The following is a 72,089-nucleotide window of genomic DNA, read 5'->3' on the forward strand; positions in this document are numbered from 1 at the left end:
AAAAACACTTGGGAATCGTGAACTTGAACATGGGAATGTCTTAAACTTGGGAGCATAGCATGATTACATAACTAAAATCATAAATTAGGGGATTTACATGAAATTCGCTTGAAATAGGACATGGGCATTTCATAAAAACATGTAAAGATCATAGCATGAACATAAGAATTTCCTAAACGTGAGGGAACAATAGAGTTACAAGGAAAAAATGATAACTTGGGGATTCATCTTGAAATTAATTAAACATGATATGGGAATTTCATCAAACATGTGTGAAGCATGAATTTAAAATATGGGAATGTTGCTAAAAATCAAGAATTTAGGGTCTATCATGGATTTCACTTGAATAAAGAATGGGAAAACTTAAATCCATGACATAAGGAATTCAAAATCTTACATGGAATCACACATGGGCTGAATTGAATTAAAACACCATGAAAACATGTAGTTAAATCTTTATTGAACATGTAAAATACCATAATGATAGAAAATTCATTCTTTAATTGGAAGAAAAAGAGTTTTGGGCTTCATGGGTGAAAGGAACCCATGTATGAACTCCCACATACCTTAATAGATAGTTTCTTGAGGATTTCTTGAACTTGGAAGTTTGAAATTCTTGATTTCTTAAGAAAGGAGCTTGAATTTGTTCTTGGGAAATGGGAGAATTTTTGAGTGAGTTGATTTGAAGAATATAGGCAAATAATGGCACTTTTTGAGGTATAAATCATGTTTGGATGACTAGGGATAGGGAGAAAGGACTAATCTATCCATTGGCCTCTTTTTCCCGTATAAATAACCCTCGTGGTGCGACCACCAGAAAGGTGGAATGGACCTCTCATCGCAACTCCCAGAAAGATGGAATGGACCTCGCATCATGACTCCCAAAAAGGTGGAATGGACCTCGCGTCGCGAGCCTATCGTGAGACCTTACTATTTCTCACAAAATAGTCATAACTTTTTGCTCAGGTATTAGATTAAGGAAAAATTAGTATTGTTGGAAAGCTAATTCAATTATATAAAACTTGATGGGTATTGAACTGCAAAATTCCATATATATCAAAAGTTATAAACGATTAAAGTAGGACCTTGTAGAATTAAATACAAAGATTTGGCCGAATCAAAGGCTCTTAGCTCAACTTTAATCTAAGCGATTCCCATGAACAATTTTTACCTCAAAAGCATTCTTAACACTAGGATAATGATCAGGACATATGTATTTAAATAAAAATCATGGGATTAGAGTTTACAGGCGACGGTTCAAAGTCTAGCCCAAAAATACGGGGTGTTACATACTCCCACTAGGAGACATTGAAATGGGATAAATAAATGAGCTTATTTTATTCTAAAGGTTGTAGTCCCAATCTTGTTGGTTATTCTGATGCTGGGTACTTCCCTGAACCATATAAAGATCAGTCTCAAATAAGTTATGTGTTCATATATGGTGTACTGCCATATCTTTGAGATATACAAAGCAGTCTATCCTAGCCACTTCATCTAACCATGCTGAGATAATAGTTATTCATGAAGAAAGTCGAGAGTGTGAATAGTTGTGATTCACGATACATATCATTCATGAAAAATATGGTTTGAAAAATGACAAAGTATCCATAATTTTTTATGAGGACAATGCATCATGCATAACACAACTTAAGGGAGGACTCAAAGGGATAGAATAAAGTATATTTCGACAAAGCTTTTCTATATGCACGAGCTACAAAAGTATGATGGTATTAACATGCAACAGATTTAACTTACAATGTGGTTGATTTATTCACCAAGTCTCCTCTAACTGCAACTTTCAAGAAGATGGTGCACAAGATCTAGATGAAAAGGTTCAAGGATGTTATCATTTGGGGGAGTTAATACACGTTGTACTTTTTTTTCCATATGAGGTTTTGTTCCACTAGATTTTTCTTATAATATTTTTAATGAGGTAGCCTATATGCATATTGTTAGAGATGTGTACTCTTTTTCCTTCACTAGATTTTTTTGCTCTGGGTTTTTTCTAGTAAGGTTTTAATGAGGCACATTATCTATTAATTAGACATTCAAGGGGGAGTGTTATAAATATATTTTCCTACATAGTGAATGTCTACTTTACCATATATAGTGAATGTCTATTTATGGAAAAGTTAGAAACCTCAAGGTTAGTTTTCCCCTATAGATAAAGGTGTTTTCCTTCGTTGTAATTCATCCATCAAGAAACCTCTCAAGATAAATAATAATCACTACCTTTTTTCTCTCAATTCTTCTTCTTCTTTGCTTTATATTTCATAAAAAGATTGAAGATTAATTTGCATTATGGGACAATAGATATTTTTTTAAGAGATAATACCTGATTAATGTCATGGCCAAAATTGTGAAAACTTACCTTTTATGTATTTTAACCATGTTACCTTTCTCTGTAGTTGTTACATGTTGGTTTTGTGGTGTGGAAATGGTAGGTACGACCCCTAATGTGATCGAAAATGATTTGGATGAGTTTGAGGTTTTTAGAGGCTTTAAAAGTTCTATAGTTGACTTCGATCAATATTTGATTTTTTGAGATCTGGATGATGACTTTGACTGTTTCACTAGATCCGGAATGTCAAATTTGAATTAGTAGTGAAGTTGGTTCGGATTCAGAATCCTTATTTTGCATTTCGATTGTTCATTTGAAAATTAGTTAAAATAAGATTTTAGGGGTCCCTGAGGTTAATTTGTTCAAAACAATACTTTTTAAAAAATTTAACATATTTGTTGAGTCTAAAATGTCAAATATAGCCTAGTAACATATATGATTCTGAGGGTTCGTTCAGAGCATTTTTGGGTTGCACAAAATTCAACACCTACTGATATCTGGTATAGCCTCTAAAGCGACCAAAGGACCATTTAAGCAGTAGCTGCTTTATCGGAAGAATCACTTACGTGGTAGCCGCTAAAGCGGCCAACCTATATATATACCCCATTTCGTGATTTTCACCATTTTTGGACCTTTGAGCTTTGGGTTTGGGTGACTTTCGAGAATTTCTTCACCATTTGAACTTGGTTGAGATCCAAAACCTTATATCCATTACTTTACATTGATAATATCATCCAAACGCTCTTTAATTATGATTTCAAAATGAAATTTTGAGAATTTTGCTGCTAAAACTTAAAGTCAATTTTTCTTCAATTTAGACCTTATTTTAACTCATTTTTGTATGGATTTTCAACTATAGATTTGTATATCCTTGGAGAATGTATTTCTAAATAAAAATTCCTATTACTAAAAAAAAATTCCAATTTTACCTATCTTATTTTTTGAATTCATTTTTCAAGTTTGTTTTAGGCTCATCTTAAATATGGTCAATATGGGTATTGCTGCCTTTTTTTTTTATGCGTAGATACTATATTTTTATTTTTTAATTGATTTTGATATTGTTCAAAAGGAAAAAAACACTGTGTGAAGGATTTTAGGCTCGGATTTTATTGTTTTAAGGTATGTTATGACTAAACTTCTTTTAGACTGGATTGGGAAGTTAATAAATAAGTAGAACATGTTATGGGTATGGGAAAATGACCATGGGAGTTATATTTTGTGAGTATTTTGTTTATTGTGTGCCCGTTTAAGGGCTTATATTCTTGTTGTTATTGACTTCATATATCATATATTACGTGATGCTCGTGCAAGGGCATTATTTGACATTATTGTCCTTATTTATGTGTTTGAATTCTTAATGTAATGTCCCAGTGGGGGCTTGTATAGATATTATAAGCCTTATTGAGCATGATTTTCTTTATCATAATGAAAAATGCAGAGTTTTGAGTTGATACGATATAAATGATGTCTTACATGCATATTCATTCAAATTATGTCTAATTAGACTGATATCATGAATTATCGGCATATTGGGTTGATTTCTAGGCTAAATAATACACGTGTTGAATTGATTGGTTCTATATCTTGTTTTGATGATGATTATCTGACAAAAATGAACTAGGTCCGTGAATCTTCATGGAAATATATAGCTACACATGGCCTGCATAATTTGTCGTCTAGTGTAACAAACTGCACAGGTGAGATGTGTACCATCAGGACACTTGGCCTAATTAGATTTCTGCCCCAATCATTATTCTACTATAAAAAAAGATGTTTCTCAATTGGCGAGTTTTTGCAAGATCTAAATATAGAAAGGCAAAAGAGGTGAAAACTCAATTTTGCAACATTGCTCAAGTTCTTGACTTATGTATGTACTGAAAGAATGAGTGTTCTTGAGTAGAGTCTTGAGTCTGTAATAGAATTACTCATGTTATAAGAGTAATGCTTTTTCTTTTATTCTTGAGAGTTCTTAGGTCACTACTAGAAAACTGTCAATTACAAAGGGATCTTACCTAGGGAAAAATATTGCAAGAAATAATGTGGATTTACCTGCGAAAATTTTAAATTCCTCAACATTAAAATATTTAACCTGCAAACTATATATTCTCAATAAATTCCGTAGTTAAATTTGGCGCAATATTGCACAAATTTCATCCTTGCAATATTACCTGGGAAAATATATCCGCGGGTATTTAATCTCTAGGTAAATCCACAGGAATATATATATATATATATGCTTAACAGATATAGAAAAAAGATTATACCCTAATAAGTATAGAAACCCAATTTTATAATTTTAGAAAAGGAATGGATAAGATAGGAATAATAAACAGTCCAAAAGATTTAGAAAATATAATATCTATACTAGATAAAATGGAAATAATAGGAGAAAGACCGTTAGCCCATTGGGATGCTAACAAGATAATGTATAAATTAGATATAATTAATTTAGAATACACTATAAAAACAGCACCTATAGAAGCAAATAATGAAGATACTAAAGAATTTGATATACAAATAAAGGAACTTTTACAATTAGAAGTAATAAGAAGATCTACTTCTAGACATAGATCGGTAGCCTTTATGGTAAGAAATCATAGTGAACAAATAAGAGGTAAAGCTCGTATGGAAATTAACTATAAAAGATTAAATGATAACACCAGAACAGATGCATATAAACTACTAGATAAAAGTGAGTTAATTAATAGAATTCAAAATAAGAAGGTATATAGTAAATTTGACTGTAAGTCAGGATACTGGCAAGTCAAAATACACCCAGACAGCATAGAATGGACTGCATTCACATGTCCAGGTGGACATTTTGAATGGTTAGTTATGCCGTTTGGTTTAAAGACAGGTCCACCCATTTTTCAACGAAAGATGGATAGTATATTTGGAGAGTACAAACATTTAATATTAGTATATGTAGATGATATTTTGGTGTTCAGTCAAAATATACAAGACCACTTAGGACACTTACAAATAATTTTTAGATTATTTGTTAAACATGGGATAATAATAAGTAAAAAGAAAATGGAATTATGTAAGACTTATATTAATTTTCTAGGAATAACTTTAGGAAATAGAAAGATAAAACTTCAACCGCACAAAAACTTCAACCGCACATTGCAAAGAAAGTATTAGAAATGCCAAATAAATTAGAAAAGACAAAAGATTTACAAAAGTTTTTAGGATTAGTAAATTATGCAAGAAATTTTATTCAAGATTTAGGAAAAATAGCAGGACCATTATACGCAAAGACCGGTAGTAAAGGGCAGAAAAACTTCAATATAGAAGATATTAATTTAATTCAAAAAATAAAAGAAAAATTAAAAAAATTCCAGACCTAAAAATTCCATTAGAATCAGATTATCTAATCATTCAAATGGACGGAAGTGATTTAGGATGGGGAGCCATTTTAAAAGCACGACCTAATAAATACAGTAATAAAAATGAAGAACAAATATGTGGTTATCAGAGTGGGGCATATAAAGAAAAAGGAAACAAGAGTGCTATAGACTTAGAATTATTAGCTATAATATATGGGTTAAATAGTTTTAAGTTATATATTCTAAATAAAGAAGAAATTTTAGTTAGAATAGATTGTGAAGCTATGGTTAAATTTCATCAAAAAATAAATGATAAAACTAGTAGTAGAAGAAGATGGTTAAATTTTACAGACACCATATCTGTTTATAAGAATATCGTATTTGAACATATAAAAGGTAAAGAAAATGAATTAGCAGACCAGTTAAGTAGATTACAACTGGGAATAAATAAATAAGTTTAATCTGACTCATTTGTTTTCAGCATGAGACCAACAGGACAACCTCCTGCAGATAAAGGCAAGGGCTTAGCTTCGTCTTCGAATTCATATCAACAGACAATGTTAGGTAATTTAAATTTTGGACCACTAGAATCTTTAGAAACAATGGACAGAATTCACTTTGGACCATTTAACTTAATTGCTTACCCTGAGAGTAACATATCATTTAGAATAAGACCAGACTACATTCTAGATAGACCCCAAAAGTGTTTAGAAGACAATCTTTGGATATCTTATAATAGACAAAATCGTAATCATTTTATGGCATCCATGAATTCTTTATGCTATTACATGGCAGAAAAAAGTAGGCCTAAATTTAAATATTACATAGTCATTCATGGAAAGACTAACGGAATTTTTCAAACATGGTTAGAAGTGTTAGATTCAATACAAGGTTTTAAAACCCCTCTTTTCAAAGGTTTTAATGATTTTATCGAAGCCACAAATCATGCTAGAGAATATTTAGGACCAAACTATTATATATCACCATCACTCAGACAGAACCCAGATCAAATACCTCAGTATAATTTACAAAGAAAGACAGGAAAAATTATTTTCTGCAACCATTGTTCTTCTATGACGGAGAATTTCAAGAAGCTAAATGCTCAGAAGGAGTCATTCCTCATGGAAAGCACTAGATTAATAAAGTAGGTACAACTATTAGAAGCAAGACTCAACCATCAGACAAATGTAAGCAAGACAGATGCAAAAACACAGACTCAAACACAGAGTTCTCCATCTCCACAAAAAATGGATGAGAAGGGTGTGCATTTCCTACTAAATGCTCAGAAATCCACTGTACCGGATGTTGGTTAAGATAGTACAGTTCAAACGGTGATCGGTAAAGACAAATCAAAATCGTTAATGGCTGTCACTTTGCCAAAAAGTGAAGATGAAAGATGTTCTTCATCAAAACATAAGTTAGCAAAATCAGGTAATAAGATTTTAAAGAAGACTTTAATATCTAAAAGGAAAAATGAAACGATAGAGACTATAATTAAACAGACTTTAGACAAATTCTTTAACAACCAGACACAAGATAAACATATAAATGGACAACCAGATGGACAACCAGACGATGACTCAGGAATGAGTTTCAACTCAATTGCCCTGCACAACTTGGATACATAGTAAAGATAACATACAATTTGTATTATTAGATAGGATAGTCAGGTGGGGATGCTCACTTTATGTCTTGTAATAGTTAAGTCATTGTCAGAGTGCTTCATTTATCACTACTTTCCAAAAGAAAGAAAAACTATTGAAGCACGCGTCTAACCCAATTTACAATGTTAATAAAATATTAGCAAAAGATTTAAACATAGGATCAGATTTTGTTATCGGACTACGTTTTTGTATCCAGAATAAAGGAGGATGTTTCTTAACAAAAGATGGAATAATGTTTTTTAAAAACTAGTCCAGATTTCTTAATGGACTTGAAAGAATTTGGAAAAAATATTAAATTAGGAATCCAAACTAAAGGGTATGAAGAAATGAATAGTGGCAATAATTTATTAATGTGCATAGGGTTTATTGGAAAATTAACTTTAAGTAGTAATACTAAATTTAAACTAAAGGTAAATGATGTAGTTGAAATAATGGGAAATAAAGGCATAAGTTTAATAAAACCAATAAAAATAGACCCAGAAATATGTGCAGGTTTAGAATAGAATTTAAACAAATTTACTAAACCAAAAATTCTTACACCAGACTCTCATCTATTATATACTACAAGTAAAGGAGAAACTTCAGTTAGATTTATAGATTAGGAGAAACTTCAGTTAGATTTACAGATTATAGTTATGCAACTAAAAGAAATTTAGACAATGACGAAATAAAGAGTAATATAGAAACAGAGAGCGAGTTTATGAATATAGAAGTTCTACAAGAAGGATATGAAGTAGACATGGTCATAGAAAAAGCTGAAAATTTAGTAGGAGAATATAAATATATAACTTTTAAATGTAAAGGATGAAATGAAAATAGAAGAATGTATAGAACATTTTAAAAATTGTTTAGAGAGAAGTGATAATTTAGGATATAGAAATAACAAACCATTCCTTGAAAGAAAAGATGAAGACACAATTTCTGTATTAAGTTCTACTATAAGTTATAAAGAACTCGTAGAATTAGAACCGACTAGCTCTTCAAGTGCTAGCCCATTTCAACAAACAAACCCCAATCCCCAACCAATAGATTATAGTACAGGTAATGTACCTAGAAGACCAGCAATTAGGATAAACTCAGATACAAAACTTAGAGGAGATAATATAAGACCAGTAGGTAAGAGAATGTCAATAGAAGAACCAATTAAACTACAAGAAGGAGGTAGTAAAGGTAAAATTCTAAATATAGTAGCACACGATGCACAAATGTGGGATACAGTGATAGATTTATGGAAAGGAATAGTAGCAGCAGATTATTTAAGACATTATACAGAAACAGATACGGAAACAATGTATAAATATTTGGAAACCTTTTTAGGGGAATCTGCAAAAGCCACATGGTAAAGTTCTAAGACAAATTGCCCATATGATTTCCAGGTTTTATTAAGTATGGGACCAAACCCCTATAATTTCACAAACAAAATACATATGTTATTAACTGAAAAAGATCCAAATAGTGGATTATTAGCACTACCAAAAGAAGCATTAATAAAACTAGAACAATTAAGTATTTCACATTGGATATATATAAAGAAATTTCTACAAGACTATTTTTATTATTGCACTGTCAGCGAAAACACTTTTAATGAAGAATTAGGCAAAAAATTATTCAATAAATTACCTGGAGCTTTAGGAAGAGAAATAGAAGATAGATGGTATAAAAGAGATGGTGTAGTAGTCAACCCAAATCTAAAATGGACAATAGGGCATAGAACACAACATATAATGGATATACTAACAGAAAAATGTACAAACATACAAATACAAAAACAATTAAAAAGAAATGAAATGAATTTCTGTAAATCTGATATATACACAACCCAGAATTATGATCAAAAACAATATAGAAAATATAAGAAGAAACATAATCAGAAACCTTATAGTGGCAAACAACACTTCTTAAGAAAATCAAAAGCTAAAAAACTGTGGTTAAATAGAGATAGACATGTTAGGAAATATAGAAATGATAGAAACTATAAAAATAAATTAGAATGCTATACTTATGGAAGCATAGACCATTTAGCTAATGTATGTCCTAAAAGAAATAATAATAGAACTAAAAATTCTCATCTAATAGAGGACTTCCAAGAAACTTTACTAAATTTAGACGAATACATGTTAGATATAGAAAGTATATACTCAATAATAAGTATTGACATAAATGATAAAGATAATCCTAAATTTGATTCTTCAGAATCAGAAGAAGATAACTTAGTTAATGAACTAGGACAAGAGATAGAGGATCTAGACTTAAACAATCTAGTAATCAATAATTTAATGAATGTCACTCAAGAATGTATACATGAATTCCAAAGAAACAAAGGTTTAGACAGTAATAGATGTAATATATGCAATTGGTATCCAAGTAAAGACAACAGAGCTAAATGCAAAAAATGTTACTTAGAAGCTTGTATAAATTGTGTAGAAAACACTTTAAAGATAAAAATAGAACCAGAAATAAATAACGGACAAAAATGTACAAATAATCAAATCCTAAATTTAAGAGTATCTACTTTAGAAATCCGAGTAAATGATTTAGAACAAAGATTAACCATCCTAGAAAAAGGAAAAACCAAAATCGCTATAGAAGAATCAGATACATGAGAAGCTATACATTTAGAAAAATTGGAGGCAGAACTTATGAATTTGGAAGATAATGACACTAGTCTAATATGAAATGAAGATAAAAAATTCTCTACCATAAAAGTAATAGTAAAAATTAAAATAAAAGATGTGGAGATAGAAACTTTAGCATTAGTAGGTCCCGGATGTACTAGCTGTTTGATCAATAAAGAAATAGTACCGAAACATTTACTAAGTACTTGAAAGACCTATAACAACCACCCAAATGGATGGATCACAAAATATTTACAATTATTACATAGAAAATGCACAAATAAGTTTGATTCTTTCTTGTCTTTTATCTCTTAGTGTCGGCCACATATGTCTGAGTCATGTAGTAATCTTTATGACCACTGCTTTATCTAGTTTTTGCCTATAAAAGGCGTAAATTTTGTAGAAGGAAGATAGAGTGAGAAAAATCAACCAACCTCAAAAACATATCTGAAATGTGTAAACTCTTCCTTCCAACAAACCTATCCAAGTTAGTCGTTTTTGTATAAACTTAATATTAAGTGTGTTTGAATAAAAGCTCCAAGTTTTCTATTCGATCTTAAGGGGGTTTCCGAAAGGGAAACCTCTCTCCTAGTTACTTCATGTAAGTTCTTGTTTACATATTTTTTCCCACAAAAAATATTTATATTTATGTTCTTATGTCCATGTTTAAAGTTTTTTAACATGTTTTTGTAAATCATGTAAATTAAATTTTTGATAAAATTATTACCCTTAGTATATGGTTAGCCTCTTAATTTCTTAATAATAACGATGGATTAACCTGTAAATTTCTAGGAATTCTGGCCTTGATAGTCCGACAGGTCTGCAAAATAGACAAAGGACGAGTGTTAGCTGCCAAACTAAAGTTTTCAGGGTGTGGTTAAAGAAGTAAGATGTTAGAAACATAGATTAAGAGGAAGAGATGAACCGGGTATATAAAAAAAAATCTCTAGGGACGTATAAACTAGAAGAATGATAAACATGAAGAAACAGCGGGAAAAAGAGAGTACTGAGTAGGCTTTACAAAATTGATATACTAAAAAATCATTATTTATTGAAGAATATTATTGAAATATATCTTTGTTTTGGTATCAGATCGAGAAGGTTTTGGGAACATTACCTATTAACTCGCAAATTTTTTTAAAAAGATAGATATTTTAATTAAGGGTAAAGAAACTCAAAAACCTTTTCAGCAAGAACCAAACATATGAATGGACAACCAGATGGACAGCCCACTACCAATTCAGACAGAACTGTTCATCTACTTCAGTTAATCCTATTATTGATTTTTTAATGTCTGACCATCAATCATCATATATTGTTATTAATACTTTGGATCCTAGATTTTTTCTAGTTAGACCTTTTATTCCTATAACAATTAAACCCATATGCATCAGTATCATTTTATTATTTTTTATATGTCTTAAAGATTTAGCATTTACTAAATCTAGTAGTTTAAAATCTTCTCCTATAGCTGATATTTGTTCTTCTCTATAATGTCTATATAGCTGATTATCTGTAGAAAAATATCCTGCATTATATAATGTTTTAGGATTTAATAATTTTAATTGATGTTGTTGGAAAATTTGTAAATCTTTATCTACATCTATTATTTCATTAAGTTCTTGGTTCTATATATATATGTCTAACCCATAGGAAAGTCCCCTGGTAATTTATCATACGGATTCACATAGAGAAATTTTGATCAAAATTTCTGTGGCAGATTTTATTACATGAAAAATTAGTTGGGGATTATTTGCTGCTAATTTAGTTGGCGATTAACCTACGAAAATTATTACTTGGGAAAAATATTGGGGGGTTTAGTCCATTTCCACTTATCCAATATATTAAAAATAATTATTCAAATTTATTTGTACAATCTAAAAAATCAAGAAATTTAACATTTTGTGTCTTTTTTATCCTTGCTATTCAATATAAGATATCAATTATATTTTTTGACGCTTAGATAACTTATAATAATTAATTAGGGATAGTTTAGTAAAATTAAAAATGCTTGTAAAGCCTATACGAGCTGATCAAGTAGCTGATCGAATATGATATCAAAGATGTATTTGAGCTAATCCTCAATCTTAGCTTGACTCTCGGTCGCAAAAATAATTAAAAATATTTTTGCAAAAGCGACCACTTGTGGTCGTTTTTTGACTTAAAAAATTGAAAAAGAAAATTATTTACAAAAATCGACCACCTAAGGTATCTTTTATTTAAAAAATTAAACTAAAATATTTTTATTTTCTTTGAAAAAATAAATTAAAAATATTCGAAAAAGCGACCACATGTGGTCACTTTTTGATTTAAAAATTGATAAAGAAAGTTATTTACAAAAATCGCCACTTGTGATCGCTTTTATTTAAAAAATTAAATAAAAAATAATTTTTTAAAAATGACAATTGTGATAACTTTTGGATTTAAAAAAATTAATAAAGAAAATTATTTAAAAAATCGACCACTTGTCGTCGCCTTATGATTAAAATTTTTTTTAAAAAATGAGACCACTTGTGGTCGCTTTTCTTTAAAATTTAAACTAAAATATTTATATAAAAGCGACAACAAGTGATCGCTTTTTGATTTAAAAGATATATTTTAATTATTATATGTAAAATCAAATATATTTTTAATATATATTATTTTCTTAATTACATCGACCATTCGTAGTCGATAACCTGTATAACAATTAAATCAATTAAACTTTAATTTTGCAAAAAAAATTATACTAAAAATAAACTAAGAAATATATTAAATAAAATAAATAAATTACGCTAAACATAATTTTTATCTTTTACTTATGTTTCAATATATAAAATAAATATATTTTCCGTTGTATATACGTTAAACATAATCTTTGTATAATGAATATGTCTATATCATACAGTTGAGGTAATAATACTATGCCATTGGAGTTCTAATAATGTAACGTACATATATAACCGATAATTCATCAGAATATAATGAATGCGTTGTATTATGAGGTAATATACCTGTGGATGTGATGTATATAGTACGTATTCAAGAGTTGATGATATATATATGATGTAGTGATTGATGAATGATGAAGTAAAAATTAGCAGAATCTATCCAAACCAATTGAGTACCTTGATTTGGAACGATCGAAGTAATATATACTGTACGTTGAAGTTATATTAGTAGAATCATCAAAGTATGTATATGAAATACGTCGCATTATATTATGGGGTAATATACTCGTGTATGTGATATATATAGTACGTATTTAGAATCTAATAGTCGATAGTATATGTGTGTATGTTTAGGTATATATACTATATATTATGTAGTGATGTACGTACCACGTATTTAAAATTAAAGCTAACTAAATGTATCTAGCTATATATTGAATAAGCTGATATCATACGATTGATCGAGGTAATAGTATACTACTGTTGAAGGTATAACAATATAAGATAAACTAACCGATAATTCATCTGAGTTTATGTGAAATACGTTGTATTATTATGGGGTAATAAAATTGTGTATGTGATGTATTTAGTACGTATTTGGAAGCTGATAGCCAATCAAATATATGCATATATACGTTTATCTCGTGTAGTGACGTACGTAGTAATCAAAAGTAAGATAACTAAACCTATAAATCAAAATATTTTGAATAATACGTTGATATCATACTATTGAGAAAATATACTACTTGTTTCAATGTAGACAAGGGTATATTGTTGGAGTTGTAGTAACATAAACTAATCCACGGATAATTTATCTGATTAACACGCTGTATTACGAGGTATATAATATCGTATTTAAAAGTTAATAAACCAAAATTCATCCTAATTTACGAAATGCATTGATATTATTGTACGATTGAGGAAATATACTACTCGTGTTAATGCGATGATAACATAACTAATAATCTGATTTATATATAGATTGTATTAAAATATTTAGATGTTATTATAAATATTATATAGTTTATTAGTATTTTATTTTTTTAATAAAAATCAACCATAAGTGGTTGTTTTTCAATTGGTAATTTATTTTAAAAATAAATCAACCACTTATAATTGATTTCCTCAAAATTTTTGTAATACTCGATAAAGACCCGACCCAACCCATCCTAATTGCCTCTTTTCCCTACAATATATGATTTTACACTTGGTGAGAAATAACCGAGCATCTCATTCCCACTCTGCGACCATAGCTCTCACATGAAATCTCACTGACTCCGACAACTTAGTGACTTGCGGTCACTCAGCGACTTGCGGCTTGCGGAGACATCTATCTTTCTAAGAAGGTCCGGCGGCTTGCGGTGACTCAGCGATGGAAAGCAGTACTTCTCCTCAACTTTGGTGGCTCGTTACTCAGCCATGCCAAAACATTGGCGGCTTGCGGCGGTACTTCTCTTCATTATATTCGCTTGGTATGAGAAATTGTCTTAACCGTGGGTCAACTTTACTTGACAATGCTATTTCTTTTGTACTGTTTAGTTCCCAAATTACTCTATGTTGAGAGAAAAACTACTGGTGTTTGCAAAAGACATACAAATTCTCCATGAAAAGTAGGAAATCAGAATATATTAGCAATTATGTTCAATAGATTTTGAAAGGTTTCACTCTTCATTTGAGAAAATATTCGTATTGTAGATGCTTTGTGTTGAACAATCCTAAAGAAATACTACATGCTGCTTTAGCCATGAATGGAATAAGATTCATTTGAATTGTTTGCAAATTTGGTATGTTTCAGTGCTTTTAAGTTTTTACATTTTTCCAATGCTGCAGATTTTTTGATTGAATCCGAATTTGGGAAAAGGGTTCCTTTGCTATTTTTGGTGACCACTTGTCTCTTTCTCTTCAACTTAGGCCAAGCAAAGGTAAGATGATTTCTCTCTATTTTCTTATAATGAAGTCTTTAAATGTAGTTTTAAGGCGGGATTGCTTGTTTAAGAGGGCTTTGAAGGCCATAGGTTTTGGGATGATTATATGGTGTGAGAGGAATATGCGATAACTCTACTTATTTGTTTTATTAAACTTGTTGAATTTTTTGACTTATACTATAAATGAATTAGTTACTTGAAAATGATTAAGTATATTTATTTTAAAATGTGAACTTATGTTTTAAAAATGATTATGTGTAGTTATTTGAGAATGTGAACTTGCGTTTTGAATTTAGTTAAGTCTGAGCACTGTAAATGTAAACTAGTTACTTGAAAATGATTAAGAATAATGTTTTGAAATGTGAATTAGTCACTTCGAAATGGTTAAGTGTAGTATTTGAAATGTTAATTAGTTACTTCAAAATGATCAAGTGTAGTCACTTAAGAAGTGAATTAAGTTACTTGACAATGGTTTAGTGTAGTTACTTGAAAGGTGTACTTGTGTTTTGAAATTATTGTTGTCACTTGAAAATGTGAATACATGTTCTGAAATTGGTTTAGTGTTGTCACTTGAAATGTGAATTCATGACTTAAAAATGGTTAAGTGTAGTCACTTAAAATGTGAATTAGAGAGTTGAAAATGGTTAAGCGTAGTCACTTAAAATGTTAATTAGTGACTTGAAAATAATCAAGTGTAGTGTTTTGAAATCTTAAATGTAAACTAGTTACTTGAAAATTATTAAGAATAATGCTTTGAAATATGAATTAGTTACTTCAAAATGGTTAAGTGTAGTGTTTTGAAATGTTAATTAGTTACTTCAAAATGATCAAATGTAGTCACTTGAGAAGTGAATTAATTGACTTGAAAATGGTTTAGTGTAATTACTTGAATGGTGAACTTGTGTTTTGAAATTAGTTAAGTGTTGTCACTTGAAAATCTGAATTCATGTCTTGAAATTGGTTTAGTGTTGTCACTTGAAATGTGAATTCATGACTTAAAAATAGTTAAGTGTAGTCACTTGAAATTTGAATTAGAGAGTTGAAAATGGTTAAGTGTAGTCACTTGAAAATTAGTTAAGTGTAGTCACTTGAGAAGTGAATTAGTGATTTGAAAATGTTTAAGTGAATTAACTTGAATTAAGAATTAGTTACTTAGTTTTGAATTTAGTTACTTGAAAAGAGAACTTGTGTTTTGAATTTAGTTAAGTGTAGTAACTTGATAAGTGAATTAGTGACTTAAAAATGTTTAAGTGTATTGACTTAAATTATGAATTAGTTATTTTGTTTTGAATTTAGTTACTTGAAAGGTGAACTTGTGTTTTGAATTTAGTGAAGTGTAGTGATTTGAGAAATGAATTAATGACTTGAAAATGTTTAAGTGTATTGACTTAAATTATGAATTAGTTACTTGAAAGGTGAACTTGTGCTTTGAATTTAGTTAAGTGTAGTCACTTGAGAAGTGAATTAGTGACTTGAAAATGTTTAAGTTTATTGACTTGAATTATGAATTAGTTACTTGAAAATGGATTTAGTTACTTGAAAGGTGAACCTGTGTTTTGAATTTAGTTAAGGATAGTCACTTGAGAAGTGAATTAGTGACTTGAAAATATTTAAGTGTACTGACTTGAATTATGATTTAGTTACTTGAATTATGAGTAGACATTACCCTTACCTTGGATAGATAGAGAAATTATTTTCGATAGACCCTCAGCTTAAATAATTCTTAATCAATTAACTGTTGCATTACCCGAGGCTCGGTATGGCTAATGTATCATTCCCGTGGCTTTGATCAGTATATAATCCTCCTGCCAATTTCTCATACTTGTTATATGGTGTCACCCACACATTGTATTTAGTTTCTAGTCTTTTTGTATAGTTCCAGAGTAATATTATTGGGCAATGTTCAAAGAGTCACCTGGGCATAAAATTCACCACTGCTGCTTGCATTACTGTTTTCTACTCATTGTTGACCAAAACTCTATCGATTCTATTTAGCACTCTGTCATCTCTTAGACTGTCATTTTTGTAGAGTCTAAGCAACATAGCTTAGGACTACCTTATTTAGTTATACGTTGAACAAGTGTTGATTAAGTGTTTTCCAGTGCACCAGGATATAGAAATTAAAACATGTGGGTGGAGTCTTGCCACTATCTCATGTTAATGACCCTCCCGATCGTTTGTGAAATTTTTTCATCTTCACTATTTTAGCACTCTCCGTAGTTTGTGTACGTGGGTTATGACTTACGAGATGAGTAGAACCAATTCTTGAAGTGTTGGAAGTAATTGAAGTCATTAGTTGAATTATTTAATTTTAATAAAATTATGCTTGATCGCTGTTAACCTTTGGCCAAGACGACCTCAAATTAGTATTTTAATGTTTTCAATATGTTTGGAAAGTACTTTTTAATCAATATATATATATATATATATATATATATATATATATATTTGAATTATTTACTCGAGGTTCCAAAGAAAATTCTAGGGCCTGTTGGGTATTTTAGGTATTATTTTAATTGAGGTAATGGGTCAAGTTAACATGTTCTTATTTGTTGACACGTATGTATAAGAATAAATTTTAAATCGATAAGGTTTATCATATACAATAGCAATAAAGTCATAAAATTTAACGAGTACGTGAGCAGTTCTTAATCGTTCCAAGCTGCAATTGAAGAGGAGGCACCGCATACTTCAGGTTAGATATCCTAACAATACAAATTTAGAATTAAGGAGATGTTAGGCGTAGGGGGTGAAAGAATGTCAGATAGTGAATGATTGGTGCACAGTGCTTAAAATTGAAATTGAAATAGTTAAATTAGTGACTTTTCTTTCTATTATGTTAGTTAGTGGAAAGGTTTTATATATTAATATATTTAAGTAATGATTGCCAATCATTGGCACTAATTATAATCATGAGAGTGGGTTTATATGGAATTCGAAGATCTGCACTTTAGTTTTCTTCTTTTCGTACACTTCTTTTGATTGGAGTCATAGAGAAATTAAGGATTTTAGGAGTATTGAATTTATAAATGAGTGTTATTAGATTCATAATCTTATGTAAATTATATATTTGAACAGATTTGGATGTCCTGAATTTGTGAGGAAGGGCAAGACACTTGTGGATTAGTGACATTTGAATTCTTTGATTGAGGTAGGTTATAGTTTAATTAGAGTTTAGATTCGACTTAATTGTGTGTATGCTCCTAAATTGGATACTTGTTGATTGGTATTCAGACATGCTTGAAATTGTAGATGTTTGGATTGTTGATGCATGTATAAATGATTATTAAAAATTTACTTGATAGAATTATCTTATGACTTTAAGTGTACTTGTAAATGTGATACATCGGGTTGTATGCTGTGAGTCAGTGTAAATTTGATATTGAAATGACTTGTTTATGGTGGATCGGATACCACGCTGGTACGAATTTGTATATATTGAATCGGGTACCACGTCGGTACAGATATGTATATGTTGGACCAGATACCACACTGGTACGGATATGTATATATTGGATCGGGTACCACGCCGGTACGAATATGTATATGTTGGATTGGGTACCATGCTGATAGGGATATGTATATGTTGGATCGGGTACTACAACGATACAAATATGTATATGGTGGATTGGGTAACACACCAGTACAGATATATATATGGTGGATTGGGAACCACGCCCATATGGATATGTATATGTTAGATCAGTGCCACGCCGGTACAGATATGTATATGTTGGGTTGGGTACCATGTCGGTACGGATATGTATATGTTTGATGGGGTAACACGCCGGTACGGATCTGTATATGTTGGATCGGGTACCATATCAGTATTGATATGTATATGGTGGATCGGGCACCACAACAGTATGGATATGTATAAGTTGGATCAGGGTACCATGCTGGTATGGATATATATATGGTGGATCGGACCACACCGGTATGGTACATGAACATATATTGTTCCCTGCAGGTCATGACTATTTGGGCAAAAATAAGTCCCATAGTATATGTGTACATATTTATGTTGATTCTGTGGATGTTTACAGTATGGTTGATACTCTTGATGGTTATGTGGCTTGTTTGTAAGCTTTGTTTGACCTGTTGTTGTTTATTATTGATTCATTGAATATTTCTTATGTGACAATGCCTATCTACTTGTTATTTGATTTATATTGTGTGCATGTGTAACGCCCTGATTATCTGAACTGGAATGCTACACGGTGCTCATGACCTCTAAGGACTACAATCTAACCCATGCCTGATATCTGTACCTGTACACTGTATAATATGACATGAAAAAGCAAAAACATGCATTGAAAGACCATAAGATTCAATACTAAACATAACTGAATAATAATAACGTCTGAATAAAGTGGTATCACAGTACCAAAATAAAACTGAAATACTGAAGTCTGAAATATGAAAATACTGTAGTCGTTTGAAAGCCTCTAACTGTCTGAATACTCTAGATAAGGAGTTGACGGGACATGTCCCCAACTAACTCCGTCAACTGATAACTAAACTGAAATGATAAAATAAAATCACGTCCTCGGAGAATGAGGACTCACTGCTAAAACTTTGAACACTGGAAGCTACTGCTGCTACTGATCTGGGAGTCGTGTCTCTGAACCTATGGTATAACATGAAAAGAAAGTACCACAGTGCAAATGCGTCAGTACAAAAGAATGTATTGAGTATATGTGTGAGGTAGGCTGAATACTCAGGGTTTACATGCATGAATGATAATAAATGACTGACTAATATGAACATGAGAGTGCACACATGAATACACAGTAACTGAGATCGTGAGAAACATGATAACTGAATCTATATACTGATGACATAAATTTACTGATATCTAGCATGACTGATAATGAGTTCTGATAAGTGATATAACTGATAACATGAGTGACTGTGTCTGACAGTCCTGAATCTGATGGAACTATCTGAGTTTTGTATTGTAACTGAGTTGACTGTATCTGATAGTCCTAAAATCTAAAGAACTATCTGAGTTCTTTTACTGAAACTGATACTGAAACTATGGGAATAATTATTTAACCGACATGCCCCAAATTCGCTATAATAACTGAGCTGGGGTCCAATCTGTGCCCTGATTGAAAGGGTGTCAATACCGCACCACTGGTAAGGACAAATTGTGGGTAGCCCTCATCTGACAGTTTCCCCAAAAGAGAACGGTGTGGCCCTTATTTGACAGTGTTTATCCACCTCATCAACCCTCATCTGACAGTGTCGATGTCTCAACCTATGCTGGTTACATAGTTCTGGAACACAAGGATGACTGCTAAGAATCACACCTTTATCTGACAGTGTGTGTTCCTATCCTTGGGTTCACTTGGTGCTAATTTCTACTCCCATCTGAAGATAATTAACATGATTGACTGACTGTACATGGACTGAGTTTACTCAATTCTGTTGACTGATGGAATACTATTGATATCTGATAATTGGTTGAGTTCATGAGATTACTGATCTTACTAAGTACTGAGTACTGAGTTCATGAGATTTCTGAGATTTTCTAAATCACATGACTGACTGAATTCTATGGAACATTGCTTGACTGAGAGTATCGTGAGAGCATGACATGGCTCTAGGCACACAACTATATTTTTTGGGTACAAGTACCCTTAGGACTCGATGGAAGGAAACTGACACACATGACACTTCTTAATCATAGGAATAGAGTTCATAATTCATAAGGCCATAAATAAGGGATTTCATGCTTCACATGGTTATCATATTCTTGATCATGGAAGGGAATGCATATAACATGTACATACTTGCATGATTTCAATATCATCAACATTGCATAAAACAACAATCAATACACAACAATAGCATGGAATTTGTGTTGAATCATGAGGGGTAGCATAGACTTGTCATTTAAGTACTATTGAGTCATAAGGAACATGATTTTATCATTCTAGGCATTTTATCAAACACCTTAGATGCACACTCGATGGCATAGGTGAAATCATCAATTTAATCATCTTAAACCACCCCAAAACTCATGGGTTTCAACTAACATGCTCACATACTTCATAGAAACACATTAAGATATCATCTTGATTCACCAACAACAACCATCAACATGAATACAATTACACAACACATAAAAGTCATAATTTGTTATTTAAAACTTGGTTCTTGAACTCCACGGATGAAAGGAATCCGTGGATGAACACTACACATACCTTAATTGGAATATCCGTGAAAGTTAATGGTGAAAGCTCTTGAATTTGGGTCTTCAAATTGAAACCCTTGCTCTTGTTCTTGAGAGAATTTGATGAAAACAAGTATATTTTGGTGTTTATGAGCTTTAATAACGTGTTTTGGGGTTTATATATAGGTTGAAAAGGACTAAAATGCCCTTAAAAATACGGAGATGGAATGCTGAAAAACTAAGCTCCCACCGGAGTTGCAGGGCGATGCGCATCTAGTCCCCCGCTCTAGCCAGGGTGACGCCTTGCTTAGAGCAGTGCTCTAGCTGGGGCGACGCGGGCTTATCGCCTTGAGCTACTGGTTTGGGCACCCAAACATGCCCTTACGCTACTCCAAAAATTCTAAAACTCATCCAAGATGTACTATGACTTTGCCCCATCGCAGAGGTCGGGAAGGTGGCCAAATAAATCTCCGATGTTCAGAGGTCTAAAATGAGACTAAGTGTTAAACACTTAGCTAAAATTTTCTAAGTGTTGGACCTTATATTGAGCTTCAAAGAGCCAAACGAGCTGAATATTAACGCAACATTTTTGCGGGGTCTTACAATATCTTCCCCTTGAGAACATTCATCCTGTAATGAGACTAACTAAAAGGGGAAACAACAAGCTGAACATAACCTGGACATGAATGACTAAAACATAATCTCATGACTGACATGACTAATAAACTGAATATATCATACTGAACACGCATATCTGATGCATGTATAACTGATTCATGGATGCATGACTGAGGTTTCTGATAACTGAAGTTCTCGCAATAAGAATGCATATCTAATCCAAATTATATACTGGACTGATACATGTATGCATGACTGAATATGCAATGGTGCTTGATACCAAATTTGTGATGAAACATGAGCATGAAACTGAATACCAAGTTGTATTGAATACTGAACGTGAAGCTGAATAAGCTTAAGGAGAACTGTTACCTTGAGCTTGATCTGGATTGGCAGAGAAGAGGTGAGGGTACTTGGTACGCATATCTGCTTCTGCTTCCCAAGTAGCTCCCACAACGAACTGATTTTACTAAAGAACCTTGACTAGAGGGACTTCTTTGTTCCTCAGTCTAGTCTAATAGTCTAGAATTTTGATCGGAATTTCATCATAGGAGAGACTGTTCTGAACATCAATGCTCTGAATAGGGACTACGACTGATGGGTCACCTATGCACTTCTTGAGCAAAGAGACATGAAAGACTTGATGAACTGAGTCTCGATCTGAAGGAAATTTGAGCTCATAAGCTACCTTGTCGAAGCGACTGAGAATCTTGAAGGGACCGACATATCAGGGACTGAGTTTTCCCTTCTTGCCGAACCTCTTCACTCCCTTTATGGAAGATATCTTGAGATAGACATAATCACTGATCTCAAACTCGAGATCTTTCCTACGAACATCTGCATAACACTTCTATCGGCTTTGAGCAGCCCGGAGTTTTTCTCTGATCAACTGGACTTTCTCTAAGGTATCAAACACTAAGTTAGGCCCTATGACTGAGGCCTCACTAACTTTGAACCAACCAATTGGAGATCTACATCTCCTACCATAAAGAGCTTTAAATGGAGCCATCTGAATACTGGAATGATAGCTATATTTGTATGCAAACTCAATCAAAAACAATTGGTCATCCCAACTGCCCTTGAAATCAATTGTACATGCCCATAGCATATCTTCAAGGGTCTGAATGGTCCTTTATGCTTGACCATCTGTCTGAGGGTGAAAGGCTGTACTGAGATGAACTTGGGTACCAAGACCCTTTTGGAATGCTTTCTAGAAGTGAGAGGTGAACTGGGTACCTCTGTCTGAGATGATAGACTATGAAACACCGTGTAATTTTACCAACTCTCTGATGTAGAGTTTGGCATAATCCTCATCTGAATAAGAGGTATGAACTAGAAAGAAATGAGCGTACTTGGTCATTCGGTCTACTATGACCCAAACTGAATCATGCTGATGACGATTTCAAGGCAATCCATCATGAAATCCATGTTCACTTCTTCCCACTTCCAAGTAGGAATGGTGAACTCCTGCATGGAACCACTGGGCTTCTGATGCTCTATTTTAACCTGCTGACATGTAGAGCACTTAGCCACAAACTCTGTAATATCTTTTTTCATCCCACTCCACCAATAGATCTCCCGCAAGTTGTGATACATCTTTGTGGCCCATGGATGAATAGAGTATCGTGCACTATGCGCTTCTGCAAGAATTCGCTGCCTCAAGTCATCTACACCTGGAACACACAGACGATTCTGGCAATGAAGAGCACCATCTCCCCCTTGGGAGAAAACCTCTACTTTTTGATCTCTGACTGGCTCTTTTAGCTTGACAAGGCTAGGATCCCTGTCTTGCTTTTCTTTCACCTTGAAAACTAGAGATAATTCTGAACTACTCTGAGCACATACACACACTCTGCAGAATCGACTAAGCGAATGCCTAGTCTGGAAAGCTGATGAACTTCTTGAGCTAACTTTTTCTTACTGTCCTCCACATGAGAAACACTACCCATTGAAAGTCTACTGAGAGCGTCGGCCACAACGTTGGCCTTGCTTGGATGATAAATGACACTCATGTCATAATTTTTCAAGAGCTCTAACCACCTTCTCTGACGAAGATTGAGATCTTTCTGAGAAAGGACATACTGGAGACTCTTATGATCTATGAAGACATCTATATGAACTCCGTAGAGATAATGACTCCAATTTTTCAAGGCAAATACTACGGCTGCTAATTCAAGATCATGAGTAGGATAATTCTTCTCATGAGGCTTTAACTATCTGGAGGGTATGCTATGGCCTTACCATGCTGCATGAGGACACAACCTAAACCCACTCTGGATGCATCACAATATATTATGAACCCATCTGAACCATTTGGAAGCGCTAAAACTGGAGTTGAGGTAAGTTGAGTCTTCAACTCCTGAAAACTCTTCTCACAAGAATCTGACCACTGAAACTTGACCTTCTTCTGAGTCAATCTAGATATAAGGGATGCAATAGAATAAAATCCCTCAACAAACCATTTGTAATAGCCAGCCAAGTCTAAGAAACTCCTGATATTTGATGGAGAGACAGGGCGTGGCCAGTTTCTTACCGCTTCAGTCTTCTAAGGATCTACTCTAATACCATCATTAGAAATAATATGGCCAAGGAATGCTACTGACCTTAGCCAAAATTCACTCTTACTGAATTTGGTGAATAACTGATGATATCTGAGAGTCTGGAGGACAATTCTGAGATGATCTGAATGGTCTTGGTTACTGCGGGAGTAAACTAGGATATCATCTATAAAAACTATCACGAACATGTCCAAGTACTACTTGAACACATGGTTCATCAAGTCAATAAAAGCGCTGGGGCATTGGTAAAACCAAAAGACATGACTACAAATTTGAAGTGACCATACCAAGTACGAAAAACTGTCTTCGAAATATCATATTTTCTAACTTTGAGCTGATGGTAGCCGGATCTGAGGTCTATCTTAGAGAAATAACTGGCACCCTAAAGTTGGTCAAATAAGTCATCGATTTTGGGAAGAGAATACTTGTTCTTGACCGCGACTTTATTGAGTTGATGGTAATCTATGCACATCCTGAGAGAACCGTCTTTATTGCGCACGAATAAGATTGGTGCGCTCCACGAGGAAATGTTGGGTCTGATGAATCCCTTGTCTAAGAGATCCTTCAACTGTTCTTTCAATTCCTGGAGTTCGCCGCCCCCCTTCTTAGAATTAGAACCCATTGAGGGGGGCCTCGGCCCGGGAAGGGGAGAGTGGCCGAGTGGTCAAAAGCGGCAGATTGTAAATCTGTTGAAGTTTTTCTACGTAGGTTCGAATCCTGCCTCTCCCACTTGTTTGTTGTAGACTTCAGAGAAGAGAAAAGAGGCATTCGTCAGTGTAGGAAGGCCAATCGAGCGAAGCTCTTTCTTTTTTTGGCTGTGCCGTGAAGTGAAATTGTATCGTATGTTAGTTAGAGAGGTTGGCAAACTACTACGATCTATAGATTTCCCATCAATATCCAATCCCAACGCACCATTCTGTATGGCGGAATAGAGATAGGCTGAGTATCTGGGATGAGGTCGATGTCGAAGTCTATTTCCCTTTTGGGAGGAAGGCCTGGAAGATCTTCGAGAAAGACATTTGAATATTCATTAACAACTGGGATTGATTCAAGAATAGAAGATTCAATACCAGAGTCCTTAACATGAACGAGATGGTAAACACATCCCTTAGATATCATTTTCCTTGCCCGAAGGTAGGAAACAAGCTGACCTCTGAACGCAGATACGCTACCCTTCTACTCTAGGATGGGTTTATTCATAAACTGAAACTGAACTACTCTATTTCTGTAGTCTACTGTGGCATAGCAGGAATGAATCCAATCCATATCGAGAATGACATAAAAATTAGTCATCTCTAACTCGACTAAATCTGCTCATAATCGGGCAGTTCCTGTATACCCACCAGCTATGATGGTTTTACCCACTAGGGTAGAAACTAAAAAAGGCTCTACTAGAATTTCGAGGCTGACTCTGAAACCGCCTGCTATATAAGGAGTAACAAAAGATAAAGATGTACCTGAATTTAGCAAAGCATAAACATGAACATAAAAGATCTGTAAAATACTCGTAACGACATCAGGAGAATTTTCCTGATCCTATCGGGTCTGAAGAGCATAGAGATGATTTGGGCGTTGTCCACTAGTAGTACGGGAAGTGGCACCTTTCTAGTTTGAGCGACCGGACTGAGTTATGGAACGGTTCTGCTGACCCTGATAACTCAACTGGGGACAATATCTAACTCTGTGGCCTGGCTTGCCACAACTAAAACCAACATCGCTACCAGCTCTACAAGTACCCTTGTGGTTCTTACCACAAGTCTGACATAGGGGATTAGTTCGGGCATTGCTGACGCTGCCCTGAGACTTAGAGCCTGGCGCTCTATCTTTGTTACCCTCTCTGAACTTAGGAACTGGAGCACTGGCTATAGAAGGAGATGGAACTTATGACTTTAGATGAAACTGGGAACGGTTTCCTCCTTCTGATTTAGGCTGTCTAAAATTGAAGCTACCTATCCTAGCTTTCTTATTCTACTTTTCCCTCTTCTTAAAGTTTTTCTCCTCTATCTACTGAGCGTGAGGCATGAGTCGAGCTAAAGTTATGTTGTTATTTAGCATGGCAGATCTGCACTCATTAACCACACTATCATTTACCCCTAAAGAAAACTTGCTCATCTTACCTCTATTGTCTGCAACCATATGAGGGGCATATCTGGCTAATTGAGTAAACCTGATAGAATACTCTTTCACCGCCATATTTCCTTGCCTGAGGTTGATAAACTCTAAAACCTTCAGCTCCCTCAGCTCTTGGGGAAAGAATCTGTCTAAGAAAGCCATGACAAACTCCTCCCACTCTATAGGACCTGCATTATCTACAGTTTTAGAGTTCCACTGCTTGTACCAAGTATGAGCCACGTCTTGCAACTGGTATACGACTAACTTAGCACTCTCAACAGTAGTCACTTTCATGATATCTGTCACCTTTTGGACCTAATCAATGATTTCTTAAGGGTCTTTATCTACCTTAGACCTGAGGAATGTTGGAGGATTTATTCGTGTGAAGTCCCGAATCCTAGCTACGGTTGAGTTGGCCACTGGGTTGGCCAGAATAAATATTGACTGCTCATTATGGGCAGCTACTGACTGAGAAAGAGTGGTAAATGCGATTTCAAATTCCGCATGAGAAACATGATCGCCCAAAGGATCTTCGAGCGGAGGAGCTGGCTAGTTTCTTCTCTTTGGAGACATGTTCTGAAATGGAGAGGAGAAACGAATTAGACTGAGAGTTTAACTTGTGATTATGCTCATAGGCACAACATGAATACTGAAAGAAGGGAAACTGTTCCTAAAACATTTCATAGCCTCTTGCACATAAATATGGAGCCCAACACACCCATGTATAAGACTCTACTAGATACGGGTTTCAGACTTCCTAGGACTCTATTGAACCTGACTCTGATACCAAGTTTGTAATGCCCCGATTATCTGAACTAGAATGCTACACGGTGCTCATGACCCCGAAGGACCACAAGCTAACCCATGATTGATATCTGTACCTGTACACTGTATAATATGACATGAAAATGCGGAAACATGCACTGAAGGACCATAAGGTTCAATACTGAACATAACTAAATAATAATAATGTTTGAATAAAGTGGTATCACAATACCAAAATAAAACTGAAATACTGAAGTCTGAAACATGAAAATACTATAGTCGTCTGAAAGCCTCTAACTATCTGAATACTCTAGATAAGGAGTTGATGGGACATGTTCCCAACTAACTCCGTCAATTGATAACTAAACTAAAATGATAAAATAAAATCAACTCCTCAGAGAATGAGGACTCACTGCTAAAACTCTGAACACTGAAAAGCTACTGCTGCTGCTGATCTGGGAGTCGAGTCTCTGAACCTATGCTCTAACATAAAAATAAAGCACCATAGCGCAAATGCATCAGTACCAAAGAATGTACTGAGTATATGTATGACGTAGGCTGAATACATGGGGTTTACATGCATGGATGATAATAACTGACTGGCTAATATGAATGTGAGAGTACACGCATAAATACATAGTAACTGAGATCGCGAGAAACATGATAACTGAATCTATATACTGATGATATAAATTTATTGATATCTAGCATGACTGATAATGAGTTCTGATAACTGATATAACTGATAACATGAGTGACTATGTCTGATAGTCCTGAATCTGATGGAACTATTTAAATTCCGTATTGTAACTGAGTTGATTGTATTTGACACTCCTGAAATCTAAAGAACTATCTGAGTTCTTTTACTGAGAATGATACTGAAATTGTGGGAATAGTTATTTAACCAACATACCCCAAATGCGCTATAATAGCTAAGTTGGGGTCAAATCTGTGCCCTGATTGGAAGGGTGTCAATACCACGCCACTGGTAAGGAAAAACTGTGGATAACCCTTATCTGACAGTGTCCCCAAAAGAAAATGGTGGACCCCTCATCTGACAGTGCTTATCTACCTCATAAACCCTCATCTGACAATGTTGATGTCTCAACCTATGCTGACTACATAGTTCTGGAACACAAGGATGATTGCTAAGAATCACACCCTCATCTGACAATGTGTGTTCCTATCCTTGGGTTCACTCGGTGCTAATTTCTACTCCTCTGAAGAGAATGAACATGATTGACTAACTGTACATGGACTGAGTTTATTGAATTCCGTTGACTGATGAAATACTATTGATATCTGATAATTCACTGAGTTCATGAGATTACTGATCTTACTGAGTACTGAGTTCATGAGATTTCTGAGATTTCGTGAGTCATATGACTGACTGAATTCTATGAAACATGGCTTGGCTGAGAGTATCATGAAAGCATGACATGACTCTAGGCACACAACTATATTTTTTAGGTACAAGTACCCCCAGGACTCGATGGAAGAAAATTGACACACATGACACTTCTTGATCATAGGAATAATGTTCGTAATTCATAAGCCATAAATAAGGGATTTCATGGTTGAGAGGTATGGTCTATAACTGGTTATCGTCTAGTTTTAAAGGGATGCTAAGATGTGGTAGAGAGCTTATGTAGAGTGTAGGGATGCAGGTTTGCCTCCCTTAAATTGGACTTTGTTTTACTCAGTTTTTCTAGCAAAGTAAGTGTATCGTACTTTGAGAGATAGAAAAAGTGACGAGTTTGCTAATCTTAAGCAGGGGAACATGTTAGTTGTAGTTTATGAGGACAAATTTCATTCATTTTCTCGATATGCATCTCACTTGCTGAAAACTAAAAGGGAGAGAATTTGTCTCTTTGGGAAGGGTTTGAATGCAGGTCCCCAGTTGATTTGTTAAGAAGGTGGTGGGGCCCATTTCTATGTTTTTTCAGGAAGGCCTAAGGTAGAGACATTGTACATTGTTATTACAAGTACTATTCTTGTCTGTGACCGGGTGGCTACTATGTTATTTGATCCCAGCTCTACTTTCTCATATGTATCTGTCAATTTTGTTGTGGGTTTGGACAAGGTGTGTGATCTACTTGACTTTCCTATTCATGTGTCTACGCCTGTAGGTGATTCTGTTATTGTTGATAAGATTCATTCTTTTTGTTCTGTTATGTTTATAGGGTATCAAACTTGGGCAGATTTTATGATTCTAGACATGGTAGATTTTTATATAATTTTGGGTATGAGTTGGTTGTCTATGTATTATGCTATACTAGACAGTCATGCTAAGATAGTGACTGTGGCTATGTTGGGAATGGAGAGACTTGAGTAGGAGGGTGATTAAAGTTCTACTTTATTGAAACTTATTTCCTTTCTGTGTGAAAAGAGGTTAATTAGGAGAGGTTGTTTGGCCTTCCTATCATATCTTTGGGACACTTCGGTAGAGGTCCCACCTATTGAGTCAGTTTATGTGGTGTGTGAGTTCCAAGAGTTTTTTTCCTGAAGATTTGCCTGGTATGCCACCAGGTTGTGACATTAATTTCTGTATTGATCTAGAGTCAGATACTCGTCTTATTTCTACTCTTTCCTATTGGATGTCTTAGGCTGAGTTGAGAGAGCTAAAGTCTTAGTTGCAAGATTTGTTGAGTAAGGGTTTTATCCGTCTGGCTGCCTCACCATGGGGTGCTTCTATCTTGTTTGTGAAGAAGAAGTATGGCAGTCTTCGTATGTGTATTGACTATAGACAGTTGAACAAAGTTACATTCCATAATAAGCACCTTTGCCCTATATCGATGATTCATTTGACCAGTTGCAGGGTACATCCGTATCTTCTAGGATTGATTTGAGATCCGAGTATCATCAGCTTAAGATTCTACCTGCCGATATTCCTAAGACTGTTTTTTGAACCTGTTATAGCACTACGAGTTTCTTGTGATGTGTTTTGGGCTGACTAATGCCCAAACTGCTTTTATGAGTTTGATGAATGGGATATTTAAACCCTACTTGAATTTTTTCATTATCGTCTTTATAGATGATATTTTGGTTTATTCTTAGAGTAAAAAGTAACATTAGAATAACTTAAGGATTGTTTTTGGTTTGTTAGAAGAGAAAAAACTTAATGCAAAGTTTTCTAAGTGTGGGTTTTGGTAGGCTTTTGTCTACTTTTCTTTATAGATGATGTGTGATATATGTTGTGTGTGGAAATGGATGTTAGGCTTGATTATGAGTAGGATGACTTGGCCTCGATTTTTGATGTTTGGAGTTTAAATGTGGGCTTGGGCACCGTAAAATAGCATATTTATAACTCTTTTGAATCCTATTGCTTTCCCTCTCTAGTTTAGATTAGTTACAGCATGGTTATGATGTAAACCTATGTTTGGGATGTGGTTTTAGTAGTTGAAGCATGAATTGTATATTTAGCCTTTTAGGGCTAGTGTGGTAGTCTTGAAACCGTAAGTTGGGTAGAGTTGACTTGAGTACCTTTATTTCTAGTCGAAGTTGCTATCTTAGGCTTGAATATGGATTACTTAACATCTAGAAGATGAACTAGATACCTTAGCCTAGTTTGGGGCATAGTGTGCCTAATTATGGAAATTGAGAATTAAAAGTGGGATCGTCTGGCCCACTTAGGCCTAAACTTGTGTTAAGTCTTATGGATTTAGTTGCGGATGTTAGATATAGATGAGGCTAGTAAATCTTAGAATAAGGTTACTTCGTAACTTGGTAATTTGTATTGATGATCCCGGAATGTGGCTTTTGAATTGTGGTTATGATACTTCTTGTGGAAGTGATATTAGGCATTTAGAAATAATATTCCTTCTAGATACGTTATGTGTCCTATAGAGATGCTATTTCCTCTTAGACTTGATGATTGGCCCATAGATTTGTTATTTCCTTTAGTCATGATTATTGGACCTAAAGAGATGATGTTCCTCTTAGATATGTAAATTGTCCTAGAGAGATGATATTTCTCATAGTCATGATGTATGACCTATCGATATAAGATATCCTATAGAAAATTACATGTCTATCTATATTATGCCTCCAATATGTGAGATACCTCCTATATGAGAGATGATTAGAGATATGCTACGACTTATTAATATTATTATCGATATGAGTTCCGAATATGTATATGGGCCTAAGGCCGTGATTATGATGTTGTGACTACTCCAGATAAATTAATGGGCCTAGTGTTGTGTTATGATAATGATTGAATATATAAGGAGTGTTTATCAATGTAAAGAATACATTACAGTTTATGAATGCATATATGTTTGTATACACATCTTTCTAGTATAGGACGAGAAAGATGCAGTATGTTGCTTATGACTTGATTAATTGGATACTGGTGATGGCATGCATAGATTTGGTACATTCATGGGTATTATATCGGTAATTTATGTGATTGTAGCTGAAATATGATCTTACGATTGTTCTGCCTAATTAACGGTTAAGCTATGTGGTAACTAGGCATTTATTGGGGGACTATAGTACTTGATGGCTACGAATCTAATGTTTTAGTTAATGAATCTTGCTTAGTTGAAATATGGTAGCTCACGATGGTTAATGCGTGAATTATGGTGAGGTCGAGTTTTGCATCGGTGAAGGTTAGTATTGATGACTAAGTTTGTGACGTCGATTAGTCGATGACCGAGGAGTTGTGTTAATGAGGCTAATAATAAGAGATGTTGGTAATAAGAGGTGACTAGCTAATAACTTTGAATAGTTGCTAAATAGTTAACTAATGAATAGTTAAGCAAGGATTAGTTGGTAAACGATGGTTAGTTAATGAATGGTGTCAGTTAATAAAATATGGTTAGGTGACAAGTAGTAATGTATTGTCTAGTAATGATTAACGGATATATGATGATTAATTGATAATAATGAATGGTGGATAAATAGAAGTTTTGGTCTAGTGATGAACTTTGACTAGATGTTAGATGTTGTCTATTAAATAAATAGTGGTTAGTTGCTATTCCGTGAATAAGGATTAGGTTAAGGATAATGTTTAGGCTAATAACTAGAGGTTATATGATGACTAGCGAACTAGTGATTCTATTGTAAATAGTGTTGGTTAGCTAATAAAGAGTAGTTGAGAAGTATTAACTATATAGATATTCTATGGTGATATGACTATTTTTATGAGTATTTTAATGTATGCTATTCGGTAGTGACTATTATGATGATATGTTTATACCCGGTAAGGTCGGAGGATACTATTGAGATGATATTGATACCCGACAAGGCCAGAGGATACTGTTGTGATGTTGTTGATACCCGGCAAGGCTGAAGGATATATTTATAAAGTGTTTATACCCAGCAAGGCCAGAGGTTGATTATGATGATGATGGTCCTAATGAAGAAAGTTATGATGAGTTGTGATATTGATTATGTACTTCGCATTCATTCCTGCATGCGCATCGCCTATCACCAACAGAAACCTATATTTATCTGCCATTATAGGATGGTTGCATATATATGGGTGATGAATATGCCATGTGTTGTTGTGTACTGATTAAACCTTTCGAGTCTGGGGCGGTGGGGGTATGCTTAGGCTTGACTAGGTATTTGGTTGTCAGTAAATTGAGGACTAAAGAGATTGAGTCTGTGAAGGTCCAGTTGAATAATCTTCCTATTGAGGAGGCTACTCGGGAGACCAAACCAGACATGCATAACAAGTATCCACATCTTTTTGATGATTCAGGTAATTCTTGAGTATCCTTTCTTGTCACTTGTTTGCCCGTTCAGGGACTAACATCTATTTAATTGATATCTAATGTAACGACCTTTCCGATCGTTTGTGAAATTTTCTCATTTTCTTTATTTTAAAGCTCTCTGTAGTTTGTATATTAGGGTTATAACTCATGAGATGAGTAGAATCAATTCTTGAAGTGTTTGGAAGTAGTTGAATCCAATAGTTGAATTATTGAGTTTTAGTAAAATTAAACTTGATCACAGTTAACCTTTGACCAAGACGACCTCAAATTAGTATTTTAATGTTTTCAATATGTTCAAAACATACTTTTTAGTCAATATATATATTTGATTTATTTACTCGAGGTTCCAAATAATATCCGATAGCCTATTGGGTATTTTAGATATTATTTTAATTGATGGTAATGGGCCAAGTTAATATTTTCTTATTTGTTGAGACCTATGTATAAGCATAAATTTTAAATGGGTAGGATTTATCATATACAATAACAATAAACTCAAAAAATTTAACGAGTATGTGAGCAATTCTTAATTGTGCCAAGCTGCGATTGAAGAGGAGGCGCCGCATACTTCAGGTTAAATGTCCTAACAATACAAATTTAGAATTAAGGAGATGATAGTCGTAGGGGGTGAAAGAATGTCAGATAGTGAATGATTGGTGCATAGTGGTTACAATTGAAATTGAAATAGTTAAATTAGTGACTTTTCTTTTTATTATGTTAGTTAGTGGAAAGATTAAAATAATAATATAATTAAGTAATGATTGCCAATCACTGGCACTAATGATAACCATGAAAGTGGGTTTTTATGGAATTCGAGGATCTGCACTTCAGTTTTCTTCTTTTTGTACATTGCCTTTGATTGGAGTCTTAGAGAGATTAAGGATTATAAATGAGTTTTATTAGATTCCTACTATTACGTAGATTATATATTTGAATTAGTAGATTATATATTTGAATAGATTTTGAACGTCCCCAAGACACTTGTGGACTAGTGATATTTGAATTCTTCGATTGAGGTAGGTTATGATTTAATTAGAGTTTAAACTCATCTTAATTGTGTATGCTCCTAAATTTGATACGTGTTGATTGGTATTTGGACATACTCGAAATTATTGATTTTTGGATTGTTGATGAGTGTATAAATGATTATTGAAAATTTACTTGATGGAATTAGCTGACTTTAAGTGTACTTGTAATCTTGGTACATTTATTGTATGCTGTGAGGTAGTGTAAATTTGACATTGATATTACTAGTTTATGATGGATTGGGTACCGCGCCGGTACAGATATGTACATGTTGGATCGGGTACCACGCCAGTACATATATATATATATATATATATATATATATATATATGTTGGATCAGGTAACACGCCGATACGGATATGTATATGTTGGATCGGGTACCATGCCGGTACAAATATGTATATGTTGGATTGGGTACCACACCGGTACGGATATGTATATGTTAGATCGGGTACCACGTCGGTACGAATACGTATATTGTGTATCGGGTAACAGGCCGGTACGAATATGTATATGTTGGATTGGGTACCATGCTGGTTCGGATATGTATATGTTGGATTGAGTGCTATGACGGTACGAATATGTATATGTTGGATTAGGTACCACGCTGGTACGGATATGTATGTATGTTCATGCACCGTACCGACGTGGTACTAATCCACCATATATATTTGGGCAAAAATAAGTCCCATAGTATGCAGGTACATATTTGTGTTGATTCTGTGGATGTTTACAGTATGGTTGATACTCTTGATGGTTATGTGGCTTGTTTGTGAGCACTGTTTGACCTGTTGTTGTTGTATTGTTGATTCATTGAATATTTTCTATATGATGATTCCTGTCTACTTGTTATTTGATTTATGTTGTGTACATGCTATTAAATTAAGCTGGCCTATGACACCCAATAGTACATAATGGTTTGTACTTATATTACCCTGTACTCTTCTTTGTTGAGTGCATAAAGTGTTATAGAGGCTAAGACATGACTCAAATCTAGGGTTTGATAGCAGATCTTGATCCAAGGGTGAGCACTCCGTCTCCATGCTGTCATGGACCATCTTATTTGTTTTCGTCCATCTTTCGGTCAATGAAACATTATTTATTTACTTTATTTTTGGGATATCTCGTTAGACATGATCTTTGTTAGTAGTTCTTGTACGATGACTTTCGGGTCTTGGGGATTTTTGTAAGTTGTTTATTTGACTTCCACATAGGTAATGATTAGTCCTAAATTATTGTTACTATGTCAATTTTTTGATAATATCATCCTACTATTGACTAAGTGATTGGGTAATAGTTTTTTAGATGGTTCTCCCACAGGAAGATTTGGGTCATGACAAGCTCAAAATTCAGGATTTTTTCATTTGTTCTAGAAGCATTAGCTTGATTTATCTTTAAAGTTGCTCCAGTTCTAGTAATACAAGCTTGTTTTCTCTCCTAAGTTATTGCAGTAGTTCTAGGAATGTCCTTAGTATATTGTCCAACTACTCTTTTCTTACAGTAGGTCTATGTTGGTAAGAATTTTGGTGCCTGTTCTTCTTGTGTTGATCCGAAGTCAATGACATGAGAGTTTGGGACCTTGTCCGAGAGTACTCTGCATTACTTAATCATAGGATCTCTTTGGCAACTGGAAGATCGAGATGCCATTAGTTCATGTGACCTGTTTAGTCTGTGTCCACTGCTTTCTACATTTAGTTATTCTCCATAAGCATTGGTTTTAACTTTGCTTCTTCAAATCCTATGTTCAACTTATGTTCAACTTTAGGGCTAAAATAAGAAGTATTATTTTATTTGCTCATATCATTTGGACAGTGATTGTGGATAAAGTTGCTTTCTAGGCTATGATGAGTCTTCAAATGTCCCTGCATTTATAACCTATAGAATTGTACTTCTTGATATACCACTATTTATATATTTATGAGCAAATATAAAACTTTATTTTTCCGGGATGAATATATTTACTAATTTACATGATGAATAATAAGGTTTCGTATAGCCAAATATTTTTGTTCAGATGACGGTAGAGTGTTGGTGGAGGACGGCCACATAAAGAAGAGATGGCAGTCGTACTTTCATAGGCTCTTGAATGACGAGGGGGACAGAGCTATTGTGTTAGGGGAACTGGAGCACTCAGGGGAGTGTCGGGATTTTAGCTATTGTAGACGTTTTAAGGTAGACGAGGTTAGACAGGCAGTCCGCAGGATGCGAAGGGGTAGGGCGACGGGGCCGGATGAGATACCGGTGGAGTTTTGGAAGTTCGTTGGAGAGGCTGGTGTAAGGTGGTTGACTGCATTGTTCAATGAAATTTTCAGGACAGCAAAGATGCCCGAGGCGTGGAGGTGGAGTACCATGATCCCCCTCTATAAGAATAAGGGGGACATTCAGTGTTGCAATAACTATAGGGGGATTAAGTTACTGAGTCACTCTATGAAGATCTGGGAGAGAGTGGTCGAGGTGAGGCTGAGACGGATAGTGTCTATCTCGGAAAATCAGTTCGGATTTATGCCCGGCCGCTCGACGACGGAGGCAATTCACCTGGTACGGCGGTTGGTGGAGCAATATAGGGAAAGGAAGAAGGATTTGCACATGGTGTTCATCGACCTAGAAAAGGCGTACGACAAAGTCCCCAGGGAGGTGCTTTGGAGATGCTTGGAGGTGAGTGGAGTACCGCAGGCATATAGCAGAGTAATTAAGGATATGTATGAGGGAGCGAAAACCCAGGTGAGGACGGCGGGAGGAGACTCAGAGCATTTCACTGTCCTGACAGGATTGCATCAGGGATCTACTCTTAGTCCCTTTTTGTTTGCGCTAGTAATGGATGTGTTAACGCGGCGTATCCAAGGGGAGGTGCCGTGGTGTATGCTTTTTGCAGACGATGTAGTCCTGATAGATGAGACGCGAGGGGGTGTGAACGACAAATTAGAGCTGTGGAGGCAAACTCTGGAGTCTAAAGGGTTCAGGGTGAGCAGAACCAAGACAGAGTATGTGGAATGTAAGTTTAATGACGTAAGGCGAGAGAATGAGGTAGTGGTGAGGCTAGAAGCGCAGGAGGTAAAGAAAAGGGATAAGTTCAAGTACCTCGGGTCCGTGATCCAGAGTAACGGTGAGATTGACGAGGATGTCTCGCACCGTATCGGGGCGGGATGGATGAAGTGGAAACTTGCATCGGGGGTGCTGTGTGATAAGAAGGTGCCGCCCAAGCTTAAAGGTAAATTCTATAGGGTGGTAGTCCGTCCGGCCTTGCTGTATGGAGCGGAGTGTTGGCCAGTTAAGAACTCCCACACCCAAAGAATGAAGGTGGCAGAAATGCGGATGTTGCGCTGGATGTGTGGACTGACCCGAAGGGATAGAGCTCGGAATGAGACTATCCGGGAGAAGGTTGGGGTGACTTCAGTGGAGTGTAAGATGCGGGAAGCACGATTGAGATGGTTCGGACACGTGAAGAGGAGGGGCATGGATGCCCCGGTCCGTAGGTGTGAGAGGCTAGCGTTGGATGGTTTTAGACGGGGTAGGGGTAGACCGAAGAAGTACTGGGGTGAGGTGATTAGGCGGGACATGGAACAGTTACAGCTTACCGAGGACATGACCCTAGATAGGAAGGTCTGGAAGACGCGAATTACGGCAGAGGATTAGGGCCTGTTCGGGTCGCTAATGTAGGGAGGTAATTGGTGGGGGTGTATTCCTGGTATGATTCCGTATTCAATGTTCTGTTCCGTGTTCCGTGTTCTATGTTTGTTACGAATCTGTGTGCTTTCCTCTGCTTTATATTCCTGCATTCCTGCTTTACTCTGTTTTATATTCCTTATGGCTGCAGTATCTATGTTATGTCATCTGCTTCTGTGCTGTACTATGTGTTTGTTTGATATCTCATAACTTGAGCCGGGGGTCTTTCGGAAACAGCCTTTCTACTTCATCAGAGGTAGAGGTATGGACTGCGTACATCTTACCCCCCCCCAGACCCCACAAAGTGGGAATACACTGGGTTTGTTGTTGTTGTTGTTGTTGTTGAATGGTGATGTTAAGTGTATTTATGCATTCTAGCATCACTATTCTAGCCTTTTTAGTCTTGTTTTGAGGAAGATTCTAAGATTTAATGGTTAATAATGAGGTAAATGTGTTAAAACATGTGTTTATGATGTTAAGAGTGAGTTTCAAACAAGTTTGTACCTAAAAGATTCATTTAAAGTTCAACCTGGAAAACTAGCGTTACTAGCTTGAGCTAGATATTTTTCTAGTTGTCGTGTTGGGGCACATGTTGTGAGGGGCACATTCTTGATGAATGTGAGTGATTTGTATGATATCCTTGATTGAATTATAAACATGAGTTTGCCAACTAGGTGAGTCAATTCTTGAGGCTAGATGTTTTGATGTAGTGTTCATGAGCTTTCAATTGTGTAAATAACATGCTTAGCGTAGAAACTTACATTCTTTGTAGTCATTGTAGTACTAGCTTGAGTGCCTTGCATGGAGTAGAAGTGTAGAGTCTCCAGCTCATGATACTTAGAGTGAAGAGTTGTTTGAGGACGAACAAGGATTTAAGTCTAGGGTGGTGATGTTGGGTGTTTATGCATTCTAGGATCACTATTCTAGCTTTTTTAGTCTTGTTTTGAGGAAGATTTTAAGATATAATGGTTAATAATGAGATAAATGTGTTAAAACATGTGTTTATGATGTTAAGAGTGAGTTCCAAACAAGTTTGTACCTAAAATATTCATTTAGAGTTCAACCCGGAAAACTAGCGTTACTAGCTTGAGCTAGGTGTTTGTCTAGTTGTCATGTTGGGTTCTAATGTGTTTAATGAGTTCCTAAGATTTTTATTATGTATTTATATGTGAAACAAATTGTTGATAGTGCTCAAGGTTCAATTGGATCAAGCCAAGGGTCAAAACAATGAGTTAAGGGTCAAAGTGAAATTAGCCTATGCTTTTCTAGTTCGTCGTGTTGGATGTTTTGTTGTTTTGATCTTTAATTTGTTGGGTTTAATGTTATATGATGCTTGGTGAATGGATTATAATGATATATGAAGGATATACTAGCTTCAAATCAACTGGGAAAAACTCAAAAAGGCTCGGAATGGCTCAACGAAGTAACAATACGCAGATTGACACACTTTTTAACCCCTGAAATGTCTTGGATGTGTGTGGAGTGATGGAGTGGCCAATGGGCATGTGAAAAGCACCAATGGAATCATAAGAGGCCCGAAATTTCAACCATGTGGTGCATGGTGGTCTTAGAGGCGATTATCCCGCGACACGGGCTTATTTTGGTACCCCCTTTGCCTTAGAAAATTTTTTAAGAACAAATTCCAAAGAGGTAGGGAGATATAGAGGCGCCTTCCCCCCTAGTCCGGGCTCTGAAGGTTTTCTTGTCCAACATGGAAAGGTCTTGCTCCTATACTATAAATACATGTTGTATCACGTTTTTACGCATCTTTTAGCATATTTTGGAGAGCAAAGGGCTGCTACAACTTTTTTATTAGGTTTTTATTATTTTTATTTAGTTCATTCATATTTTTAGTCGTTAATTACTATTTTGTGATTACGATTATGACTATGTGTGGGTAAACGCCCCCTTTCCGGGGTTGAAGTCAAGAATATGATTATTATTGCTATGAATTAAGTTTATTTTCTTTGCTTATCAATATTGGTTGTTTGTTTATTCTCGTTTTAACTATTTTAAGGATTCGTGACCCTTAGAATACATCCATTGTAAACCTTGTAAACTCGGGAGAGGGAATAGGGCGATAGAACATGGAAATTAGCAGAGTATGGTTCTTGATTCTTTATAAAATAAGAAACTTGAATTAGTATCTAGGACAAAGATGTACTTAGATACCTTGATTCATATGTAGGATGATATTTGTTAAGAATTTAAGTGAATTATTACACTCTGCTCAACGATGTAGGTGTAAGGTTCAACTTAGGTAAAAGATTAGAGGTTGGGAAACCATAATCCGCCATTAACGCTACGAATCAACAACCAAGATAAGCAAGTTAACGAATGGAATCCAATAGCATAATATGATTGTTCAGAGTGCTTTAACCTTGGGTTTTCTCCTATTGATTGTTACAAGATCTTTACTTTACACATTATTTACTTGCAATTTATAAACTCAAAACTCTCTTTTTTGTTACTCTCGCATCAAGTTAATCTAAATTGTGAATAGAAATCAAATCGTTACAAATCTAGTCTCTGTGGGATCGATAACTCAATTTTCTTGAAGGCCACTATATTACTTGGTAGACCATGTACACTTGCATGTGCTCTTGGATGCTGTCAAGTTTTTGGTGCCGTTGTCTGGGACTTGTATTTTGGCAATTGTTTATTTTAGTTTTACTTTTAGATTTATTTGGTGTTTTTACGATTGGTCTTGCTTTTATTTTTGTAGGAAACAGGTTCTTAAGTTTATAAGTTGCAAGGTATCGGGAGCTGGTTGAACCAAGCCTAGAACCTGAGCAACTTTACCATTACTACAGAAGAGAAGTAATCCTTCTCCCCAGAATTTCAAAAATCCTAGAAAACCAAGAGAATACTGTTCCTATGGCCGAACAACAAGCAGCTAGTTGGAAGGTTAGGGAAGTGACATTCCCACTTCCAACAAACTTGACTTCCCTAATTCAAAGACCGGCAGCTGGGGAAATTTTGAGTTGAAATACAATATGGTGCAGCTTCTTATTAATAGTTGACAGTTTGCAGGGCTTTCACACGAGTATCCACAAGTCCACTTGCAGACCTTCATTAAGCTTACAAATACATTCACTCCAATCGGGGTGACTCCAGATTATGTGAGGGTGACACTGTTTCCCCATTCACTTATTGGGGAAGCTAAAAAGTGGTTGAATATGGAGCCGGCCAATTCAATCACAACATGGGATGACTTAGCCAGAAGATTCCTCATCATATTCTTTCCATCAGGCAAGACTGCAAGAATTCACAGTGAGATGGTGAGCTTCAAATAAAAGCCTGATGAAAATCTATATCATGCTTGAGAATGCTTCAAAGCCCTTCTTCGGGCTTATCCACACAACCAACAGTCGAATGAGGTATTTGCTTATACTTTTGTAGAAGCTTTTGATCACAATACAAAGATTTTGCTAGATTCAGCTGCAAGTGGCCAAGCGTTGGAGCTAACTTATGATGAGCTGTACTCATTACTGATTCGCATAGCACAAGGAAATCCAGAGTGGAATTCAGGTTCTAGAAGTGCCACGAAAAGAATTGCATTTGTGTTAGAGATGGACCAATTACAACCCTATCAACTTAGGTTTCTGCATTACAAAATTTGATCAACACATCATTCAACAGCATGAAGTTGGGAGCAACAGAACCTGCACCACAGTTAATGCCATCCAACAAGCTGCAGGTTGGTGTGAAGTATGCAGAAATAGTGGTCATGTGGCTACCATGTGTGCTTCAAATCCGAAATCTATAATGTATGTAGGCAATGCTCAAAGGCCAAATTATGGTAATGCCTACAACATGAAGTAGCAAAGTCATCCATCAAATCAGTCATGGAATGCCTCACAGTCATAGGCCCAATCGAATTAGTCAATGAGCAATGAGCAACATGGAAGAGATGATGAAATAACTCTTAGCGAGTAAAACACAATTAATTGTGGATCTAAATAGTCAAAGGGTGGAATTACAAAATCAGAAAGTGGCTCAGAGAAATTTAGAGTTGCAGTTTGGGTAGATACAACAAGCGTTAAATACCCATCCTGAAGGTGGTCTACCCGCTGATACAGAAAATGCAAAACAAATTATGACAATTACCTTGAGGAGTGGTAAGGAGCTTCATGAAGAACCTCCAAAAGCAACTAAGGAGGTAGATGCTGATGTGGTGACCCAATAGGTAGGTGACGAAGTTGCTGAAAATTTAAGGAAGTTTGAGTACTTGAAGGAAAAAGTTGTTGAACCAAAAGTAAAGAAGTGGCTGCCACTACCCTTCCTTCAAAGGAAAATAAAAGTGTAGGAGGATGCCCTGTTTAAAAAGTTCATTGATACATTCAAAGAGCTTCATATTAATTTACGTCTTTAAGATGTTTTGCAGAGTATACCTAAGTATGCAAGTACTTGAGGGATGTGGTGGCGAAGAAGGTGAAATTGTAAGATGCGGGAGAAATAACATTCACTAAAGAGTGTAGTGCTGTGATGACACAAAAGATCCCTAAGAAACTGAAATATCAGGGAAAGTTTGCTATTCCCATTCAAATTAGGAGTAAAGAGGTTCATGCATTCAGTGATTTAGGGGAAAGTATAAATTTGATACCCCCATCTCTATTTGAAAAATTAGGCTTGGGAAAGCCTAGATCAACCACTGTGATTTTGCAGCTAGCAGACGGTTCCATGCATATCCGAAAGGAATCATTGAGGATATCCTCATAAAGGTTGGTAAATTTTTTATTCCTAATGGCTTTTTTGTTCTTGATTTTGTGGCAGGCGAACATGTACCAATTATTTTGGGGTGTCCATTCTTGGCAATCGGAGGGGCTTTGATTAATGTTAGAGAAGACACACTCAAGATGATGGTAGATAATGAAGAGATGGTATTTGATGTTTACAAAACACCCATTGAAAGTCCCTTATATAAATATTTATGCATGATTAATGTGATTGAAAGGGATGAGTTTAGGGTGTTTAATCTACCAAAGACCTCTTTGGACTAACTAATTGAGCGACCTAAGTTGTGACCACCGATTCCCTAAATGTTAAAAGTTAAAAGAGGTTAGAAATAAAAGAAAAATTGGCTCCCAACAGGGAGTAAAAGGGTGAAGGAATATAGTTGAGTTGATATGGGTCATGCCGCGACACTAAATCAGGCATTGCTTAGGAGGCAACCCAAGTTAATTAGGTAAGTTTTCTTTTCAGTTTTTATGTTTTTACTTCATGTAGTTTTTGGTTTTGGTTGAGTCACAGGTTAATGGAAAGTCTGAGTACCATAAAATTGACCTTAAAGCCTGGCAAAGAATGATCATGGGGTTCTATGGACCTCATTTATGTGTGAATATGCTACTAGCTTGGCCTAGAGGCCTTAGGAGTATTTCTATCTCTTAATTTAAAAGTTCACTTTGGGGACAAAGTAGATTTTTAAGCATGTGGTGAGGAAATTCCCAAATTTTAGCTCAATTTGAACTATTTTAGGTTAGGAATAAGTGATATATTCTTGTTGGTGCTATTTTAGATTACATGATGCAAGTGGGTATGTTGGTAAAAGTATGTTGATTTAATGAATTGCTACTTTTAAGACTCTTAGGCTCATGTTTGTGAATCTTGTACTTATTAGCTTAATTTTGAATTTATGCTATTGTTTGGTTGAGAGTCTATGATGATCCTAGTGAATTGAGCATGTTCCATTGTGAGTGTGAGAATTTTGTATATTCCTTGTTGCATATGATATCTAGAACTTGCCCAGTGTGTGTGTGAAGCAAAATAAAGAATGTGGGTTTAGGAGATGATATAGGCATTTCTTTGATAGCCTTATTCTATACCTTCTATTTGTCCTACCCATTATGCATTATCCTAGTTAACCCCCATTGATCCTTTAGCTTTATCTTTGGTAACCTCATAAGTAGCCTAGTACCTTCTTTGATAGACCATTATTTGATCCAAAAATCTCCTAAGTGCTTTAATGAAAAATTGAAATAGTGAGTTTGAGAAATTGAAGAAAAAGAGGTGAAATTGATGCCTAAGGTAATTGTTATTAGTGTTTATAATTGATGTGTAGTGGATTGATGTGATATAAGGGATGTTAGAAATATTGCCATGATTATGAAAAAGAGAAAAATTAATTTTTGAGGTAGTAAACTATGTGTCCACCAAGTGTTTGTGAAAATGCTTAAAAGAGATGGGGTAAAATAAAAGAATGGGGTGGTAAAATAATGGTGTAATTTGTTGTTGGAGATTGGTTCTAATTGTATAATGTAGTGTATCAAAGTTCTTAGAGAGGTTAGTCACTATTCCAAAATAATTTCTACCCATTCCTTAGCCTATATTACAACCCAAAAAAGTCCTAATTGATCCTAAACTTTACATTAGACTATTAGTGGAGCACTACACTAAGGGAAAGACTATGGTTCATTAGGTGTAACTTGTGAATTCTTTGTGAGAGTGAGCGTAATTTCATTCTTGTACCCATCATACTATGAATTTCTTAATTGTGAGTGAGTATGGTAACTCTCTTATTGTGAGGGGCACACGTTTGATGAATGTGGGTGATTTCTATGATATCCTTGATTGAATGATAAGCATGAGTTTTCCAAATAGGTGATTCAATTCTTGAGGGTAGGATGTTTTGAAGTAGTGTTCATAAGCTTTCAATTGTGTAAATAACATGCTTAGTGTAGAAACTTACATTCTTTGTAGTAATTGTAGTACTAGCTTGAGTGTCTTTCATGGAGTAGAAATGTAGAGTCTCCAGCTCATGATACTTAGAGTGAAGAGTTGTTTGAGGACGAACAACGATTTAAGTGTGGGTCAATTGAATCAAGCCAAGGGTCAAAACAATGAGTTAAGGATCAAAGTGAAATTAGTCTATGCTTCGATCTTGTTTCTAGTTCGTCGTGTTGGATGTTGTGTTGTTTTTAGATTTAAATTGTTATTTTTAATGTTATAGGATGCTTGGTGAATATATTATGATGATATATGAAGGATATAAAAGCTTCAAATCAAGTGGTACCAACTCAAAAAGGCTCGGAATGGCTCAACGAAATTATAATACGCAGATTGACGCACTTTTGGACTCCTGTGATTTCTTGGGCTCGTGTACAGTGATGGAGTGGCCAATGGACGTTCGGAAAACCGCAATGGAATCATAAGAGGCCCAATATTTCAACCATGTGGCGCATGGTGGTCATATAGGCGATTATTCCGTGACGCGGGATCATTTCGGTGCCTCCTTTGCCTAAGAAAAATTTTTGAGAAAAATTCCAGAGAGGTAGGTGGATATTGAGGCACCACCCCACCTACTCCGGGGCTTAATAACTGAAGGTTTTCTTGTCCAACACGGAAGGTCTTGTTCCTATACTATAAAGACATGTTGTATCATATTTTTACGCATCTTTTTGCATATTTTGGAGAGCAAAGGGCTGCTACAACTTCTTCATTAGGTTTGTATTATTTTTATTTAGTTCATTTATGTTTTTAGTCGTTAATTACTATTTTCTGATTATGATTATGACTATGTGTGGCTAAACGCCCCCTTTCCAGGGTTGAAGCCAAGAACATTATAATTATTTCTATGGATTAAGTTTTTTTCTTTTGTTATCAATATTGGTTGTTTGTTTATTCTCATTTTAATTATTTTAAGGATTTACGACCCTTAGAATACATCCATTGTCAACCTTGTGAACTCGGGAGAGGGAATAGGGTGATAGAATATGAGAATAAGCAGAGTATGATTCTTGATTCTTTATAAAATAAGAAACTTGAATTAGTATCTAGGACAGGGATGTACTTAGATATCTTGTTTGATTCATATGTAGGATGATATTTGTTAAGAACTTAAGTGAATTATTACATCCTCTCTCAATGATGTAGGTGTAAGGTTCAACTTAGGTAAAAGATTAGAGGTTGGGAAACCATAATCGTGCAATTAACCCTATGAATCAACAGTCAAGATAAGAAAGTTAACGAATGAAATCCAATAGCATAATATGATTGTTCAGAATATTTCAACGTTGGGTTTTCTCCTATTGATTGTAACAAGATCTTTACTTTATGCATTATTTACTTTACTTACAATTTATAACCTCAAAACCCTTTTTTTGGTTATTCTCGCATCAAGTTAATCTAAATTATGAATAGAAATCAAATCGTTGCCAAATCTAGTCTCTGTGGGATCGATAACTCAACTTTCTTGAAGGCCACTATATTACTTGGTAGACCACGTACACTTATGTGTGTGCTTGGGCATTGTCAAATGGTCCATTTATCCTTCTAATATTAAACTTTAACTTGATGTGTTTATAGAAACATAATACCATGGACATACCACAATTCAATGGCATCAACAAACATACAGTAGTATTACATATTTGTAGATACTCATAACCTTTGTTGTAGGCTGTTTTTCTTCCATTTCCCAGCCCACAACATTGTTCCAGCAGGTCACCTCTCTATACACGTGCCCTATTGAAGATTCTTTTGAATTTAGTTTAGCCTCTCTTATTTTCTTATTCTTCTAATTTCATCATCTGTTATCTTAATAGAGCAAGTCATACAACAGTCACAATAATATGGAAAATTAACTTTGAATTTATGCTGCTTTATTTGTATTTGCTGATTATTATGCTTTTATTTGATTCTATAATATAATATAACTTATGCTAATAATATATTTTTAGCACTTTATATGGTGTGAATTAATTTATCCTTACGCAGAATGAGTTTGAAAGAAAGTAACAATAAATATTAGCTGCTCAAAGTGCATCAATTATGGATGGAGAAACTAATTTAGTTATTCAGACTACTCAATTAAGTGAAATGGATATCGAGGTGAAATCTGTTGGTGGAAAGAAAAAAGGAAGAGTCAAAGGTCTTGGCTCCCTGGGTCAAAGTGTAAATACATCTAAGAAATCAACATCAACTTTGCTGAATGAAATTGATGAGATGATTATGTCCCAGGTTAATGCTTCAAATACTGATTTGTATATTCAGTTGTAGAATGAGCAACACAAGAAATAATAGGATGAGAAAGGGATTGGACTTGTTGAAGAAGCATGTATACAAGAAATAATCTTCAAATAATGAATGCCCATCTCAAGAAGACAACCAAGCTTACAAGGATGAAAGTGATGATGACTTTGATGACGTGAATAAAAGTCATTTTGACCCTGATAACATGAATGAAAGTGATTCTGACCCTGTGGTTGGTATTTTTATTGAGGATTCAAGTTTGAAATATTTTGTTTTGGACCATTTAAGAATCATACATTATTGGAGGATGTTATGAATTATGTTTTTTGTTAGTTGTAAGTTTACATTAGGCTTTTCTTAAATGATATTTTTGAGAATTATTGAAGATTTCGAATAGATTTTTGACAAATTGTGAAGTATTTCTGGTGATTTACTGTGAATTATTAATTGGGGATTTTCATGGGGATGTACATGCTAAATATTCATGAAAATTTTCTTGCGATAATTTATTTTTGCTGATTTACTTAGGTCATTTCATAAGATTTTTCTTTCGAAATATTATCATAGATATCTGCAAGAATTTTATTTGGTTAATTAAATTTTCACCTCTAAACTTCCTACAAATTTACTCGGGGATATTCATGGGGAATAACTTATGATTTTTTTTAATGGAAATCTGCAGGTAAATTCCTTTTCAAATGAAATTTTACCAAATATTTTAGGCAAAATTTTGGTAGTTAGTCGCAAATAACTTGCAGCTTTATTTCTGCAACTAAATTACCTAGGAATTTTCTAAATCTGCATGGAATAATTACCTACGAAGGTTTTTCCTTAGGATTCTAATTGCCAAGAAAATCCGCAAGTAATCAAATTACTTGGGGATTTTTTCGTATTACCCCTATAAAAATTCCAGATAATTAACACTTTTATTTTAGTGGATAGAGTTACCTGAGTTCAATATTGGTTAGAGTTAATTAAATTGAGGTATGTTCTTGGTAGAGTTGTCAAGGTAGGTTTGTAATAGAGTTATTGCAAACTGGTGTAGCCTAGAGTTGGGTTCATTGGAGTCTGTAATCAAGAGTTTGATTATAGTGGACTGTTGAGTGCTTGTGAGGGGAAGTCATGGTTTTTCCTCCCTTGAGCAAGCAAGTTTCCATATTAAATCATTGTGTTCTTTAATTCTTGCAAAGTTTTAGATTCTTTAATGCTTTACTGATTTATTGCCTATGACCGACTCTAAGGGACCTAGTCCCTCATAGTGTGGTGAACCCCCTTATGTTTCATCAATTGGTATCAGAGCCAGAACACTCTAAAAGGTTCACACCTAGAGTAATTTGGTTATCATGGTTGCTCCACCTAATCTTGAAGAGGGGAAATTTACCACTAGACCACCTAGATTTAATGGGCCGTTCTATGGGTGGTGGAAAATAAGTATGCATGACTTCACTATAGCTAAGGATAGTGAGCTGATAGATGTAATACTTAAGGGTCCTCATGTGCCGGTTAGAGAGGTAAAGAAAGGAGACATAATGAGAATGGTTGTTTAAAGCGGGAGAGAGTATGATGATGAAGATACAAGAAAAGTTAAGAAGAATTACAAGGCCAAGTAACTGCTAGTTTATGGCATAGGGCTTGATGAATAAGACAGGATTTTTGCCTATGAAAATGCTAAGGAAATCTGGGATTTTTTGAAGACTGCTCATGAAGGTACCACTGATGTGAATGATTTAAAAATTGATATGTTGACTACTCAGTATGCAACCTTCACTATGAAAGAAAGAGAAGCTATCCAAGAGATGCATACCATATTCACTTCACTCACTAATAAGTTGCACTGCTTAGGAGAAGTCATTCCTTTGTACAAACAAGTAAGAAAAATTTTAGGGGTTCTGCCTAAATCTTAGGAAAGCAAAGTTGATGCTATCATTGAGGCAAGAAACCTAAAAACTCTCACTATGGATGAACTTATTGGTAATCTGAAGACACGTAAAGTCAAGAAGCAATAAAGGTAAGAGAAGAAGGAAGTAAAAAGGGAAAAATCTCTAGGATTAAAGGATTCAAAGTCAGATTCAAGTGAAGAAGACACTGATGTTGCCTATTTTGCAAAAAGAATAGTTTGAGCAATGAATAAAAGTGGTCAGTTTTAAATAAGAGGAAGCAATAACAAGATGGGAGGCCATGTTAAAGTTTGTCACAAATGTGAAAGTCTTGAGCATTTTATTAAGGACTGTCCAATACACAAAATGGATTACAATGAATATCTCAAGAATGGAAGTGACAAAAGAAAGAACAGGGGCTAGGTCCCTATAAAATCAAAAAGAAAGGATGCAACTGATTATACAGTGAAGCAGGCCCTAGCAGAATGGAAAGATTCTTCCAGTGATTCTGATAAAGTTGAAAAGATTAAAGATATGTCTATGGTGGCTGTGGAGGAGTTTAAATTTACCTATGATTCCTTGTTTTCTCTTATGAAAAACACTGAAGAACAAGGAGAAAATGAGGTAATTCTTCCTGACATTAAGGAAAAGTTAGATAACTACTCTACTAGAAAGATAAAGTATCTAGAAAATATGTGATTGATTCTGTGTATGAACTAACTACTGAGAAAAATGCTCTAGAAAGAAAGTAGAGAACCAGGAGCTTGAATTAATTCCCTTAACTCTCCAAATATCTAAAACAAGAAATAAGTTACTAAGTTAAAATTTGAGAATCTGAGTTTAGTCAGGCAACCGGAGAAAGTAAATAATTTTGATGATAAAGGGAAGAAAGAAGCCTCAAGGCTTCAAATTGAGCTTGAAGAAAAGTTGAAGGATCCTCAAAAGCATCATATGACTGCACTCCATAAGAATGATGAGTTAGAAAGGGACCTGGTCCGTCTAAGAGAAGAACTCAACATATCTCTACGGACTACATCCTCTCAAATATTTTCTAATTTAATTAGTTAGAGTGTTAATAATAGTAAAGGTCTTGGATATCAGTATCAAACCCAATCACTTGGGTCTCAAGGGAAAGATGTTTATGGTATTAGAAATAGGGTGCAAAAACCTCTACTCACTCATTGTGGAAGAGATGGTCACATGAAGGAAAATTGTCAAAGATGAATTAGAGCAAGAATGAACAATTTTAGATATATCCAACAAGGGAATACCTATCCTAAGAGTTCCAAACCTTTGAAGAATATATCACTACCTAAATGGGACAAAAAAGATTTGATCACACCATTGTCTTCCTACTAGGAACTCAAACTCAAGTGGATTCCTAATTCCAACAAATTACTTTATTTGCAAGTGGAAGAAAGAGTTTGCAGTCAGAAATTATTTATTGATATTAAATATTTAAAGGATATGACTGGAAGGTCTAACTGTATTGTCTCTCTCAAGACACTTCAAGATGGAGGTGTATCATTTGAAAAAGGTAATAAGGTTAAATTCTTATCTGATGGAAGAACTGTATGAAGCTTGAAGTTTGGGAAAGTTATTCTCAAATCCAAGCAGATAAAAAATATGCATGTGGATGATTTGGAGTCTGTGGCTGATGGGAAATTAGCTTACTTAAGTGTTCAAAGTGAAGATGCTGATTTATGGAATAGAAGGCTGGGGACATATAAGTTCCTCTTTGCTGAACGAGTTGATTTCAAAGGACCTGGTCCGTGGTATGCCAAAGCTAAAATTTCCTGACAATAAGGTTCATAATACCTATGTTAAGGGAAAATAAACTAGGTATTTCTTTAAGCTAAAGAAGCAGGTGCTTGATTAGATCTCTCCTAATCAAGAACCCAAATAAGCCTATGTTCAATCGAAAGACTAAGCTTGACTACTTCAGATCTTTTGGTGTAATAGATTTATGCTAAACAGTGACTAGGAAAGTTTGACTACAAAAATGATGAAGCAACATTATAGGCTATTCCTCAACAAGTAAAGGATACAAAGTTTTCATGTGAAGAACTCTGTATGTTGAAGAAAATGTGCTTGTAGTTTTTAATGAGTCCGGAAAATTAATGAATCCAGGTTGTGGTAAAGATTTAGAAATTGAAGATCTCATCTCTATTCAATGGGATAATATAGAATAAAATGTTGAAGGTAATGGTGATCCAGGATCTTAGTGATAAACTTCTACTCTAGCTAAAAGAATATCGAGAATGGTTCAAACAAGTTTTTCGTGGTTTTGAATAAAGTGGTGTATTGAAACGAACAACTTGAGGTTGTTATTGATCAAATTAACCTGCCCTACTAAATGAATTAGTTTCTCTTCCTAAATTTGTCTATGATAAGGAGACATGTATCCTTGGTAAGGTAAGTACATATTGGTCTAACTCAGTACCGTACCTTTGTAGGTATACACCTATGGAAATAGTTTTGAAGGAAAATAGTTGAGGCAAACACAAATAGAGAATTTACTCAAGAAAGTGAGGGACCTGGTCCTATCTCTCAGGCTTGTACCAAATTAGTGTGCTTTAAAAATCATAAAGCTTTCAATCTACAAAGCCACATACCTTTCCTTATCTGAGCAAAAGTTGTCAATTCATAGCAATGTGAAGAGTCACACCTATTATATTCAGACACGTCACTTCAAAAGGCACCTTTTTAAATATCAAACATTCACCTCCCTTAATTACAAAATCCAAACCTTTTTATTTCACTTTTATCTAAAGAAATTCAAATTATCTTTCTCAATCATCCACTATCTCTAAATCAAACTGGTCCTATTCTCTCTCATACTAAAAAAATTTAAAAAGTCAGATATTCCAACTTCCTTTACTCCCATTAAAGACCTAGAAGTCAATAAAGCCTAGAATATCAATATGAACAATCCCAAATGGAATACTCTAATACTTTAACACCAAAAACCATAGAAGAAGCCACCTTAAGTCCTCAACAAGAACCTATGTTAACTCCATCCACTGAATCCTCTCCAAAAATTCCAGAACCCTTAAGTGAACCTGTTTCTGTCAAAGCTTGAGATTTCATTAAAAACCTTTCTAAGTTAGCCATGGAGGTAGATTTAAATCAGGGTTTTGGTTTATCAATTAAATAAGAAGTGTCTCAATTTGAAGTTCTTCTTTCCTCAGAAGAACCAAAATTACCTAAAGATTCTCAAATAACTATTTCTTCTGAAGAACAAAAAAAGTCTAAAGTCACAAAAATCGTACAATAACCTGGTTCCCTTATTCCCTCAGATCGAATTACTAGCCGAGTATGACGGAGAGGGTCGATGGACCATTGGGCTAGCGACGGACCATCACCTAAACCATCGCAGGTGAGGTAGTAAACCAGGTTCTAGCCCAGGTGTGACGGTCAAGATAGATGGACCATCGGCCCAGTGATGGACCGTCGCACCCCACCATCGCATATTTTATTTAGTAATTTTAAGTCATTTTTAAAAAGGGCTTTGTGGTCTTCTCCCACTCTTTTAAAAGTCAGATATATCCAAAATAAAGCAGATGGCTTCATTATTCATGCAAACATTATAAACTAGAGTTTTCTCTCAAGATTGACCCTCTAGAGAAAATTCAAATCCGTCCCCAAGAAATTCAAGAACTCACCATAGATTTTACAAATTGAGTTAAGATTCAAGGTTCCCAAGTCAAAGGCTTCAAGAACCATCTCTCAAAAGTAAGAAAAAGAGTCTCTAATAAGTTTGTTCATCCAATTATACAATCTAAGGTATGTGGGGTTTGAGCAAGGACACTTCTTTCGTCCTTGTGCCCAAAAGTTGTATTAATTATGAGAATATATGATTTTCTATGTTTTCTTATGAAATTGAGGTATGAGTTTATACCCTATGTTGTTATTCCTTGAGATTTTAATAGTTCCAATGTTCTAGAAATTTAAATACATGAGTATGTTGGTATTTGTATGGCAAAACGCTGAAAATTCTAGATTTCTATATGATTTATGAATACTTATGACATTTACTATGTATTTTGATGATTTTTAACTTGAGATTTGATTATGGGTCATTAATCCCTACTTGAGATTTACAATTTTATGAATTTTGTGCTATAAGCACCCATGAATTGAGTACTTTGATATTATTGAGAATGATTTGGCCCTTTGGTCATAATAGAGCTGAAATTTACATTGAGTATGATCTAAAGAAAATAGAAATATGTTTTGGTCTTTATTATAGACCCTTGAGTTATTTTGAGATGGATTTTCTAAGAGTTCTGAGTTGAGTATGGGAGTAGTATTTAACATCGAGTTAGGTATGATTCCAAGGTCTCTTACCCCAGAACTATATACCACCGTAGGTTTGAGATTCGTGTTCCCAAGGTCGGGATAGTGATCACTAAAGATAAGGTTCTACTTTGATGGAAAGGATAGAACAGCTCTTCCCAATGCGGGAAAGACGTTGGACTGCATGAAGCTCACATGGTTTATGTCAGTTAGAAGAAACTCCCAAAGTTATATAATCCCGAGTCCCAAGTATCCCGAGTCTAAAAGAGTTCTAGAGTTCCCAAGTGTTAAAAGTTTCTAAAAGTTCTGAGCCCCCAAGTTCTAAAGAAGTTTTACTCTCCATGAGATAAAAACATAAGTTTGAAAGTATTTGTTTAAATCTTCCTTTAGCTTTCAAGTAATGAGAATAAGAGGAGAGTATGGATTTTAAAGTTAAGTATAATGACTCACAAGATTTGTGTTACATGCTTTACTATTCATGATTTATGAGTTTTACATTTTAGACTTATTCAAGATATGTGAGTCATTCCTATTTGCATGTATTATTTTATTAAAGAGTATTGATATTTTTTTATATAAATGCATACACCCCCTTATACTCAGTACATTGCCAAAGTGTTGATCCACATATACATCTGTGTGCTACATTGTCTAACAATGTAGGTCCAGGTGCTCAGTCTTAGTAGTGACCGTGATTCCCGAGTGCCTTTCCAATATTCCACAGTTGGTAAGTCCTCATGGTTTGAGGACCTATTTTCTAAGATTTTTAGTTGTTATTACTTTCATATTAGTTTGAGTCAGTTGGGGGTTTGTCCCAATGGCTCTCTAGTTTGAGTAGTAGAGGCTTTGTCAGACTAGACTAGCAGTTGTTTTTTATACTTTCAGTATTTTATGTTTCAGATTAAGTTTTCCAGTTATTTCAGTTTTAAGATGATATATTGTGGTCTTATTTCTTGAGTTGATATCGGAAAATGAGAGGTAGAGGTAGTAACAGGATCAAAGGGTTAGCTTGGTGCTATTTGTAGCCTTAAGCACCGTGTGACGCTCCGGGATGAGATTTCGGGGAGTTACATTATCCCAGTTTTTTGCAGATTTTCTTTTGTATTATTTGACCCTGGGTCTATATTTTACTATGTGTCTACATATTTGACTCTTTATGTTTCTACCTTCATATGAGATTCTTTAGTGGTGAATCGAATGTATCGATCTTATCTGTTTACCTTTGCAGAGCGTGAGACTTGGGTATCACTATGCAAGGGGTGATGGGGTTGGTAAGCATAAGCATAATGATTTTCACAATTCATAATTACAAAAGCCTCATAGGCATCAAAAAGTGTGAAATACTATCTAGCCTATATACTTCAACCAACAAAAAGAACTTGGCAAAATCAGAGGATCTTAGGTCAAATCAAGCTTGGAAAACCTAGAACTTTAAATTTCAATAGTTGGGGAGGTGGATTGAAGATAAACCTGCACTCCATTCCAGCTCAACCTATAAAATGAAGAGATTGAGTATCGAAAATAAATCAAACAGGTATAGTAGCAGAACTCACCAGATGAAAGGACAAGTTAACAGGGGACTAGATCCTATAGTGTGTTATAGTGAACCTACACCATCCTTCAGAGATCTCAGCTAGAAAAAAAAGAATTAGTCTAAGCAATAAGGAAAGCAAAAAAAAGTCAAAAGAGGGAGAAGTTTTACTCTTGATAGATGATAAAGTAAGAAAGGGTAGAATTCAACTGAGAATATTAATAAACCAAAGAAGAAGAGTGTGAGAGTGAGGTTTTTATGCGGAGAAAACATATGTTTAGATGGGAGAGTTTGGAATAAGTTAGTGAAGTCTGGTTTTGGAAACCCTACTAAGGGTATATGTTGTAGGGAATGGACTCGAGTCACCCAGTTGGGCTGGATGTTTTAATTTTATGTGTTTTTGTTTGTGGAATAATAAGGGTGTTGTCCCAATGTGTTGTATTTGTTATGATTAATCAATAAAACCCCAAAATTTCCTAAAAAAGCATGATACTTAGGTAGACTTCATCCTACTAGATATGGTAGATTTTGATGTTATCTTGGGTATAGATTGTTTAGCTCCGTATCATTCTAATTTAGACTATTATGTAAAGATAGTGACCTTATCTATGTCGTGTGTGCCAATGATTTATTGGAAGGGTATGCTTAATTCTAGTCAAAAAGGAATTGTATCTTTTTTGCTTGTTCATTGCATGGCAGAAAGAGGATGCTTGTCTTATTTGGATTATATTCATGACCCTAGTTTTGCCTCTGCACCTCCTACGGATTCTGTTTGGGTTGTTCGTGAGTTCATGGATGTGTTTTGCATGATTTTTTCCGGTATGCATATGGATTGTGATATTGATTTTTCTATTAATATGGAGATAAGAACCAAGCCTATATTTATTTCTCCTTATAGAATGGCCCCAACTAAATTTAAAGAATTAAAGCAATTGAAGGATTTGTTGAGTAAAGGTTTTGTTATACCTAATGTGTCTCCTTGGGGTGCTTTTATTTGTTTATGAAGAAGAAGGATGGTTTTATACATATGTGTATTGATTATCGGTAGTTGAACATGGTGTCATATAAGAACAAGTATCCTCTTCTTTGCATTTATGATTTGTGTAACTAGCCTCAGGGTGCTTCTGTGTTTTCCAAGATTCATTTGAAATTTAGTTATCACCAATTGAAGATTAGAGCTTTGGATGTTCCAAAGATGACTTTTCTAACTCAATATGGTCATTATGAGCTTTTGGTCATGTGTTTTGGGCTGACTAATTGCCCAATAATGTTCATAGAGTTGATAAACTGGATATTTTTGATTGTATCTCATCTATCTTATTATTATATTTATAGATAATAGGTTAATTTATTCCAAGAATGAGGTCGATCATTTAAGAAACTTGAGGATTTTACTTCAGAGGTTGTGTGATAAGAACTTGTATACTAAGTTCTCTAAGTTTTAAGTTTTTTTTAGATTCCATATCTTTCTTAGGTCACGATTAAGTATGACATTATGGTCAATCCGGCCAAGATTGTGGTAATTCATGATTGAGCAGCCCATTAGTTTGATCGAAATTTAGAGTTTTGTTGGCTCGGAGGGTTATTATCAGTGTTTAGTTAATGGTTTCTCTTCTATTGTAGCTTATTTAATTACTTTTGAATTACACCAAAAAAGTTTATTGACATTTACAGCTACATTTCAAATTATTATTATTATTATTGTTATTAGTTTTCACTACATCATTGTTCTATTTTTATTATTTTTGAAGATATAAAATTTTAATAGGTATATTAAATTATTTACATAATTTATATACGTATATATTATAGAAAATAAATTAGGAATAAAGAAAGATAATTAAATTAAAAGACAGAGTAAATGCACTGTTTCTACCCTGAACTATAAACGAAATTGCTGACACAGACCCCAACTTAAAGGGGGACCTATTACCCCCCTGTACTAATTAAAATCATATTTTTGGCAACCTTAAGTGCCTACATGGACAAAAGAAAGATAGTTAAATTAAAAGACAGAGTAAATGCACTATTTTCACCTAGACCTATAGACGAAATTGCTGACACAGACCCCAACTTAAAGGGGGTCCTATTACCCTCCTGTACTAATTAAAACTGTATTTTGGCAACCTTAAGTGCCTACGTGGACCTTCAGTATGTCGATCACGTATTGTGCCACATAGTCCTTAAGGTTGCCAGAAATATGGTTTTAATTAGTCCAGGGGGTAATAGGATCCCCTTAAGTTAAAGTATGTCTCAGCAATTTCATTTATAGTTCATGGTGAAAATAATGCAGAAAGAAAGTGTTTGAGCTATTTTTGATTCAATCTCATCCTCATTCATTTAAACCCAAATTTTGTTCATCCATTCGAACCCAAATCCCCAGAAATGTCACAAAACACGATCCATTTCCCACATCTACCTCATCGGTCCAACACACATCATATCCACAAATCATACACTGCCACGTTAGCAAAGGAGCACAAATTTCATCCCAAATTTCTTTCTAATTCGAAGGCTCCAAAATGTTTAAATTTATAAATAATTATATATATATATATATATAATTATTTATTAGTCTTAATTAAATCTGAGCCGTCTGATCAAACGATCGAATGGTCCAAATTTCAGTCAAAAAATCCAAGTACCAAATGTGTGTTTTATTTTTAGAAAATAGGCGTATACAACTCCCTTCTTCGCAAAAAGCATCCACAAGTCCACATCTCCTTTTTCCAAAATAAAACAACCACTAAAGGTTACTTTTTCTTCCCTTTCACCTTTGTTCTCCATCACTCCAAATCAAAAAACCCTAATCCACTCTAATGCCACATTAGCTTTGGTTGCTTCTCCCAAGATTCGCCCATTTTGAAAAAGAAGTGGGGGATTTTTTATTCCTTCTCTACTTCTAACACTCCTTACCCGAGGTAGTTAGGTTACATATGTCAGCAGGGTGGTAATAATATCTATGCATAAAGTGCCCAATCTCAGGTGAGTGGGGGTCAGTCAGTTTCTTCATGCCCTCATTATCGATTCTATGGCCATTATCACTGGGTTATTGCGATGAAGAGAGGGACAAATTCTTCAAGTATGGCCAGACAAGCAATTGGCTCAAGAATTGTCCAGTTGGTAAGGGAGCTTAGGGAATAGTCAAAGCTCCGAGTGCCTTATCTTTTGCTCTTGCAACCGGCAGTATCATGTGTACTTCAGTTACTACTCTTGGTTCTTGTGTTGGTCGAAATAGGTTGTATCCTTTTGCATCTCAACAGGATGCACTCCTTCCTAGGTGACCCCATTTGTGGCTTTATGTATTGGTTTTGATCTTTAGATTGTTTCAGATCCTTTTTCTATTTTTACCCAGGTAGGTGACTCAGCTATTTCTATCGGAGTCTATAAGGGGGTGTGGTATTTAGTGGTGGTAGGTAGAGTTTGGTGGATTTTTTTGAACTTAATATGGTGGATTTTGACATTATTCTGGGGATGGATTGGTTGCACTATTGTTATGCATCCTTGTATTGTCGGACACATAAAGTTGTCTTTAGGTTCCCTGGTGAACCAGTTATAAAGTGGAAGGGTGGTTCTTTAGATCCTAGGGGAGGTTTATTTCTTATTTTAGAGCTCAGAGGTTAATCTTTATAGTTTGTCTTTATCACTTGGTTTGGGTTAAAGATTCTAAATCGGGGGGTCCATCTTTTCATTCAGTTCTGGTAGTAAATGAGTTTCCTGAGGTTTTTTTGATGATCTTCCCAATGTTTCTCTGAATAGGGAAATAGAGTTTGATATTGATTTGGTTTCGGACACTAATCCAATATTTATTCCTCCTTATAGAATAACTTCAGCTGAGTTGAGAAAACTCAAGGAGCCACTTAAGGATCTTTTGGATAAAGGGTTTATTCATTCTACTATGTCTCTGTGGGGTGCACCGATGTTGTTTGTGCACAAAAAAGATGGTTCCCTTCATATATGCATTGACTATTGGCAGTTGAATAAGGTAATTGTCAAGAACAAGTATCCTCTTCTAAGGATAGATGACTTGTTTGATCAGTTGTAAGGGGCCAAGTTTTTTTTAAGAAAGACCTTTGATTTGGGTATCGTCAACTTAAGATTAGGGAGGAGGATATACCTAAGACAACTTTTTGTACTTGGTATAGGCACTTTGAATTCTTGGTGATGTCATTTGGATTAGCTAATGCCCCAACGACATTTATGAATTTGATGTATAGGGTGTTCAGGCAGTTCTGGGATCTCTTTGTCATTGTGTTCATTGATGACATTTTGGTTTATTCAAAAAGTGAAGTGGATCATGCTAATCACCTTCGTGTGGTATTGTAGACCTTGAAGGAAAAATAGTTGTATGCCAAGTTCTCCAAGTGTGAGTCTTTGACTGAACACTGTGACTTTTCTCAATCATATTATTTTTAAAAAAGGGATCATAGTGGATCTGGAAAAGGTAGATATGGTTAAAGGGTGGCCTAGAGCCATGACTTTAACCTACATTCGGAGCTTCTTGGGTTTGGCTATGTATTATCAACGGTTTGTGGAGAGCCTTTTGTTGATAGATGCTCCTTTGGATATGTTGACTCAGAAGAAGGTTAAGTTTTCTTGGCTGGATGCTTGTGAGGGGTGTTTTGAGAAGTTGAAAGGTAAGCTAACTTCAGTTCCAATCCTGACTTTGTCGGAAGGCAATGATGGGTTCGTGGTCTATGGTGATGCATCTCAGGTAGGTCTTGCTTGTGTTTTGATGTAGCATGGGAAGGTGATTGCCTATGCTTCCAAGTAGTTGAAGGTACATGAGATATATTATCCTACTCATGATTTGGAGGTGTTGGTGGTGGTTTTTGCCTTTAAAATATGACGACATTATTTGTATAGTGTACACATGGATATCTTTTCTAATCATAATAGCCTACGGTATGTGTTCACTCAGAAGCAGCTCAATATAAACAAAGGAGATGGCTAGAGCTTCTCAAAGACTATGATTGAGTCTTCACTATCATTCAGGTAAGGCTAACGTGGTTGGTGATGCTCTTAGCAGGTTGTCCATAGGGAGTATGACTCATATAGTGAAATGATTGTGGAAGTTGGTGAAGGATATTCATCGCTTAGCTAATCTTGGAGTTCACCTCTTGTACTCCAAGAATGGAGGTGTAATGGTACAAGAAGTGGTTTGATTGTCTCTTGGTGCAGAGATCAAGGAGAAAAAGTGCTAGATCCTGTCTTGATGAATATCAAGGGTGATGTTGGTGGATAAAAGATGATGGTGTTTGATATCAGTGGTGACAATACTTTACGGTACCAAGAGAGTTGCATGTTCCTGATGTCGATGATTTGTAGGAAAAGATTTTGGTTGAGGTGCATGTGTCGTGCTATTTTGTTCATATCAGTTCCATGAAGATGTATCATGATCTCAGGGAGATGTATTGGTGGAATGGTATGAAGAGGGACGTGGCTAATTTTGTGGCCAAGTTCTTGGTGTGTCAACAAGTTAAGGTTGAGCACATAAGGCCTGGAGGGTTGTATCATGAGATTTTTTTGCCCCAATGAAAATGGTAGGTAATCAATATGGATTTTGCAACCAAAATTCTTCGGTATCGAAATCAATAAGATAAGTTTTGGGTCATCGTGGATAGGTTTACAAAGTCTACTCACTTCTTGCCAGTGAGGACTACTTTTTTGGTGGAGGATTATACGAAGTTATATCTTCAGGAGATTGTGAAGCTGCATGGGGTGCCTATCATAATTATTTTTGGTCGTGGCATGCAGTTTATGTATCACTTTTGGCGGTTTTTCCAGAAAGGGTTGGGGACTAAGGTGAATCTGAGTACTGCTTTTAATCATCAGATGGATGGGCAAGACAAAACAACTATTCGGACAATGGAGGATATGCTTCAGGCTTGTGTGATTGATTATGGTGGCAATTGGGTTGAGAATCTACCTTGGGTAAAGTTTGCTTACAACAATTGCTATCATTCTAGTATTGGCATGGATCCTTTTGAGGCGTTGTATGGTAGGAGGTATATGTAACCCCCCGTATTTCTCTAGTATAATCTATTTCCCACTGCATGAGTATCCATAAATAAAAGTTTTGAAATACTCATCTTTTTTCAGTTTAGAGTCTGCCATTACATAGGAAATTCAATTAGCTCTCCAACGATATAAAATTCGCCTAAATCCGTTAACTTGGTAAGAAGTTATGGCGATTTTAAGTTCTAGTCATTATACCCCATCATTTTAAATCTTAGCGCATTACAGATCCAGCCTAAGTGACGATTGGAGATTTCTAGTGGAGGTGCGCGATCTTGGCGCATTGCACTAGAGGCTAAATTAACGTTTGGCAGTTTCCAATATCTCTCCGCAATTCTACCGTATTGCAGTGGACTTTCAGGTCCCAATCAGTGAAGGAACGCAATTTTCCCCACATCGCACCACAGAAGAATTTCCCAGTTGTCCAATTCCAGTGGCTAGGCGCGATAGTGGCCCGTCGCACCAAGGCTGAAAAATTGGGATCTTCTGTTTTTAGATTCCATTTTAAAATTTGTTCAGGGATATTTGAGCCTTTTTCCACGGCCCTAATTAACCTAAAACATGAAATTCAACCCCTAAACACCCTAAGTTGTCATTGTTAATTCAATTCCTCTCACAATCAAAAATCTCCTTTTCAAGAACAAGAAACCCTCGCTTTCAAATTTAAGGCCAATCCTCAAGAACACACCCAAAACTTCAAGAAATTCACTATCCCAGGTATGTTTGATGTTCATCCATGGATTCCTTTCATCCATGAAGTCCAAGGAACCTATTTAATTTACAAGTTTTGATTTATTTAGGTTATTTGATTTTAATTTGCGATTTCATCCATGAATCTCCATGTATTGATGATTTTCTACTATGTTACCATGAAAGTATTGTTATTGTTCAACCCTCCATGCTTTTATATCATTATTTATTGAATTACACCTTGACTTAAATCTATTATGTTAAATTCATACTATTCCTATAAGTTGCATGACATTCCTATGATTGTTTTAAACCCTGAACTACAAGTGTTTGATAAAATGCCTACAAGAGTGATTGATTTAAATAAAAGCCTTCATGTTTTGTTATTCAAGCTTTAGTGTCATTTTATTATTATTGTTTTGAGTCCTGGGGGTATTGAATACCCAAAATCCATAGTTGTTTACTTAGTCTAGTATCAGTACATTACAAAATAGCCTTCAAAACATACTATGAGCATTATCAAAATAGTCAGTTACCATTCAGATGAACTTAGAATAATCTAGTATTTCAGTGTCTTTTAGTTGGGAGTAGAATTTACCACTGAGCGAGTGTAGGAATAGAGGCTTCCCCGTCAGATAGGCAGAATCATTAGTAATAGTCCCTATACTCCAATACTACGTAGACAGCATAGGGTATGAGAAGTCACCCATCAGATTAGTCTTGACTATCTCGCAAGGGTCACCTGTTAGTTCAGGATTGACTCCCTTAGTACTTTGGACATTATATCAATTTAGTGGATCCACACAACCATCGTTAGTACTCGTGGGACGTTATTAACACCCTTCCAACTGGGGTTATAGGTTGGACCCTGATTAGCTCAAATTAGTGAATGTCAGTTAGATGATACCTCCCACAGTATCTGATATAGTCTCAGTTATGGGCTTAATTCAGTTATAGAGTCTTAGAGTTGCTTCACCAATGTATAAAGATATCAATATTTTTCAGTATTTCAGTTTACAAATCTTACTCAACCCATGTTATATGCTTGGTTATGCATCCCTAGTGTCTACAGATTTTCACTTATCTTTAGTTTTTATAGACTGTCATACATACTTGGTATTTATAGATTCTCCATATTTTCAGTATCTATAGATACGATGTTCTCTACTAGTACTCTATGTTTTATATGCATATTCAATTAATTATTAGTTCTATTCTTGAAACTATGCATATCAGTCTACCTCATTTAGCAAACTATTACATTCGAAGTACTGATCGCATACCTTTCCTTTGTGCTTTGTTGTATTATATCATAGGTGCTAATGCTTAGTTGCCAGACTATACTTAGACTTCACTTCTCAGACTATCAGTAGTATAGTGGCAGTGGTGAGTCCTCATCATTTGAGGACAGATTATTTTACTTCATATCTTTATTTTAGTAGTCAGCAGAGTTAGTTGGGGGCCTGTCCTATCAACTCATATTCAGTCAATCAGTTTTAGAGGCTTTTTAGACATTAGAGTCAGTTATTCAGTATTCAGATTACAGTTAGTTATCCAATTTATCATTATTTTATCAAATTCAGTCAGTTATTTCTATAGACTCATATTTTAGCTTTGAATTCAGTTATTAAAACCTTATGGCATGTCAATATTATTCCGTATTTATGATCATGTTATCTAGTGCTCACAGCAGGTACCAGCTCATGGGTTAGCTTGTGTTCCCTCGGGACTGTAAGTACCATGTCATGATTAGGGGGTAGTCCTAGGTTATTACAAACTTGGTATCAAGCCTAAGGTTTTAAAATGTCCTAGGAAGTCTAAAAGCTGTGCTGAGTAGCGTCTCGTGCATGGGTGTGTAGCACGCCACACTTATGGACGAAAGGCTACAAGGCGTTTAGGAAAAAATTTCCCTTCTTTTAGTATTTATGTCATGTGAGTGAGCATGAGCTTAAGTTAAACTCTCTGTATAATCCATTTCTTCCTTCCGCTTACAGAACATGCCTCCCAAGAAGAATGGAAGAAGAACAGGAAATCAGCTAGCCCTCAGCCCATCCAGGCAAATCTTCTGGATGAGCATGTCTCTCATGCAGAATTCAAGGCTATATCCACTACTCTAGCCAATTTAGTAGCAACACAAAATGAATGGCCAGCTGCTGTTTTGGCCAACCCAGTGGCCAATAGTGCTGCAACTAGAATTTGGGATTTCACCCGAATGAATTCTCCTTCTTTCATGGGATCTAAGTCTAAAGAGAATCTATAGGAATTCTTAGATATGGTGCAAAAGGTAACGGATGCTATGGGGGTGAAATCTGGTCAGAGTGTTGAGTTGGCTACATATCAGTTACAGGATATAGCCCATACTTGGTTTTAGTAGTGGAAGGAAGATAGGGGTGTTGATGCAGGGCCTATAGAGTGGGAAGAGTTTTCCATAACTTTCTTAGACAGATTCTTCCCATTGGAGTTGAGGGAGGACAAAGTGTTAGAGTTCATTAACTTGAAGCAGGGCAGCATGAGCGTGAGGGAGTATTCCCTTAAGTTTACTCAGTTAGCTAAGTATGCTCCTCATGTGGTAGCTAATGTCAGGTCCAAGATGAGTAAGTTTATATATGACATATCCGATAGTATGGTCAAGGAGTGCAGGACCGCAATGCTTATTAATGAGATGGACTTGTCTAGGCTGATAGTCCATGCTCAACAGATAGAGGAGCAACAGATTAAGGAGAGGGAGAGAGGAAACAAGAGAGCTAGGATAGGTAGTTTTAGTTTCAATCATCCAAAGTCAGAAGGTGGTAACCATCCTTAGTTTCATCAGAGGTCTACAACCCAAGCACCCTTTTTAGCTAGTGCCCTAGTACCTAAATTCAGAAATGACAATAAGGATAGGGCATCAGGCTCTAAGTCCCAGGTCAGTGTTAGTAGTGCTTGTACAAATCCTCTATGTTAGAAATGAGGCAAACACCATTAAGGTGAGTGTAGAGCGGGTAGTGATGTGTGCTTTGGGTATGGAAATCAATACATTGGATTCGATAGTGTCGGGTAGTTGCTTAGAAAGGTAGGGATGTGCGCTAACAGGGCCAGTCCTATCAGTTTCTAATTCCATCCGGTCGCCAACTCAATAGGGTGCCACTTCCAGTGCTACCAGTGGTCAGCGTCCGAACAGATTATATGCTGTTCAGTCCCACCATGATTAAGAAAATTCTCCTGACATAGTTATTGGTATGTTGCAGGTCTTTCACTTACATGTTTATGCTTTACTATACCCTGGAGCTTCTCTTTCTTTTGGAACTCCATATAAAGCCGTCAACTTTGGAGTCAGTCCCGAAACTCTAGCAAAGCCCTTTTTAGTGTCTACCCCAGTAGGTGTTTCCATTGTAGCCAGATAGGTATACAAGAACTGTTCGGTCATAATATCTCAGAAAGTTACCTCAGTTGATCTCGTGGAGTTAGAGATAATGGATTTTAACATCATTCTCGGCATGGATTGGCTCCACTCATGCTATGCCTCAATTGATTGTAGAAACATAATAGTTCATTTTCAGTTCCCAAATAAATCAGTCCTTAAATGGAGGGGTAGTACCATAGCTCTTAGGGGTTAGTTGATTTTTTACCTTAGAGCGAGAAATATGATATCGAAGGGGTGTATTTACCATCTTGTGTGAGTCAAAGAATCTAACTCAAAAACTCCAACTCTTGAGTCTGTTCCAGTAGTAAATGAATTCTCAGATGTATTTCCTAAAGATCTGTCCGGGGTTCCTTCCGAAAAGGAAATCGACTTCATAATAGACTTTCTTCTAAATACTCAGCTCATATCTATTCTGCCATACAGAATGGCTCCAGATAAACTCAAGGAGTTAAAAGAACAATTAAAAGATCTCCTAGATAAAGGATTCATCAGACCTAGTATCTCTCCGAGGGGCACACCTATTCTATCCTGAGTAAGAAAGATGATTCTCTCAGAATGTGCATAGACTACCATTAGTTGAAAAAAGTCACAGTCAAGAATAAATATCCACTTCTTAGAATCGATGAATTGTTTGATAAACTTTAGGATGCCAACTATTTTTCAAAGATAAACCTCAGATCAGGCTATCATCAGCTCAGGGTCAGGGAATGTGACATTTCAAAAATAGCTTTTCGAACTCGGTATGGTCACTTCGAATTTCTAGTCATGTCCTTTGGTCTTACCAATTCCCCAGCAGCCTTCATGGACTTGTGAACCCAGTTTTCAAGCATTACTTGGACATGTTTGTCATAGTCTTCATTGATGAAATTCTTGTTTACTCCCGTAGAAAAATTGAACATACAGACCACCTCAAAATAGTACTTTAGACTCTTAGAGCTCATCAGTTCTTTGCTAAATTTAGTAAGTGTGAATTCTAGCTAAGGTCAGTTGCTTTCCTTGTCTATATCATTTCTGGTGATGGCATTAGAGTTAATCCTCAAGAGACCGATTTAGCTGGATATTACAGTCGATTTGTTGAAGAGTTTTCTTCTATTACATTCTCCATGTCCAAATTGACTCAAAATAAAGTTAAGTTTCAGTGGTCAGATTCATGCGAAAAGAGTTTTCAGGAGTTGAAGACTCGACTCACCTCAGCCCCAGTCTTGACTCTACCAAATGGTTTAGATGGTTTTGCTGTGTACTGTGATGCATCTAGGGTAGGTTTAGGTTGTGTCCTCACACAGAGAGGTAAGGTCATAGCTTATGCCTCCAGACAGCTTATGCCTCATGAGAAGAATTACCCTACTCATGATCTTGAGTTAGTAGCTATAGTGTTTGCCTTATAGATTTTGAGGCATTACTTGTAAAGAGTAAATGTGGATGAGTTCACTGATTAGAAAATCCTTCAATATGTGTTCTCTTAGAAAGATTTGAATCTGGATCAGAGAAAAAGGTTAGAGTTATTGAAGGATTATGACATGAGTGTTCTGTATCATCTAGGCAAGGCCAATGTAGTGGCTAATTCTCTTAATAGATTACCTATGGGCAGTGTTGGTCATTTTGAGGATGGTAAGAAGAAGTTATCTTAGGAGGTTCATCAGCTTGCCCGAATAGTTGTCCACTTAGTTGACTCAGCAGAGGGTAGTGTGTGGGTGCAGAGTAATTTAGAATTATCTCTAGTTTCCAAGAAGAAGGTTAAGAAGGATAGAGGCCCCAGTCTAGTTAAGTTAAAAGAATCAGTCAGAGACCGGAAAGTGGAGGTTTTCTCCTAAGGGGGAGATAGTGTTTTGTGTTGTCAGGGTAGATTATGTGTTCATGGTGTGGATGATTTGAGGCAATGAATTCTTACAGAAGTGCATAGTGCGCATTACTCTATTCATCCAGGGGCCACTAAGATGTACCGCGATTTACGGAAGATCTATTGGTGGAGTGGGATGAAGAGAGATATTATAGAGTTTGTAGCTAAGTTCTCTATATGCTAGCAAGTTAAGATTGAGCATAAAAACCTAGTGGTTCTATGCAGGACTTCTGTATTCTCTCTTGGAAGTGGGAAGAAGTGAACATACATTTTGTGACAGGTTTGCCACGTACTCGTCATCAGCATGATTCTATTTGGGTCATCATAGACAAGATGACCAAATCAAACTATTTCTTGCCAGGTCATACCTGTTATTCAGTAGAGGAGTCCGCCAAACACTATGTCGGAGAGTTGGTCAGGTTACATGGCATCCTAGTGTCAATCATCTCTAATAGAGGTACCCAGTTTACCTCTCACTTCTGGAAGGCATTCCAAAAGGGTCTTAGTATCCAAGTCCATCTAAGTACAATTTTTTACCCTCAAACAAATAGCCAAGAAGAAAGGACCATTTAGACTCTAGAAGATATGCTGAGAGCATGTGTTGTTGATTTCAAGGGTAGCTGGGATGACCATTTGCCTTTGATTGAATTCGCATACAATAACACCTATCATTCTAGTATCCGTATGGCTCCATTTGAGGCTCTCTATAGTAGGAGGTGTATATCTCTAATTGGTTGGTTTGAAGTAGGTGAGGCCGCAGTAGTAGGGCCTGACTTTGTGTTTGCTGCATTAGAGAAGGTTTAGTTAATTAGAGAAAGGCTTAGGGCTACTCAGAACCGATAGAAATTGTATGCAGATGTGAGGAGGAAGGACCTCAATTTTGAGGCGGTGATCTTGCGTTCTTGAAAATCTCCCCTATGAAAGGAGTGAAGAGATTCGGCAAGAAAGGGAAACTCAGTCCCCGATGTATTGGTCCCTTTAGTATTCTCTGTCGCTTTAGAAGGGTAGCTTACGAGCTTGAGTTGCCTTCAAATTTATCCTTAGTACACCTAGTGTTCCATGTCTCGTTGTTGAAAAAGGGTATTAGTGATCCAGCGGTAGTTGTTCCCTTAGAAAGTACAGAGATTCAAACCAATCTTTCCTTTGAGGAAGATCCAGTCGAAATTCTAGATCATCAAGTTCGTAGACTAAGGAACAAAGAAGTTCCAATAGTCAAAGTACTTTGGTGGAACCAGTCCGTTGAGGGAGCCACTTGGGAAGTAGAGGCGTATATGCGGACGAAGTACCCTCATCTTTTCTCCGCGAATCCAGATTTAGTCTAAGGTACTAATCTTCATAAGATTTCTCTCTAATCTTCATGTCAATCATGCATTTACAAATCAGTTTAGTCATGCATTCCTCGCATTAAATATGCATGTTCAGTGTGTAAGCTCAGCCCAACAACTTCCCTTAGCTTAACTAGTTTCATTCTAGGATGAATGATCCCAAGGGAAGATATTGTAACACCCCGTATTTCCCTAGCATAATCGAAGTCCCACTGCATGAATATTCATAAATAAAAATTTCAAAACACTTATTATTTCAGTTTAGAGCCTGTTATTACATAGGAAATTCAATTAGCTCTCCAACAATATAAAATTTGCCCAAATCCGATAATCGGATAAAAAGTTATGGCTATTTTTAGTTTCAGTCATTAGACCCCATTATTTTAACCCTTAGCACATCGCGGAGCTAGTCTAAGCGACGATTGGCAATTTCTAGTTGAGGTACGCGATCTTGGCGCATCACGTTAAAGGCCAAATTGGCATTTAGCAGTTTCCAATGTCTCTCCGTGATTTTATTGCATCACGATGAACTTCCAGGACCCAATAAGTGAAGGACCACGATTGTCCCTGCATCGCGCCACACACCCATTTCCCAGATGTCCAATTCCAGTGGCTTGGTGCAATAGTGGCGCGTTGTGCCAAGGCCAAAAATTAGGATCTTCAGTTTTCAGCTTCTATTTTTGAATTTGTTCAGGGGTATTTGGGTCTTTTTCCATGGCCCTATTTAACCTAAATCATGAAATTTAACCCCTAAACACCCTAAGTTGTCATTGTTAATTCAATTCCTCTCACAATCAAAAATCCCCTTTTCAAGAACAAGAAAACCTAGCTTTCAAATTCAAGGCCAATACTCAAGAACACACCTAGAACTTTAAGAAATTCACTATCCCAGGTATGTTAAGTGTTTATCCATAGATTCCTTTCGTCCATGGATTCCAAGTAACCTATTTAATTTACAAGTTTTGATCTATTTAAGTTATTTGATTTTAAATTGCGATTTCATTCATGAATCTCCATGTACTGATGATTTTCTACTATATTACCATGAAAGTATTGTTATTGTTCAACCCTCCATGCTTTTATATCATTATTTATTGAATTAAACCATGATTTAGATCTATTATGTTAAATTCATGCTATTTCTATAAGTCCCATGTCATTCCTATAATTGTTTTAAACCCTGAACTATAAGTGTTTGATAAATGCCCACAAGAGTGATTGATTTAAATAAAAGGCTTCATGTTTTGTCCTTCAAGCTTTAGTATCATTTTATTATTATTGTTTTGAGTCCTGGGTATTGAATACCCAAAATCCATAGTTGTTTACTTAGTCTAGTATCAGTACATTACAAAATAGCCTGCAGAACATACTATGAGCATTATCAAAACAATCAGTTACCAGTCAGATGAACTTAGAACAGTCTAGTATTTTAGTGTCTTTCAGTTGGGAGTAGGATTTAGCACCGAGCGAGTGTAGGGATGGTGGATTTCCCATCAGATAGGCAGATCCGTTAGTAGCAGTCCCTATATTCCAGAACTACGTAGCCAGCATAAGGTATGAGAAGTCACCCGTCAGATTAGGCTCGACTATCTCGCAGGGGTCACTCACCAGTTCAGGCTTGACACCTTTAGTTCTTTGGACATTAGATTAGTTTAGTGGTTCCACACAGCCATCATTAGCACTTATGGTATGATATTAACACCCTTCCAACTGGGTTTATAGGTTGGACCCCGATTAGCTCAAATTGGGGAATATCGGTTACGTGATACCTCCCACAGTCTCAAATATAGTCTTAGTTAAGATCACAGTTCAGTTATGCAGTCTTAGAGTTGCTTGACCAAAGTATACAAATATCAGTACTTTTCAGTATTTTATTTTACAGATCTTACTCAACCCATGTTATATGCTTGGTCATGCATCCTTAGTGTCTGCAGATTTTCATGTATCTTCAGTATTTACAGACTGTCATGCATAATCGGTATTTATAAATTCTCCATATTTTTAGTATCTACAGATTCCATATTATCTACTCAGTACTCCATGTTTTACTTACATATTTAGTTAATAATTAGTTATGTTCATGAAACCATGCAATCAGCCTACCTCATTTAGCATACCCGTACATTCAAAGTACTGATCGCATACCTTTCTTTTGTGCTGTGATGTATTATATCATAGGTGTTGATGCTCAATTCTCGGACTATTTTTATACTTCACTTCTTAGACTATCAATAGTATAGTAGCAGTGGTGAGTCCTCATCAATGGAGAATAGATTATTTTACTTTATATCTCTATTTCAATAGTTAGCAGAGTTAGTTGGGGGCTATCCCAACAAAACATATTCAGTTAGTCTATTTTAGAGGTTTTTTAGACATTAGAGTCAGTTATTCAGTATTCAGGCACCACAGTTAGTAATCTTTAGGCATATTTATACGCTCAAAGTACCAATATGCACCAAGATTTAGACTTAGTTCAAGAACTTTTGTATGAATTCTTAAGTATAATTCATCTTTTATTTTGATTAGTGAATAATGGATATGATAAGTACTTTCAAGTTCAAAATCATGAAGAATTGTGCATAATTGGATACAACGAGGACATGGAACTAGTGAAGGAATGTAAGGGAGTGAAATTAAGCTGAAAAATGGAAGTTGGAAAGTAGGAATCCTCATTTGAAAACACTCAGCGTCGCGTGGATCAACAAAATAGCAATGGTCAAATTCTAGTGAAGGTTTGTGAAACTACCGCGTCGCAGAGCAGTTTCATTTATCAGATTTGGCGACCTGAAGATTTAGCGCATCGTGGAGGATGACTATTTCGTAACTGTCCCAATATAGTGGCTCACCGCGATAGTGACGCGTCGCGGTCAGGGTGCATTTTACAATTGTCAGGGAATATTTGAGCTTCACAATTTCCTAGATTTTAATGAAAAATAGCAATCGAAGTCATGGCGCGACGCGCCGGGTGGACAAATCGAGAATATTTTAAGTGTTTTGTCCTAGCTATAAAAGGAAAAATCTGAGATAATGTGGGGGTCTTTTGTCAAGCATAGCAGCGGCGGAAAAGAAGAAATTTCTCTCTTTTAGTGTTCTTAAACATTCTTTTGAATTTCTTTACTTCAATATTTGTTTTGGGTATGATTTATTACTTATTTTGGATGATGAATTCAAACATGAGTAGCTAAACACCCAATTTATGGGGTTGAGGCTAAGAACATGATTACTTTTTAATATTCTTATTCGTAGTTTCTTTTTAGATTATCATCTGGGTTGCTGTTCATTTCTTGAGCTTACTATTTTAATGATTGACCACCATTAGAATAAATTTATATTTCTATGTGAATCTGGCAGGAGAATCATAGGATAGAACAAAAAATTAGGGAACAAGGTTCTTATTCTTTTATAAAATAAGGGATTTTGAATTAGCATCTAGGATAGGGATATACCTAGAAACCTTGCTTAGTTCACTTGCAAGAAGACAACTTCATGAATCTAGAAGATATGTTGTAACTCTACATGAGTTGTAGTTACAACATTCAATAGATAGAAGATTTGAGTTTGGGAGACCAAGATCACGGCATAACCCTTGCGAACCATCAACCCGATAACTAATTAGACTGTGATAATTATAGAGAATTGTATGACTGTTCAAAATACCTCAACCCTGGAATCATCTCATCATTGATTACAACCGTTGCTTGCTTTGCTCTAGTCGTCATTAATTATTTCTTGTTTAGTAATTTACATTTTATTTACAGAATCAAATTAATCTTGATACCATCAAACACTTAATACTCAATTGTCTTGAACTAAAGATTGAATAAATTTCTAGTTTATTGATCCTCAAGGGAACGGTATCTAACTATCTAAGTCATTATATTACTTGCACGATCACATACACTTGCGTGTGCGTAGAGATGCAACAAGTTTTTGGTGCCGTTGCTAGGGATCAAATAGAATTAGTAAATTGCTTTAATTTTTGGTTTTTGATAATACGTTTAAGTGTTAACAACTTGATCTTAGCGATTGAATTTTTTCATGTTTAGCTGAACATTGGACTAGCTAGGGATAAAGAGTTAGTAGAGCCCTTTGTAGAACCAGAAGTAATTTTTCATTAGAGACGAAGAGCTCAGTACTATATTTAATAGGGACAGATGGTGTAAATATGCGATCCTATAGTTGTTGATCTAAATATTAGAAATGTTCCAGCTCCTGTTGTTCCATCTGTTCTTGTTCAACCAGTTGCAAGACCTGTTTGTGAGGTGGCAATCCCACTTTCTAATCTTGTGACTAACAACATTCTGAAGCCTGAACCAGGAGGTCAGTGGGAATTGAAACAAAATATAGTGCAATTGTTGAAATCTTCTAGGGAATTTTAAGGACTTTCACACGAGGATCCACAACAACACTTACAAACCTTTCTGGAGATAAGTGATACATATATTCCTGAAGATGTGAATACTGATTATGTCAAATTGACACTCTTTCCCTTTTCTCTAATTGGGGAAGCAAAGAGATGGTTACATGCTGAACCACATCAATCTATCACTACATGGGAAGATTGTTCTTGGAGATTTCTCATTAGATTTTTTCCATCTCAGAAAACTACACGATTGAAGAGTAAGATAATGAGTTTCAAACAGAAAGATGGAGAAAATCTCTACCAATCTTGGGAGAGATTCAAGGGC

General features: G+C 35.5%; 1 protein-coding gene and 2 non-coding genes across 18 annotated transcripts in view; 2 read left to right on the top strand and 1 right to left on the bottom strand.

Moving 5' to 3' along the window:
• Nucleotides 1–14,053: 14,053 nt before the first annotated feature.
• Nucleotides 14,054–44,889, top strand: LOC107851631. 16 transcript variants are annotated; one of them, XR_007048344.1, is made up of 5 exons: nt 14,054–14,351; nt 14,710–14,801; nt 17,883–17,955; nt 32,658–32,748; nt 44,401–44,889. XR_007048344.1 is itself a non-coding variant. In XM_047401023.1 (5 exons), the coding sequence occupies exons 1-4, from the start codon at nt 14,252–14,254 to the stop codon at nt 40,197–40,199; spliced, it is 306 nt and encodes a 101-aa protein (XP_047256979.1). In that variant the 5' UTR covers nt 14,054–14,251; the 3' UTR covers nt 40,200–42,639; nt 44,401–44,889. The 16 variants fall into 16 exon arrangements, 6 of the variants coding, with proteins under 6 accessions (XP_047256979.1, XP_047256980.1, XP_047256981.1 ...); XR_007048343.1 differs by lacking the exon at nt 32,658–32,748 and adding an exon at nt 40,177–42,639; XR_007048347.1 differs by lacking the exon at nt 17,883–17,955 and adding an exon at nt 40,177–42,639 and having other exon boundaries at nt 14,054–14,325.
• On the top strand, nt 24,808–24,890 carry TRNAY-GUA. Its single transcript has one exon. It is a non-coding gene; the product is annotated as a tRNA-Tyr (tRNA).
• A 27,122-nt stretch (nt 44,890–72,011) lies between the features above and the next one.
• LOC124889855 overlaps nt 72,012–72,089 on the bottom strand; it is a 107-nt gene continuing 29 nt past the window's right edge. Inside the window, exon 1 of the small nucleolar RNA XR_007048769.1 lies at nt 72,012–72,089. This exon is cut by the window's right edge and continues 29 nt beyond it. This is a non-coding gene — a small nucleolar RNA (small nucleolar RNA R71).

The sequence above is a fragment of the Capsicum annuum genome, chromosome 12 (assembly GCF_002878395.1).
Source record: "Capsicum annuum cultivar UCD-10X-F1 chromosome 12, UCD10Xv1.1, whole genome shotgun sequence".
Classification (NCBI taxonomy): Eukaryota; Viridiplantae; Streptophyta; class Magnoliopsida; order Solanales; family Solanaceae; genus Capsicum; species Capsicum annuum.

Coding starts and splice junctions, on each gene's coding strand:
- LOC107851631 (XM_047401022.1), top strand. CDS start 14,252: ATGGAAAGCAGTACTTCTCCTCAACTTTGGTGGCTCGTTACTCAGCCA. Junction 14,352..14,709: donor CTCTTCATTATATTCGCTTG/GTATGAGAAATT, acceptor CCAATGCTGCAG/ATTTTTTGATTGAATCCGAA. Junction 14,802..44,435: donor TCAACTTAGGCCAAGCAAAG/GTAAGATGATTT, acceptor TGATATATGAAG/GATATAAAAGCTTCAAATCA.